Source organism: Arachis ipaensis, chromosome B1 (genome assembly GCF_059453495.1).
Source record: "Arachis ipaensis isolate K30076 ecotype BB chromosome B1, ASM5945349v1, whole genome shotgun sequence".
Lineage (NCBI taxonomy): Eukaryota > Viridiplantae > Streptophyta > Magnoliopsida > Fabales > Fabaceae > Arachis > Arachis ipaensis.
In genome coordinates this window covers 4,504,829-4,566,134 of record NC_142436.1, presented here as the reverse complement: position 1 = coordinate 4,566,134, position 61,306 = coordinate 4,504,829, and the positions used below count along the sequence as shown (strand labels likewise).

General features: G+C 33.3%; 2 protein-coding genes and 1 non-coding gene across 12 annotated transcripts; 1 reads left to right on the top strand and 2 right to left on the bottom strand.

Annotated features, from left to right (window-relative positions):
- Positions 1-16,956: 16,956 nt before the first annotated feature.
- LOC148575583 (uncharacterized) lies at positions 16,957-17,515 on the bottom strand. Its single transcript, XM_088502428.1, has 2 exons — positions 17,407-17,515; positions 16,957-17,330 (listed from the first exon to the last, which is right to left on the bottom strand). Exons 1-2 carry the CDS (start codon positions 17,513-17,515, stop codon positions 16,957-16,959), a joined length of 483 nt encoding a protein of 160 aa, XP_088358554.1.
- A 30,066-nt stretch (positions 17,516-47,581) lies between these two features.
- On the top strand, positions 47,582-47,654 carry TRNAE-CUC (transfer RNA glutamic acid (anticodon CUC)). Its single transcript has one exon. It is a non-coding gene; the product is annotated as a tRNA-Glu (tRNA).
- A 33-nt stretch (positions 47,655-47,687) lies between these two features.
- LOC107648707 (SAGA-associated factor-like protein) lies at positions 47,688-51,480 on the bottom strand. Of its 10 annotated transcripts, XM_088500899.1 has the most exons (7): positions 51,241-51,367; positions 51,006-51,030; positions 50,025-50,058; positions 49,850-49,907; positions 48,457-48,768; positions 48,146-48,207; positions 47,688-48,044 (listed from the first exon to the last, which is right to left on the bottom strand). In XM_088500899.1, exons 4-7 carry the CDS (start codon positions 49,889-49,891, stop codon positions 48,041-48,043), a joined length of 420 nt encoding a protein of 139 aa, XP_088357025.1. In that variant the 5' UTR covers positions 49,892-49,907; positions 50,025-50,058; positions 51,006-51,030; positions 51,241-51,367; the 3' UTR covers positions 47,688-48,040. The 10 variants fall into 10 exon arrangements, with proteins under 10 accessions (XP_088357025.1, XP_088357026.1, XP_016208096.1 ...); XM_088500900.1 differs by lacking the exon at positions 51,006-51,030 and having other exon boundaries at positions 51,241-51,370; XM_016352610.3 differs by having other exon boundaries at positions 47,688-48,207.
- Between the last annotated feature and the right edge of the window lie 9,826 nt (positions 51,481-61,306).

Below are 61,306 nucleotides of genomic sequence, written 5' to 3'. Positions count from 1 at the left end.
AATAGTGTTTAATTAATTACTGAGATAATTTAATGGGATATGATGTTGATTATCGGAAATGTTAAAAAAATAAAAATATCAGTCCAAACTTATTTTATTTAATTTGTATTAATTGTAATAATAATTAATAAAAATTAAATAAGATAATTTTATACTATTTTAATTAATTTTTTATTGTTTTCCAAATATTAATGATTTAATTAGGGTTTAGTTTATTAGTTAGTCTTTGGAGATTATAGCGACAATTTATAAAAATTAAATAAGATAATTATAAGTTGTTTTAGCTCATCTTTTATTATTTCTCAAATATTAATGATTTAATTAGGATTCAGTTTATTAGTTAGTCTTTGCGGATTAGAGAATGTCTTAATCTGATAAACAAAAAAGAGTTTTTTTTTTTTAAATTTATCTATCATGTATTTTAAAAGTACACGTTAAGATTACAAAATAAAAAAAATAATTTTTTAATGCATTTATTTTAATTATATTTATTAAATAAAAATATTTAAAATTTTTTATTAGTAATAAGTTTATCATGTATTTTAAGGACACATATTAACTAATAATTTTTTTTTATATAATTAAACTATGTTATCGATGCTAATCACTTATATTTTTAAATATTATATAGTGTAAATAATTATAGAACATGAAATTTATACCTCATCAATAATATATATATATATATATATATATATATATATATATATATATATATATATAACCCCACATTATAAAATGTGAGTTTAAGAATTATTTTGTAATATATTTTAATTAGAATTTATATGTTTGTGTGTAAGTTGTGTGCCCATGGGTGGCCCTTTGTGTTTAGACACATTAGTCAGATTCGAAAGTGAAAGTTAAACCCCACTAAACTCATTGTGCTTAGTTTGTTTCTATATGCTTATTAATTATTATATGTATTTTCAAATACATTTATATTGACAAGATTGCCCTAAAATCCAAATGAATTGAATGACTGCTACTACAAACTAACCAAGAGTCTAAAATCACTATGATGTATGTGCATAAAAGAGAGTTAAAAATGTCTCTAGAAAGTGAAAACTGAATGAAATGCTATAGTTGAAAAAGTTATTAACATAATTGATTTCTTATGAAATAACTTATTTAAAAAGTTTAATATATTAGATAAAGATATTTGAATGATTATATATTTTTAATATTATTTAATTGAATTTAATTTTAATGTATTGATCGTCTAAAATATTTTATGTAGTTATTTAATTACATTAATTCTTTTAGATAACTATAAAAAATAGTTATTTTTTATAATTTGATATTATGTAATTAGATGTAAATGTGAAGCTAACTTTTGGTGACTAATAGTACCAGACTAATAGTACCATGAAAATTGAAGTCTATTTAATTATTATCCTATCTAAAATAAAAAAAATTCTTTAGATGAGTACTATCTTAAAGAAAGCTCATAATTTTTATTTTATTTTACTTTTATTTATTTTTATTTTTTGATGTGCTTGTATTAAAAGGTGGATAAACATTGCTAACCAATATATTTAGAATTGGCCAAAATTGTACTATTTTTTTACGCTTTCTTTCAACAGATCCTATTCCTAGCATAGTTGATTGAACTAATTTTCTTGTATTTGTTTTAGAATTCATTTAAATCAATTTTAATTAATTTCTATAAAAATAAAAAATTGAAATATTAAAAAGAACAATTGAAGATTATGCATAAATTGAGACAAATAGTCTTAATGAAAAGTGTTTTTTATACCAAAAATAATATTAAGATATACACATATTAAATTTTGCAGTATTTGATACATTGTCTATCTAAGGTTTACTTACAATCATTCTTTTGTATATCGTTACAATTATAATTAAATATTTATTATGATAATTGCCCCAATAACCAACTGATCACGCACACTTGATATAATATTATGATTCTAAGAGCATCTCAATCACCTTTTTGCGTTTGGTTTGGTTTGAAGGTGAGGACAGTTATTGCTACCGAACCTATACCAACCACTCGGCGGACCACCAGCACAGGAGAGTACGTACATATCGGTAAAAAATAATAAAAAATTAATTTTGAGAATAAAAGATTAAAAGTTTTGAGTGTTTATAGTGGCGAAAGTTAGTGCATTTTAGGTAAAGTAAAGAGTGCAGTACTCTTTAAAAATTAATTTATTATAAAAAATTATCAGTAAATTAAATTTATTTATTATTATTATTATTTTTATCTATTTTTTTTATGGGCTGAATAAACAAATTAACACTGACAAAAAAAAAATAATTCCCTCTTTTAACACAGGACTACCTTTACACCACAAAAGTACTTAGGAAAACTTGATCGAATTCTTCTATTACTCTGTTATTCTGGATGCGATGTCTTCAAACATCTTCACTGTTTTGTTTTGTTTGTTGGCGGTGTTTCCACTATCGTTCTGGTTAGTCACAGATTTTGACGCTCTTGAACCCACTCCCTTCCATTTCTGCCATGAATAACCTTCAAAGCCCAAAAAACCGCTGCCATAGAAGAGGAAGAAGCCTGTGTGTCGCCGCTACTGGTTGGCTAACTCCAAACACAAAATCGATTCTGTAGAAGAACCCCGGTCTCCATGAAGGCGCCGTAATTCTCAGATGACGACGCAGTCAAAACACAAAATACATGGCAGTTACAACAAGTCCATTATCTTTTATTTCAAATTATTTTCAACGTGTAAATGAAAAATTAAAATACAATTATATGTAAACAATTATTTGTATTACTTTTTTATTAATTTATTCAAAAAATAATTAAACTTTAAACTAATTGGTATAAAATATTACAAATACAAAGCTAAGAGAAATTTTTATTTGTATAAGAATGAGCCTAATAAATAATTATTCTATTTAATATATAATTAAGAGTATTTCTTTTTTTGCCAACGAGCTATAATTTAAATGGCATACTCTTTTCATACTCACAAGATTGTGAATTTGAGTCTTCCGATTATTAGTAAAAAAAATGAATACTTCTTTCTTTTATTAACTTATATAATATTTATTGAATAGTCGTCTAAAATTTTTTGTCATAGTATTTGAACAAAAAAAAATATTATTTTAAGAAAAACTAATAATATATTTTTAATAATATTTTTAATACAAAATATTAAATTTTAAATATTCTTTTAAATAATATATATTAACTAAAATAATATAATTATTTCAAATAATATATTTTAAATATAGTAAAGTAACATATTTCAATAAAAAAATTGTTAATAAAAAAATTATATAAATATTTTTTATATGAATTTTTGTTTCGTACAAAATAAAATTATTATATGTTTGTTTGCTTCTTACGTTGTATATATATTTTTTAAATTAAATTTATATAATACAAATTTTTTATCATTTATTTCATATTTAATGTTATACTTTTGTTTCACATAAAATAAAATTATATATATATGTATTAATTAAATTTATATAACACAAAATTTTTTATTATTGTATTTATATTTAATATTATAATTTTATTTTACACAAAACAAAATTTATTTAAATTTAATATTATATACATAATATATATTTAATATTATTTTTTTTAAGATTCTAATATATCTTTTTTTTGAATTTAGTAGATAAATTTTCAACTTATTTTTCATGTATTATTTATTTTAATTTTAAAGTCTAGTAATTTTTTTTGTTGTACAGATATGTTATTTTTAAGATTTATAAATTATTTTTTTTGTTTTGGATTTTAGTCCAATATCTGAAATTTATAAAAAAAAAATCTAAAATTTATAAAAAAATGGTTAATCTGATTAACAAGTTACCTTTTTTAAATTCAGACCATTCAAATAAAATATAATAAATAAAGAGTTCAGATTTAACAAATTAATAAGATATGTAGCATTCCATACTTAGCAAGGAGCGTTTAAGGATGAGCCGTTAATATTATATAAATCTAATTATAAATAAATTAATTCGGTATATGCATCGAGTACTGCTGGATAGTTTACTCGATGTTTGTCAAACTAATAAAATCTTTGATAGTTATAGAATTAATATATATAATTATTTAAATCTTTTATAGTGAGAAATATGATTTATTTATTCGTCTAAAAAATATATCCAAATGTAAAAACTTAGTATTATAGAGTTATTAATTGTTATTTTTTTTTGTCCACGATATCTCCCAATTCAAGAAGCTAAAGATTATTTTATCGCAAATCTGAATTCTATTTAAGGGTCTTTATTAATCGTTAATTTGTTACAAGAATACATTATATACATTATATTAATAAGCCCGCTAGATAATCAATAGAGAGTCCAGCCAACTCCTGTCAACTCTCATTGGGCTAGACTCCTAAACCCATTTCATCAGAAAAGTCACATTTCTAATTACCCATAGTAGACTTAATTCACCTCAATTACCTATAGTAAACCTAACTAATCCTAATTTTAACCGTTCAACAACACCTCCCTCCAGAACCCGACAGCAGCCCATCCAACCTTCTTCTTCGTGCCTGTTTTCATTGCCAGCATCAACCTTAGTCAGCGCCGCCGGCACTATCATTGACGAGCAACTGCGGGTCTTCAGGAGATCAACGCAACGCCACCACTACTGTTGCATGTCACCATCGCAACTCCGCGTGCTCTACCTCCACGCACGTCGCGTAAGACTTCTCCATGTCCCGCGAAAGCACCACCATCCCACTTCATCTCGTATACCTGACCAACCCCAATCAACGCCACAACCAGCACCGGCTCCAAGATGCGTCGTGTAGACTCTTCCTCCTCCGTCGGCGTCACTGCTCTAAAAGGTTAGTAGTAATTCATGGTTTCAGTACTCAAAGGATGTGGCTGATCTGTTTAGGGTTCATATACTAGAATTAGGTATTCATATAAGATGCATTTTTGAATTTGTGGATGTTATTTTTATGTAATGTTAGAAGTTAAATTATATGAATTGAATTGAACTTTCTATGATTATCGATTCATTGTGCTTTGCTGGAGAGTTCTTATATGCGTTATTAATTGTTTTTGTTTAGAGAATTCACAACTGTGGGATAAAATCGGGATTATAAGTTCGTTTATTTTCTCCTTTCCGGATTAAAATTAGGTTTGAATGTGGTCAACTTAATGCTTAAGATAGTTTACGGAATAAATGTTGTGCCATTTTGGAAGAAAAATAGCTAGTTGTTATCCCCATAACTAAGAGTAATTTTTCAGAGTTCTGGATAAAAAGTAGTAGTTGTAGTCCAATAAACTGAATGATTTTTTTGATGTATCTATAATGGATGTGTCTTCTAATTAAAGTTGATTTTCCTGCAATGTTCCATGGTTCAGATTATTTGCATAGTTGAAACTAACTGAATTTATTTGGTTTTGTTAAGTGTTCATTGATTTTCATTTGATTAATAGAAGTTGATATTGAGTGATTTAATGTCTTGTTACCCTTGTACATTTGATTTGGTTGATGCTTTCTCAGTGTTTTGGAAGTTTTGGAAAAAACGAAAAGTTGAATCTTGGTTTATAATTTAATAATTTATAGGTTCAATGGTCTAAACTATCTAAAAATGTTTGATGTTGCTCTTGGTATTGATATATTGTTCCTTGTTGTTTTTTTTCTCTTTCCACTGTGCGTTTAGTTGAAATTTGATTAATGATTAAGGTGTTGTCTCCAAACTAGATGTGGAATATTGTTGTTTGAGCTGAAATGTGTGTTTAATTTAGTATTAATTGGATGCTTGCATTGGATTGCACTTTTCAGTTAATTTGTTTGCATTCCCAGGTAGTGTCGGAAGTCCCTAACTATTGATGTGTTGCTGAAAATCACCTTGCAAGATGGAAAAACCAGTACTCCATCGTTCACTGTTATGTGTTTGTCTTTTAATTTGTGGCTCTATTTCCTTCTTATGGTCGCTTCCTATGTTAACAGAAATTATTGGAGACAAGATGCTCACCCTATTACATCACTAATATGTTGAAAAATCTGTATAGAAACTAGGTCAAAGCAAAGCTAGCAGAGATAGAATCAATGGGATATGGGTTCCTGAAGCTAATCACAAAGTGGCCTATTAAACAAGCATCATGGTTTCATTCGCAAGGTCCTACAAACTTGAAACAAGCACGCTGGATGTAGATGCTGGACACATCCGCATTAACTTGAAACAAGCTTTTGATATTCAACAGCATTCCATCTACCAATACGTTCAGTTTCCATGTTTTTCCTCTTTTATCTGTATCGTACAACTGATTTTAAACTAATTAATAAACCTCCATATTGTAGTCGATGACTTCCCATCTTTCGACGGCAACAATATTGCTCATGTGACCCTTAACAAACAATTCCACAAGATGAAAACCATATAACTACGAGATTTCGTCAATAACTGTTCTATGGAGACTGTAGCCGACAAGGTGGAGTTCAGGTGGCATTTCATCCTACTCATCCTGAAGATGTTCTTGTGCTCGACAGTGTAACACGTCATCTCGCCGTGGCACATCCATGCAATTCTAGATGTTTCTGATCCAGGGAGATTTTGTTGGCCATTTCATATTTTCAAGTGGCTAGAACAGGCAATCGAGAAATATCAACATAAAAACAACAAATCCTGTGAGGGTTGCATGTTTGTTTTGCTGGTAATTTTCTTAATATAATATGCCACTTAATTGGTCTCAACATTTGTATCCCGACACATAACTTGTGTCTGTGTTCTTTCCAGAGACTAAAGCATGGTGAACTGGAGCAGTGTCAAAGACCAAAGCCATGGCTTTCTGCGTGGACTACCAAGGAACTCAATGATATGGCATCAAATTTTCAATCTGAGGTACTCACTAAAACGAGCCTAAACAGCACATGTCACTTTTTTCCATTATGTACATTGCTTGTTTTACTTGATGTGTCTATGAGATCTTTTTAATAAAACTATCTTTTTTTCTTAAAATTAATTGCATGTGCCTTTCACCTTGGATTTGTCTGTAATAGTAGTGTCTTCTATTTCAACAGTATATGGATGTGTTTGTCATGGATGTGTCATCGACTAACTGCTTTTTCTGAACAGAAATGCATCAACATCGGCAAGAACAATGGGAGGGTCATGAAAGGCCGCACAGGTAAGGTCACAACGAACCCAACTACCAAAAAAGAAGGCTCACATCGGATAGAAAGACCTTTACAGTCCACAAAAGTAAGTACAAGTGACCATTTGAACAAATCTTTAAGTTGCAAGTTTTTAATTTAAAATAGTGAGTATAGTACAATTTATCTTTAAATTAAGCTGGTGATGCCATGATTTTAAATTGCTTGATGACATGTTGTATTAATGTATCTTTCATTGGTTGTTTAATTTAAAAGCAATTTGAGGTGCATCTGTATGGTTAGTTGGGTGTTTCGTATTCAGGGATCTGATAACAGGGAGAGTTAGCAACGGCTTAGTCCACACAGATGCACGTTTAGTTGCATCTGACAAGGATGACGACGATGACGAGTCCATTGCCAAGAGATTGCGCAAAAAATTGATCGAACGGGAACACTTCAACATCACAGGACGGGGGAGACAAGGGCAAGATCACCCGGGAAAAAACTCCAGAGAAACCAACCGACCCAGAAGTTCCCGAACCCAAGACTCTGTCAATAGCATTGGTGCAATATTTAGGATTTGAAGACTATTCTCGTGAATTCAAAAGGAAAATGAATGTTAGAAACCTTTCTGTGGCTATTATGAATGTAATTTAGTCTCGGTTCTTTTAAATGCATAAAGACTGCCCCCTCTAACAATAGTTACTTTTGAAACAGTAATTCTGACATCTTGTCTCGGTGAGATCCAGAGTGCGAAAGGATATGGGCATATATTGAACAGCGTTATGGCTTAAAGCCCATTAGCATGGATCCGATCAAAACTATTATTCCAAAAATTTCTTCTTGCTACACACCGAGTCACAGCACCCCTCAGTCTCACTTGGAATGACCCAGCTGGCAGAAAAACCCACACCGTCCCTACCTCGCGCCGTTCATTCGTAATTTTGGGGGCAAAAACTCACTGAGCATGTTGAGAAATGGATCCGAAGATGGGTTGTAGACATGTCTCTCGATAACTAGCAGACATTGGCATTGTATGATGGTAGACCTCTTGGTAAGGAAGGACTTGTGCATGTTAAAAGCCTGTCGTTGGCTCAATAACAACGTATGTAGTCCAACATCACACTTCAGTTTGTTTTAATCACATATTTTGCCAAATTTATATTTGAAAACCTGGCAATGCAGGTCGTGCAATGGATGTGTTGCACGTTCAACGACTTAGTGTCAAAAAGATTCACGCGTCACTTTTACTGCATGTGTCCGGGGATACTGATATTAAAACTTTTATAGCAATCTTATATTTACATGTTACCAACACTCACATGTCTTGTTTGTACAGAAAATGGTCATGCTTCCAAAAAAATCTGAAGGGCTTTAAGGACAATCCAACTCCCGTGTATGTGGGTTTGGGAGAACACTTTGGTGCTGATACCAAGTATTTTGACAAGGTAGTAGCTGCAAAGAGACGCTAGGTAAGTCTATTTGCCGTTTAACATAATACTTACATCAATGCAACCGAACAAGTAAGATGTGTCTTTATTTATCCCTGTACGTAATTTGCCTAGTTACATCTGTATATTGTTGCAGTGGTTTTTTCCCATATGTATGTCTGATCACTGGTGGGTGTATGCATTTGATGCCTCAGGGAAAAGGCTTTTTGTACTGAATAGTGTACACTTTAAACCACCTGCTACATCACGGATGAGGATAGATGCATATGGGTACAAAAAGATATCATGTCTCCCTTAATATATTTAACCCGTATTATTATTGTATAACGTTCTAACTTTAACTGCTTTTCAGGGAGACACATCGAAAACATAGATAAAGGGCCCATCCCCACGTATGAGCCTACACAAAGCGGCCTGCTTCGCACATACGTCACTGTTCCAATATAACCAAATAGGTGAGTCCCCTTCAAAATCTATCAATATCTTAAATTGTAATTTTACTTACATCTATATCTATTCTCCTAATACAACCCATTATTTCCATTCAGCTAGTTTTGATTTTGGCATCTACGCCATAAAATTCATGGAGTACATGACTGAAGGTGGTAAACTGAATGAATGAGATTATTTGAGCTTCCGAATCCTATCGCTGAATAATTAATTCTATAAACGCACATGATTGTCTGTAAATAATGCCGTCGTGCAATATTGATTTTTACATGCAGAACACCATAAAGGAATACAGGAAGGAAATAATGCTTGATATCATTTTGGATCCTAATAATTCAGCCATTGACCAAGCATTGAATTTCTTCGACACTCGTTCTTAACCTGCTGTGTGCTGCAACCATCCAAGGAACAAACGTAAGGAGTTAGGACACCGTTTACAGCACTGAGCACAAAGAGCATACTTTGGTAGGCTGATGGTTTATCAAAGAAAAAGACCTAAAAAGGTGATGAACATGAGAAGAAGAAAGTTCTATAGAACATTCTTGGTTAACTAGTTTAATGATACCCTCCCATGCGTAGCTACATTTTGTTGAATCTTGATATTTTTCTTGTATTACACATGTTGCCTGTTTCTTTTGGATTCGTATATTCTTGTTAGTGAGTATTTCTATTGAGACCCTTGTTAAATTTTGTTGGTTAATACATGGACACTGCATTGTGGATATAAATCCTCTGTTAGGATATTGATGTGTCTTATTGCAAAAGACTAACACTTGGATTGTTTTAACAAGTCAATGTTTGGATGTGTCTTTTATCGATGTGTCTTCTGTTTACAACCTCCTTGGTTGTGTCTTATAAGGATGTGTCTTTCTATGGATGTGTCTTTCAATGTAGGTGTCTTTTGTTAATGTGTCCTCTGTTGCTGTGTCTTCTAACAACCGTGTCTTTTTAGAGGTGTCTTTCTTGGATGTGTCTTCTATTGGAGATGTCTTCTGAGGTCGTGTGTTTTGTAAATGTGTCTATCTATGGAGGTGTCTTTTCTAGTCGTGTCTTCTATGCATGTGTCTTTTTTGTCTTGGACATGTCTGCTAATGGAGCTGTCTCCCAATGGATGTGTCTTCCGTTTCCTAAAGTTGAAGTTCCTTATCGAGACTGTGGGAGTTTCTAACGAGACTCTTGTGGAATTTCTTTTGGTAAGTCTTAGTCAAAATAAATTGGAAACATAACCTTTCAAATTTGAAACACAACCTTAGTTAGAGAACCTCCTATGTTGTTTCCTCCACATTAGAAATCATATAACTCGTGCTGATTTAGTTTCAAGTTTGAAACCTAGAAAACTTATAATAGTATAATTATATCAGTGAATCACACTAAAAAATAACAGTATATCCCTCAATTAAAAATTATTTATTAAACCATATACCACAAGACTGTGTTAAAAATAAGGGGAAAACATCCAAAAACCAAAAAATGACTTTTTACAAATCTCTAATCAAAATTCTTCTAACTAATTCCAAACGAGTTTAACAAAGACATGAATATGCCATGTTCTTGCGATTCATTCGCTCTAATACCAGAACTGACCACTACATTTTTGAGTGACTGCTACATCATTTTCTTGGAAAAAATCACCACGCACAAAGTAAATAAGTCAACTATATCCATGAAGCCATCTCAATAAAGGGTTTAAAATTGCTAAAAGCATACCGGAGGTGTATTTTTCTTCCTTCTTCGTATAGATTTCTTGATCGAGTTGTCCAATTCAACATCAAGCCTCTTCGATCTCTGTCGACCCCTCGTTGCCACCAACCACGAACTCATACTATGTGGCCATGTTGTTCTGTGTACCAGCAACATTTTTGGACCCCAAGTTGGCATGATAATCAACTATCATGGCCCTCATATCGTCAAGAGCCGAATTCAACATGGCCTCTTCTTCGTCACAGGTCACGAAATCCTGGGCAACATTAAAGAAGTGTGAACATTCTTACTGTAAGTGTGCTTGCACTGTACATTCTTGCTCCAACGAGAGAGAACAGAGCAAGATAGTACTCTGTCTACTCTATAATATGAAAACACAGCAAGACAATAACAACACAGTATACCTCTTGATTCAAACAGGTTGCACTCGCATCGAACTTTGCTGTCAAAAGGTCAAAATCAACACTGTTAGTGCAGTACCTAGACTTCCCATAAAGTAGGAATTGCTTGTCCACGTTCACATGGGACGAATCACCCTCTTGTGTCATACCATGGATTAAACAATCACCTTTTTTTCTAAATTCCTGTTGGACTTCCCTAAACATAAAGCTTATGTATTCCTGTTGAAATTGTCTTTTAATTGTAGAGCTGGATGAATAGGAGATAACTCCTTTAGAGTTTGCAGCATCGTTCTCCAGTTCCTTTGTTCCTTGTTCCCAAGCACATTGTCATATCATGCACGAATAGAAACAATTCACTCTTGCAATGTAAAACCTCCTGTAAAAAGCGTGTATACTTTCACTCCTCTGAGTACTCCTCATATCAGCCCAAAATTCACATTGGAAAAATATTAGAACCCACATTTGTCGATCCTCATAAAGGTCTACAAAAACAAAAATGTAAAAAGCACAATCATGAACACTTAACTGCATCACCACAAACATCTATTGACTTAGGAAAAGAAACACCCATCGAACTTGAAAAAGAGAAATCCAATAAAACATCCAAATGAGTTATAATTCATTCGGTGAAACGGAACTAAAAATTCAGTATAATAAAAAAAATCTTTACAAAGAATCTACTCTCCAAAAAGAACATACAGGCACATGACAAAATGTAACCCAAAAACTAAAACTTGATATAGGTTATTGGTAATAACCTTGATAGCCATCTGTTGTGCTCTAGATTAAACTCTGTAATGAATCCAGCCTAATCCTTCTTAAAAGAGTCCACAGACTGAGCATTTATACAATGCCAGTCATTTTAGCATATATTTCTCTGTACCAAGCGTATCCTCCGAGCTTAGCCGGTATCTTCTTCAATATGTGTCATATGCACTATTGGTGGCAAGTATTTGGAAGAACATTCCTAATAGCACCAAACATGGCCTTGCACTAGTCGGTGATGACACCCTGTGGGGCAATTCCCATGCATTTAACTCATTGCTTGAAGACCCACTCAAAGCTACGGATTTTCTCATTCCCAAGAAAAACACAACCAAGCAGAGTGAATTTTCCGTGATGGTTGACACTAACAAAAGATGCAAACAGTAGTTCATGCCTGTAGAAAAAACAGCCACAAGTAAGAACTCACGATAATTTCAAAACAGAAAAGCTTTCACTAGAGACACAAATGCACACATACTTGTTTCTACTGTATGTTGTATCAAACAAAATCACGTCTCCATAATATTTGTACGATGCCCTGCAGCTTGCATCTACCCGAGCACACTCCTAAACTTGTTAGCTTTGTCGACATATACCGCATAAAAGAAATTCGAGTTGATCTCTTTTATTCGCAAGAAATAGATCAACATTTCTTTAACATCCGTGTTATCATCAACATAGCGGAGATTGCATGTAATGTAATTTCTCACGTTCTTTTCTGAGTGACTCAAGTTTGACGACCCACCAATCTCGTTTGCTAGTGCGAGGTAGGTCTTGTTGGGTTGTATGACAGGCTTATCGTTGATTCGTTGTCCTTAATCACACACTTGGTATGCATGGTCAGTTCTCTGTACTCGTGGCAATGAAACGATCTCTTAGCAGAACACGCGTGTGTATGCTTCAATTCTAATTTTAACACCATCTAATTATTCTTCTGCCTATTCAACATCACGTACATCCTTACTCTGCATCTCGTAGTTGTTATTTTCTTTACCCAAGATGCTGCCTTCACTCGAGGCTCCCAACTTTCTTTGCATAATTCGAATAGAATTCCTGTGCTTGCTGCAATGAATCAAATCGCAATCATACGTAAGGAATTTCCTCTAGGTGAATGCCAGTGTGATCCAGCAACTGTAAATCCATTAAAAAAAACATTCAATGCCGCACACACTTAAAAATTGGACTCCAATAACTCGTTAGTATTATGACAACAATAAAATACAATCCACACCTTATGAACCAACTTCGTATCATCATTTCCACTTTAATAATGTCTACAGCTTCTTCCACCTGCAATCAAAAACACTCTAATACACAGCAAATCAAACCAAAAGTGTATCACATAAAGATATAAGCATCCACTATTCAACAACCAAAAAATTTCTTCCAACATGCACTTATTCATTGAAAACACCAATGTATAAGCAAAGAAAAGTCCAATAATTTACATAAAAATAAAAAATAAGAAACATGCAAAAAGTTACTACGGGAGATCAAATAATATGCAAGAGTATTCCTATTAATACCTCTAAAAAATATTTTAACCGAATTACAAAAACATGCAACTTGCATAACAAAAATTCCAAGAAAAACACATCATATATCAAAGTTGTACCATTAGACTAGCATAAAAAATATCCACACCAATTATACTACTAAACCGCTACTTACTTTGTCTACACGTTGAGTATCATCATCACTCGAATACGGGACATTTACTTCGATGCAATTAGAGTAATCACTCACATCATAGAAAGTGTCATATAATCCTTCTTCACAAATTGATGGTTCCATTTACTCAACACTCTCAAACCACCAATAGCGGCAACAACTACACCTTACTCCTATGGAAGTGGAACGCTATGGTTCTATGAGAATTCCCTGATCACGTTGCTGTGCATTTGGGTGGGCTATTCGGGGGAACGACGACGATGCATGCACGACGAAGACAACAACTAGAGTGGGGTTGGGATGCGATCACAGTGTGTACGATGAGTTTCTCGTTGACAGAATGGGTTGGATTAGAAATGGAATTGGGGACTGGCGATGTGCGTATAATCGGCCTGTGCAATGGCACGGTGACGGCACAAATACGACAATGGCAACAACATATGAAAAAGGGTGGAGGTGCGATCACGGAACTAGGGTTGGGTACTCCTTGACGCCGAAGAAGTGACGTGAATGTATAGCTCTAATAGGCATTCCTTTTTTTTTCAAATTTGTTATTAATGTTGATTATTAACATATTAAACAAATTATTTTTAATAAAAAAATAAATATTAATTATAGTTGTTAAAATTTGACTGATTATAAATTGGGCTTTTTTACGTAAATGCGCATGCAAATAACTTTAATTCCCAAAATGCGCATGGCTGAAAATATTTCTGAAAATGCACACTGCCAACTCGCAAGGATCACAAACGAAATAGAAATATGATACATATCAAGGGGGTGCCACGAAATGAGTTCTGGCCACTGACACAAACCATTTCATTTGTTTCAGGAACGAAATGGAGCACCTCACACATGGCACACACGAAATGCACCATATCACCCATGGCACACACGAAATGGCCCAACTCACATATGACATCCACGAGTTGGGCACTTCATGGGTGGAACACACAAAATGGCCATCCTCACGTGTGGCAGGCACGAAATGGGGAGGGGGCCAGTCAAAGCAGCAAGTCTCAGTGTTGCAGTTCCCGTACGAGCATGCATTGGGTGATTGGGAGGTAATTTATTGTTGTCTTGTGAGTGTGAAGCATATAAAAGGAGGTGAAGGGAGGGGAGGGGACCAATTCGAAGGTAAAAAAGAGAAGAGAAGTAGTGGGTTGCATGAGAAAGTTTTACTTGTTGGTGGGGTGAAAAAAATTTTTTGTGTTGGAGGAATAATTTTTATTATTAAAAAAATGAGTGGAAGTGGAATTAATGTGGAAGAAAACCTTAATAGGTTGGATGAATTTCACATTTCTACTCATTTACATGTTAAGGTGAGGTTTTTTTAATAAATAAATAAAAATTTGTTAATGATTAAAAAATTGTTGTAAACTAAATAATTGTGTTTTGATCTATTTCAATTTCAGCCGGCACGTGTGTTGACTCTGAATGGCACGCTAATCGATATTTTCTCTGTAGACGAAGCAGATCCGAGTATGGAGATTAGGAGGCAGATGCTTGAGCCGTATCTAAGAAGAGCCGGCTTCTATTATGCGTCTTTGATAAAGCGTTTTGAGTACGACAACCCAATGATTAGCGCTCTTGTGGAGAGATAGCGTCCTGAGACCCATACATTCCACCTCCCATGGGGTGAGTGTACTATCACTTTGGAGGATGTTGCGATGCAGGTGGGGTTACCAATTGACGGTGAGCCGGTGAGCGGAACTCTAAGGTCATGGAGTAAGTTCCACCAGAGAGATATTTGGCAATGGTGTGAGGAACTCCTTGGAGAAGTTCCTGACAGACATGTTGGGACCACAAAGTATAACATAAAACTGAAGTGGCTCAAGAGTAGACTACAACAGATGCCTCTGGACTCTCCCGAGGAGGCCCTCGTACGGTATGCACGTTGTTACATTATGTATTTATTGGGTGGCGTTTTACTTCCTGACAAAGCGAACAACACGATTCACGTACGTTATCTTCCTCTCCTGGCAAACTATGATGCCATTAGTACATATAGTTGGGACAGTGCCGTGCTCTGTTGGTTGTATAGAGGCATGTGCCTAGCGACTGATTATAACGTCGAGGCATGTTGTTATTTTGTTTGCCTTTTTATTTAAATGTGGTTATGATTATGGTGTTCTTTCGTAGGTGGGCGGGCAAGAGAGGAAAGAATGACTACGCCGAGCAACGCTTACAAAGGCACCGTCTGAGGATGGACAATTTGAAGGTGGACGAGGTAACTATTCCTGTTGTATGTTCTAGCATGAATTTGTTTTGTCCCTGAAAGTTCGTTTACATGTGTAAATGACACTCGGCTTTGATTGTTTCTGTGGATGCCGTACAGGGATGCACGTATTCTGTCGAGGGTGCCTGCAGAATTTCTTGGAGCTCCACATGGGGATTTCTATACGGCGGTCGTGCCACTTATTCTGTTCCACTGGATCGAGATTGTTAACATCGATAGAGTCATGCGGCAATTCGGCGGCAAACAAGGTCCACCGAACCCTCCATTAAACATAGACACCTTCCATCGCCAGTCATCTCGCAACGAAGATGGATGGTGGCCCATCCGTCTGCAGACATGGTTTGAAGTGTGGGCAAATCAACGGACTGTATCATATCGGCTAGAGATTGATAGGGCAGATACCTTGCAACCCAGTCGTGATTATTACAGGTGGTATTGCTCGAGAACAAAGAGGTTTCTGTCACCCCCGGAGGCCTTCCATGATCCCTGAGGAGATGACATTCCACGAGGGGCTCCGGCAGAGTACGGTAGAGGCCTAGTTCTTCAGCTACCAGCAGTTCCACAGGATAGGAGACGCCATCGTGCCCGCCGTGGAAGACATTAGGCTGTCGAAGTTGAGGAGATGCAGGTCCCAAACTCTCCAGTTCAGGATCCAGCTCAGGTTAATGCTTGGAATCAGCCGGAACATCCACCGGTGGAGATGAATTTCTTTGGAGATGTCTACTGTCCGCAGCCGTTCGTCGCAGACGACCCCTTTCAGTCATCCACGGTCCATCAGTATATGCTTTATAATAGTACCTACGAGGAGGGTGGTTCATCGCAGGGGGCGGTACACAGGACCTGATTGACTCTATGGATCGAGTTGGTTGGACAAACTTTTCATCTTTATTTGATGGCCTAGATCAATTCATTCCTTCTCAAGCATCACCACACACACCCACCGACTTAGGACTTGCACTTCGACCCTCTGATTCAGGTAGTCACCCCCCTGTCGGAAGGAGGAGATCTGTTTCTGTAGGTGACATGGCCGGATCCCAGATGCGCCCATTTGAGCCATCGTTGTTAGACGGCCGTCGCTTATCGTATGCGGGGGCTGATGATGTAGGGGAGGAGACACAGGCATGACGTCCCCGCTGCGACACTCGAGCACCTTCTTGTGGTACAGGTGGGAGGTTGGGACATGGTGGACACCATCACTAGTTCACGTTATGGCTTTGACTATGTTGTATTATCGTCCAGTGAGTAGCCACATGTCTCCTCATGTATTATCATCAGTAGAACTTCCGGTTGAGTAGCCACATGTTTCCTTAAGTTGGTCAGAAAGAAGTACCACACATCTGTGTTCTCCCGTTCCACTAGCGCGAAAGCTATGGGAAGAATGTTGTTGTTTCTGTCCTGTGCTATTCCCATCAACAAGGTACCCGTGTACTTACCATACAGGTGTGTTCCATCAACCGAAACTAGGGGCTTGCAGTGCTTGAATGCCTCGACACACGATGGGAATGACCAGAATACTTGATGAAACATGACACTTTCGCGGTCGAGCGTGTTGTCGACATAGTATGGTCGGGTTTGTAGGTCGACAATTGTACCTATGACGAAATTGCAAATTCATAAGAACATGATAACTATTACAAAACAAGTATGCAATCCGATAGAAAGGCTTACCTAGAACAAAAGTTTGCAACGCGTTGAAGTATCTCTGTAGCTGGTTATAAGAATCATCCCAGTCTCCATAGATTCTCGCTATTGCCTTTTGCTTCGCTAGCCAAACCATTTTGTAAGACACCTTGTATCAGTATGCCGACTCCACGGATCCCTGCAACACCTTTATGCAAATGGTTGCGTCTGCTTGAACCATGGGGAATATGTGCTGGCATATGACATTTGAATCGAGTTGAGCATGATCTTGCGACATCGCAGACGCCAAACAACTGTGAGGCCCTTAGTATTTTCGAACTTTCTAAAATCTGGACGCCCTCGTCTTCGCAACCCTCACCATCCAGCAACATTGGTCACCAAAAAGTTTGCATCGACAAACATACCTAGTATGATCTGACTCCACTACTTTGAATTCTGCACTTCGACGGATGTTGTAGTTCTTAATAGCAAGCATTGCTGCATCCTTACTCAGGAATTTCAAGCCAACCTCTAGCTCCATTTCACCGGTCAAACCATAGTTACTGGGTATGTCCTCTGCATTTGTCGAGTTCATTGGACCAAGACTGAGGTGCAGGTAATGGTCGGGGGTGCCACTGGAAAGACCTCCAACCCTTGCAACATTTATCGGTTCAACACCAGTTGGGATGACCCTTTTGCCCTGAACCGGTTGGGTTTTCGGAACAACTTATGTTTCCTCTCCACTATCATTCTCAATCTCGTCTTCCTCAAAGGAGTCAGCCAACCCGTCGGCCATTCCTTCCGGATATGCGACATGGACAGTGGGGAAGGGACGTCGGTCAGGAATTTCTGCATTCTGGGCGGGGGCCACGAAGGCGTTAAAGGATGGACTGCGAGCCCTACCTATCTCCAAAAATGGAATGCCTTCACCAGCACCGGAATTTTGCATTTCCTCCACGTTATTCGAACTAGATGAGCTGCCCCCCACATCTTGGAGCTTCACACAGAGTTCCATCGAATAGATGCTTCCGATGCTACGATGATACGAAAACATCATCGACACGTGCTGGTCAGATTTAATATGTATTTTCTGATATGTTAACGAACTTGCTACAGCAACCGGCATCCTGTAAATAAGCGTACTGATCTCCTTTTTTCCAATCAGCCCAGTGTTCATCAGAATCATATTTTTTAGTTGTTGCAGACACGATTGTGGGGAAATCATTATCCAAAGTGGGTCGTCACACATAAAGGTCACTTCCTCAGCTGTATACGAAATTTCTTCGTTGAAATATATGACCACATAAATATGTTCAAATGCCATTATGACACCCAAAAATTAGTAAAAGCAGCTTCTATAAGAGTGAAATTTTCGGAGAAAAAGGAAGGGTAGAAGAAGTGAGAATTAGAAATGTGGCTTTAGTTCTGCTGGAGAAAGGTTTTTATAGCCTAGCCGTTGTTCCAATTCGTGTGCAGTACACACAAATTTGTCACATTTTGTGTGCGGTACAAGAGACATGGAGTCTCAACTCGGCAGTACACCTATTTCGCGCCTGTTTGCCCAGAGTTCTTTCCTTTTTTTTTCTTTTGTAAATAATTGAAAACTTCTCTAAAAATGAAAAAAAAAAGTCTAAAAATTGATTTTTCTTTGATTTTTTTATATGTATCTTTTAAATAGTTATTCAAATATTTTCACAAAATTTAGATCAAATACACAAATAATTTACTAAATATAAAAATTATTTTCACTTATATTTTCTATTCACAAAAGAAATACCTAAGATATAGCTTACTTTCTAATATTTAATGAAAAATTTTAAAATACTATAAATAAAAATTATATGCTTTCAAGTTCTTTTAGAAATTGAGTAAAGTATTTTCTAAACAATATTTAATTTTTTAATTAACAACTAATAACTTGGGACATTATTATTATTATTATTATTATTATTATTATTATTATTATTATTATTATTATTATTATTATTATTATTATTATGTTTGATATTACTATAATATTATTATTGGAAGAAGGTGGTTTGCTCCTGTAATCAGCTGGACCCAAATGCAATGCTGTCAACCCAACTGTTGCCTTTAGGAAGGGGCCCGTGGAAAGATATCTGTCAGCTCAATATCAAAGAGCAGTATATCAGAAATATGATGATCAGTGGCTTGTCCATGGAGGTGGGAAACGGCCGAAGCACCCGTTTTTGGGAGGATACTTGGTTACAAGGTGGATCTTTGAAAGATTGTTTTCCGAGGCTCTTCTCTGTTTCAAATCAACAAGGATCTGTAATAGGGGACTGTGGGTTTTGGGATGGGCTAGAGTGGGTGTGGAACTTCCAGTGGAGGAGAGAACTCTTTCAATGAGAGCTAGAGTTGCTCAATCAACTCCACGACCGGTTACGGGTTGTAAGTTTATCGATTGATAGAGAGGATTCAGTGGTCTGGAAATTTGACAAAAAATGTGTCTTTTCTACTAAATTGTTTGTGCAGGTGTTGCAGAAGGAGACCATCTCAGAGGACATCACAAGTTACAGCTTCACTAGTTCCATCTGGAGAGGTTTGGTTCCTCCAAGGGTTGAACTGTTTGCATGGTTTGTTTTAGTAGGCAGGGTCAACACGAAGGAGCGACTGACTAGACTCGGCATCATTAATCATAATGACAATATGTGTGTTTTGTGCAAAAAGGACATAGAATCAGCACATCATTTATTTTTTGCTTGCGAGTTAACATGGCAGGTATGGTGTGCTTGGTTGACGGGTGCTAATAGAGCTTGGGCCATTCCGGGAACAGGAAAAGAGTTCTTTGAAAGTTGGACTGGAGTACCAGGGGGCAAGTCTGAGCAAAGGAAATGGCTGACAGAATTCTGTGCGGTTGTCTGGAACATTTGGTTGGAGCGCAACAGTAGAGTGTTCCAGAGCTTACAGACAAGTGTCGAAGGAGTAAAGCATAGATCATTCTTGAGCTACAGGGAATGGTGTGGGGTCGATCCGTTTGGTTGTTGATGGCAATGCCGGAGATGACAACGAGTGCGACTAATTTATTATTTTTGTTTATGTATTGTGCTTTGTTCTTCTGGTTCTCTGTTTGTTCCATTTTATTATGTTGAGCTTCTTTGTTCAAAAAAAAGTATATACCATAGTAGATCATTATGTCTAACTTAATGTGTATGTCTGTGTATATATATATATATTATTCATCGATCTTAGATTATTTTCTCCATTCGTATCCTTGTGATAAACACATCCTTATTTAACTTAAAGGCATGATGGTACTCTGTCAAAATTACTGATTGTTAATTAAGAAAAATTAACATTTTTTGACTAAAAATTTGTTGGAGACCAATTAGAATCGTTGACTGCCATTATTAATGTAGAAAAAGTTATCAATTCGAATATTATTTTCAACAATAAATAATTATGTCAAAAAAATTTTACGATATATGTTTTATGATCGTCACTAATTGTCAAAACGGTATTCAGTGTTTAAAACTTTAAACTAAGAGAAATCCTTATCTCAATTCAAAGTCAATGTTTCTTATATTTTTCATAAATTTCAAGATATATTTCTAAGCTTATCATTAATCATTAAATACTAGATGCTAAGACTTAAAAGTTGTTATATACGATTATATAGCTCAAAATCCATTACATTATATATGGACAAGAATATTAGTACAATACTATATAAAAGTTTGTGGGAAACAAGAATTTTATTACTCAAAGCAAGTAGTGTAGATTAAGAAAATCTTGTTGCAAGTAATCTATTTTTGAATGTTGGTTTTTCTCACCTTTTTTTCTCTCTCTCACACAAAATTGTAGGAATAATTTTAACATGTATAGTTCTTATATTCTTTATGGATTGTTTTAAACCGTTAATATACAACTTTTTCATTTTTTTTTATATTTATTGTGTAAGACCTCCTACGCATACAAGTTTTTTTGGCATATAAATTTATATAAGTTAACACTAACTCAACAAAATTCACTTTTATAACGCGTGTGTGAAATCACGATGTTTCTCCTTTAACGTTTGTATCTCGTGTTCCTCCTCTTCTTCCTCCTCTTTCTTCTCTTTTTTTTTTTTTTGCGTTCTTTCTCCTTTTTCTTTGCGTTCCTTCTTCTTCGCGTGTTTTATCCTCTTCGTCGTTTTTTTTATTGTTGATGTTGTTGCTACACTTTTTTTCTCCTCTTCTTTCTATTGATTTTGCAATACTACGTATTTTTTTAGAAGGTAAAACAAGAAAGAAAAAATGAATAAGAAGCAGCAGAAGAAGATGAGGAGGAGAAAGAGGAAGAGTTTTGAATTATGCAGAATTTATCAGTACAAATTTACCGAAAATTCTTAAACAATATACCTAAATGTCTTAGTTTTACCTCTAATGCTGCATTCTTTTTTTCTTTTTTTTTTTCTTATTTCTTTCTTTGTTTTAGTTGAATGAATGTAGGTTCATCATCTTCCAAGTAATTTTAAAGCATTATGTGTTTCTTCTTCTTTTTTATTTATTTTGTTGTTTTAATTCTTATTAAGAAAGAGTAAAATAAGAAGAAACTTGAGAAGGTAAAACAATAAATGAAAGATAAATAAGAAAAAAGAAGAAGAAGATAGTGATGATGATAAAAAAAGAAAAGAAAAGAAGAAGCAGCAGAAGATGAGGATGAAGAAGAGGAAGAGCTTTGAATCATACAGAATTTATTAGTACAAATCCACCAAAAATTCTTAAATAATACACCTAAATGTCTTAATTGTACCCCGAAATTTTGCTGCAACTACACAAAAATATTTTCTCTAATGTTGCATTTTTTTTTCTTTTTTTTCTTATTTCTTTCTTTTTTTTAGTTGAATGAATGTAGGTTCATCCTCTTTTAAGTAATTTTGTAGCATTATGTGTTTCTTCTTCTTCTTTGTTTGATTTTTTATTTTTATTCTTGTTAAGAAAGAGTAAAACAAGAAGAAACTTGAGAAGGTAAAACAAGAAAGAAAAGATGAATAAGAAAAAAAAGTTGGTGATGATAATAAAAAAATGAAGCAGCGGTAGAAGATGAAGAGGAGGAAGAGGAAGTAAGATATTGACTACAATAGAAAATATTTTGTCAATAAAATTTTCATTTATCTGAGATCTAGGCATAGGTAGGAATCCATTCGAAAATTGAATTCTTTATCGCAGGAGAAAAAAGAATCCCACAAACAAAGGAATTGTACAATACAAATAGTACGAAATAATGTAAAAAAGGACTCATTAATGAATTTTTTTAGCCTATGGCCTAGAAGAGTTTTGAATTATGCAGAATTTATCAGTATAAATTTACAGAAAATTCTTAAATAATACACTTAAATGTCTTAGTTTTATCCTGAAATTTGCTGTAACTACACAAATTGAGAAAATTCTATAGCAAAAATTCTATGACAAAATTTGTTTGATCGGTCAATGTCATCAATATGGCAAAATTTTTACAATAACGATAATAACGATAACGACGATACATATAAGAAGAAGACGACGATGTTATAACAATGATGCTCATGATGATGAAGATGATGGAGGAGAAGGAGGAAAAGGAAGAAGGAAAAAAAGGAAGAAGGAAAAAAAAGTTCAACGAGAAAATGAGGAGGAGGAAGAGGATCGGAGGTGATGTTGGTGACAACGATAATAAAAGAGAAAAATAACGAAAAAGAAGGAGAAGAAGACAAAGACGAAGTATCAAAAAAAAAAAAGAAGAAAAAAAAGAAAAAGAAGAACATATAGAACGCATGAATATAAATCATTTGTATGGACATACGTATAAACGATTTATACATGGAAAATAATTGTTATTGTGTTACATGGAAAAAAAAAAGGAACCAATAAGCAGGGCAAAGCTACACATATGGAAAGGGGGCAATGGCCCCAAATTTTTAATTTTTGTTAAAAAAAAAAATAGACATAATCCCTCTTTTTTTATTTTTCAGCCCCTCCTCTTTTTTTTTGTACACTTTTTCGGCCCTCTTTTCGTTCATAAAAAAAAATCAGTCCATTTTTATATAACATTAATAAAGTATAATAGTTTTAGGTTTAGTCTAATAATTTATTTTATTTAAAAAATAAAATATAATTTTTTTCCTCTCAATATCTTCATTCACTCAAATTTTTCACTTTTAGTCTAGTTCCGCCCCTACCAATAAGCACTAAAAATGATTGCTTGGACATCACTTAAATTTATGTGTAATTTTTATATATTTAATCTATATATAATTATTAATTAAATTATGGTTTCAATTTTATTTTTATTTCTCGAGCTCCCATATCTTTATTTTTAAATTCTTGAAATAAACACCGGTTATAAATATTCAAATAATAGTGCTATTCTATTCAAAAATCTATCTACCAACAAATTCCATCCACAAAAATTAAAGCTTCAGTAATAACCATGTAGATTGACTTTTGAGGAGTTGAAAACTTCTAAACAGTCGCAATATATTAGTCGGATGGAGTGATACGTGTAAGGAACTTTAATTATTAAGTCCGTAGTTATTTAAAAGATATTAAAATCGATTTGAAAAAATAACATACATCAGAATAGATATTCTATTTCTACCTAATATTTGCAGTGTGCTCCCTATTAATTTGGAAAGAATTCGTACTAGATTTCTACTGAATTTTGCGATATATAATTTTATTTGAATCATTGAATAATTTCGGTAAGAGAGAAAGTGAGAGAGAGGGAGGGAGAGTGTGGGTGGGAAACACGGGGAGGGGTAGAACGTTAGGTCAGGTAAAGGATTCTAGAGTTTGGAATCGAGATGAGTATCGACGCTTGGAGAGCGAGTCTTTTTCAATTTTTGTAGATAATCTCCCATTAGACATCTCGAGAAGAGAGCTGTTTCAACTGTTTAACTGGACCGGGCGCATAAACGACATATACCTATCTAGGAAATACAAGAATGGAGCTCCATATCTTTGCGTTCATCTGATACACCACGAAAGGAGGAGCATCAAAGGCTATAGCGGAGATGAATCATATTAGGTTGAGAGGAAAGGTTGTTTTTGTGGGGGAAGCCAAGTACAGAAGAATATCCGAGGTGAAAGACACAAACAGGATTCCTCCACAAGGGGATGTTCGAAATGCTATGGATCGACAAGTACTAGAAGAAGGAGGAGAGGCCAAGAAGATTACAGAACCTCCCAACAAGGCCTTGATGAATGATAAGACAGATCAGATTCCACATGGCAATGGATGGACGAAGAGAGTTGAAGTAATGGCAGTGAAAGAAAACCTGGACTGGTTGCAGAAAAGCTTGGTTGGGGGATCGACGAAGGCTATTGACTTCAGAGCGCTGAGGGAATCGATTGCGAGAATTTTTCCCCATATCATCCAGGTACGAGAAATGGGTGCTTATAAAGCACTGTTGACCTTTGACAGCCTCTTGAATGCGGAAGAGGCTTACACTTTCAATATGAATGGCCTACTACAGTTTTTCCACAGCGTATGGAGGTGGGACGAATCGGAGAAAAGTGAAACTCGAAGGGTGTGGCTAGAATGTTTTGGGGTACCTTTACATGCTTGGTCTGGGGATACTTTCAGGCTAATAGGCAGTCAATGGGGTGAGGTGGTTGGCTGTGATAACGCGACAGAATCGTGTTCTTCGTTTAGTGCTGGCCGGGTAGAAATCGATACATGTGTAATGGACGTAATTAAAGAATGGATCCATATCACAATAGGCACTAGTGGTTTTGACATACTGGTTAAAGAGGTTGGTTGTGAAACATATGGGATGGATGTTAAGATGGGAATGATGAGGGATGGTGAAGATAGCGGTGAGCAGCAGAGAAATTTAACCAATGAGTTTAATGATGGTGTAGCTATAACGGCGCCAAGACCGGATCTTTCGACAGGCAGTGCGGATCAGGCAGCGGAAGTCATTGTCGAAGTGAGGCGAGAAAAGGTTGAAGATGAGGATAGATTGGTAATTTCAGAAACAATTTTGAATGAATGGAGTTATGATAATTTAAGACACAATCAATTGAAGTTGGTAACTTATCAATCAAATAAAAGTGGTAATGAAGGTATGGCGGATTTGGTGGGATATGATGAAGTGGATTCTGAAATGACGATTCCATGGGATTACGGTTGTCAACATTATGGACCAGGCAGAGGGGAGAAATTGTGTAACGTATATGTATGCACAAGGAAGGCCCGCTATAGTAATACATGCTGCAATGCAGGTTTGGGCCTTGAAGGGATAGGGCCCAAAGGAATCCAACAGAGTAGTGGAACGGATGCCCATCTTGGGCTCAACTTGGAGCGCACGGACCGGGTCAGTACCGAAGCGGGTTTGCCTTCAGCGGGTCAGGGATCTGAAGGGAAGAACCGGCGCAATGTACCAGGAAAGGCTTCGCTTGCATCTGCGGCTGGGGTTGTTCGATCGCTGAAGGCTGGGACTCCCAGGATTGGCGCAGCACACTCCTGCCCCAGTCAAGAACGCCTTCCGACCCTGATTCCTGAAGCACTTACTTAGCCGGTTCACGCAGTCGGGGATGCATGTTGGGCGAAAGAGATTGGAGGTAAACAGGGAGAAGGAGGCCGAGAAGAGCAGGGCAGCGTCGGGGAGTCGACGGCGGTGGCTCTCCGGTCAGAAGACAACCAGAATTCCCCTTGGGAAGTGACGAGTTTGGCAGGGACTGGTAGGCATAAGGAGATGCGACTGAAAAAACGAATGGTGGAGGCGGAAAGTGGCAGAGGAGCAGTCCATGAAAGAGGGCCTGAGGGCGCGGAAAACAAGGCTGAACTAGGTGATGCTGATGAACGAATTGGTGAAGATGAGGAAGAGCTTGGAGAGATCGGGCCTGGTGTAAAAGCTACTGCCGACAGAAACTTACTGGAGCCTAATGACGAGAATGGCTATGATGTGGACGATGGTGGCGTGGAGGACGAAGCTCAGGACAAGGACGATGAAGCCAGTGACAATGAGGGTTTAACATTGGAGGAGCAGCTCTTAGAGAACAAAAGGACTTGGGACTTAGCAAGGGAATCAGGAGCAATGCTGTATAATGAAGAAAATGACATTATGGCGATCCTTCAGCAGCAGAACGAAGAAATAGCACGGAAGAAAAAGTTGGCGAAACAAAGGGCAAAAGCGAGGAGGAGCAGACCAAAGACTCATAAAAAGGTGTGTAATAAATTTTTGAAATGAATTTTAGCTCGTGGAATATCAGGGGGTTGAGGGGGGATGGGAAGCTTAGGATGATTAAGAACTTGAGGAGTGCATTCAGATTAAATATGTTAGGCCTGGTAGAGACCAAAAGACAGTTAGTGACTAATTTTGATATAAGAAATATTTGGGGAAATAGTGGCGCGGATTGGAATTTTGTTGAATCTAATGGTGCATCTGGTGGGCTGTTATTAATATGAGATGATGGGTTTTTCAAAATAAGAAATAGCCACAAAGGAGAAAGATGGTTGTGTGTTGAAGGGGAGATATTGAAGTATAATTTTATTTGTGCTTTTATCCTGGTGTATGGTGCGCATACTAGAGATGAGAAGCTTGTTGTCTGGGAAGAATTGAGCTATATAGCTGGTTTATGTCAGGTTCCCTGTTGCTTCATGGGGGACTTCAATGAGATTGTACAGGTGGAAGAAAGACGGGGTGCAGATACATTATCCTTGTCAGCTGAAGACTTCAAGAATTGGATACATGACATGGGTGTGGTGGACTTGCCGATTACTGACCGCAAGTTTACATGGTTCAGAGGTCGGTCATGCAGTCGTATTGATAGGGTTCTGGTTAGTCTGGAATGGCTTGAAAAGTTTCCAGAGACTCGGATGCGTGGTGGTCCAAGGGGTTTGTCTGACCACTGCCCTGTTATAGTGGAAGAAAGAAGGCGCAGCGATGGTCCGAGGCCTTTCAGAAGTCTTGATTCGTGGTTTACCCATGAAGGTTTCCTGAGAATGGTAAAGGAGGAATGGAGAGGGCTTGGTGTGACACAATTTACAGATAAATTAAAGGCTATGACAGTTCCTCTAGGAAGATGGCATAAAGATAACTTTGGGGATATGGATAACAAAATCAAGAAGTTTGAGGAAGAGATCAGGAAGATTGATGACATGGTGAGTGATGGTGTGTATGATGGAACAATGGAGGCAAGAAGGAGGGCACTTGTGACTTGCTGTGAGAAATGGTATGTACGGAAGGAGTTACATTGGAAGCAGATGTCGCGATCCAGACATGCGAAGGACATTGACAAGAATATGAGGTACTTCCACAATTTAGCTTCTGCGAGAAGAAGGAACAACAGGATTGATGAGTTGCTCATTAATGGAAGATTGGTAAGGAATCAAGCTCGGATTAAGATTGCGATTAGAGACTTCTACAAGAATTTGTATCACCAGGAAGAGGCTCCTTTGGTGGGGTTCAGGGATGGATTAGTAGAAATGATTGGTGAAGATGATGCTCTAGCTTTGGAGATACAGCCGAACCCTGAAGAGATTAAAGAAGCAGTTTGGGACTGTGAATCTTGCAAGGCGCCAGGTAGTGATGGGTACAACATGAATTTTATCAAGAGGTGTTGGGCTGAAATTGGATCTGATTTTACAGCAGCGGTGATGGATTTTTTCCTTACATCCAAGCTACCAGCGGATGCAAATCTCACTTGGGTGGCACTGGCCCCTAAATTCTCTGGTGCAAAGGAGATCAAAGACCTGAGACCAATCAGTATGGTAGGTTGTGTGTATAAAGTCATTTCAAAAATACTGGTTAGGAGGATGCGAGCAATTATGCCACGACTGGTAGGTGAGACTCAGAGCGCTTTTGTCAAGGGACGTAAGATTCACGATGGGGCTCTTATAGCTTGTGAAACTATTCAATGGATAAGAGCGAGGAAGAAGGAAGCGGTAATAATAAAGTTAGACTTCCACAAAGCATATGATAGAGTCAAGTGGAGTTTCGTTGACCTGGTGTTGCAGAAGATGGGCTTTGGACATAGATGGAGGAGTTGGGTTATGGAGTGTGTAGGTACGAGCTCTATGTCAGTGCTGATAAACGGTTCGCCATCTAAGCCTTTTAAGATGGAAAGAGGTCTGAGACAGGGGGACCCGCTGTCTCCGTTTCTGTTTGTACTTGTGGTAGATGTTCTACATAGGATGCTTGGAGAGGCGGTGAGAAATGGCAGAATCTCGCCGCTGCTAGTGGGTCGAGATCATATCGAGTTGTCACATCTGCAGTTTGCGGATGATACCATCCTGTTCTGTCCCCCGGAGGGAGAGACCATAAAGAATTACAGAAGGATACTTCGCTGCTTTGAGATTATGTCGGGGCTGAGTATTAACTTTGATAAGTCTAGCCTGGTTCCTATTAATTGTGAGACTCAGTGGGTACAGCGTATGTGTGGTGTATTGGGCTGTAAGGCAGCATCTCTTCCGATAAAATACCTGGGAATCCAACTAGGAGCGAACCCGAGGTTGGTGAAGACTTGGAAGCCTATTATAGAAAAGGTGGAGGAGAAGCTGAGTGTCTGGAAAGCTAAGGCGCTTAACAAAGCTGGTAAGCTGGTACTTATTAAATCTGTTTTGAACAGTCTGCCTGTATATTATTTGAGTTTGTATAAAATGCCAAAGGCTGTTGCAGAGAAACTGATTGCCCTTCAGAGAAGGTTTCTATGGAGTAAGGAGGATGGTAGGATTGGTATGGCCATGGTCAGGTGGGAGGTGGTGCAGGCTCCCAAAAAGTTAGGTGGCTTAGGTGTTGGAGATGCAATGGTGCGCAACACAGCCCTTCTTTTTAAGTGGTGGTGGCGATTTTCGAAGGAGGATTGTCCCTTATGGAAAAAGGTGGTGTGCTCTTGTAACAATCTGAATCCCAGTGTGATGCTGTCATCCCAAGTCTTACCCACTCGGGGGGGACCGTGGAAGGATATCTGCCATATACAGTTTATGAATGAACAAGTAAGACAGAAGATGATTAATGGATTGTCTATGGAGATTGGTGATGGGAGACGAACTCGTTTTTGGGAGGATGTCTGGTTGCGTGGTGGGCCCCTGAAAGAGGTGTTTCCGAGACTCTTCTCAATTTCCAAAGAGGATCCGTCATAGGGAATTGTGGGTTCTGGGACGGGTTAGAGTGGAGGTGGAATTTCCAATGGAGGCGAGAGCTATTCCAATGGGAGTTGGACCTACTGAATCAGTTGCATGAAACATTAAGACTGGTTAATCTCGTGTATGATAGAGAGGATAGAGTGGTATGGAAGCTTGATAAACAAGGTGTATTTTCTACTAACTCCTTTGTGCAGGAATTGCAGGTGGAATTGCTTCCGGAGGTTATAGCGAGTTTCAGCTTTACTAGGACAGTTTGGAAGGGTCTAGTTCCACCAAGAGTTGAATTGTTTATCTGATTTGCCTTGACTGGAAGGGTCAATACAAAGGAAAGGCTGAGTCGGTTGGGAGTGATTAACCAAGAAGAGGTGGTCTGTGTATTGTGCAATAAAAGTGTAGAATCTTGTCACCACTTGTTTCTTGCTTGTAAATTTTCTTGGCAGGTTTGGTGTGCATGGCTATCTTTTGTTGGAAGGCAATGGTCATGCCCAGGGACACTAAAGGAACATTTTCAGAGTTGGACTGAGTTATCAACAAGCAAGCAGGAGCGCAAAAGGTGGATGGTATCCTTCTGTGCTATTATCTGGAATATCTGGCTTGAAAGGAATTTGAGGATCTTTCAGAATAAAGGAAAAGGGGTTGACGATATTATTCACCAGTCTTTCACGAAGTTCAAGGAATGGTTAGGTGTAGATCCCTTTTGTTGTTGATGGCAGTGCCGAAGATGACAAGGGGTATCATGTAACTTGTAATTTTGCTTTTATATTATGCCGTTGCTCCACTTGTTGTGTTGAGCTTTTCATTCAAAAAAAAAATAATTTTATTTGAATACCATGACCTAATTATATCCCAAAAACATGCATTCGAATTGATAGGATACTTTAGACGACGGTGTCGAGTTGGGTATATTATATTAAACTGTATCTATTGGTGAATTTCACTGATTTAGTTTTTAATTTTTTAATTGTTATAATTTATTCTTTTAAATTTAAAAAATGCATTAATATAATCTTTTGTATATTTTTTATTACCGAAATTCAACGTTGTTAACGACGTAACTCAAGTCTTACTACGTTGTCACGCTGGATATATTAAAACGACGTCGTACATGTTTTGACGTTAAAGAAGGCATTAAACAACGTCTTTTGAGGGTTGTGACAAGGAATTTGGTTATGAAAAGATTGTTCAAACCCTCAAACGACATAGTTTAATGTCTTTTTTAGCGTCAAAACACGTACAACGCGGTTTTAATATGTTCAGCGTGGTAAGGTTTGAGTCACGTCACTAACGGCGTTGAGTTCCTATGACGGAAAATACACGAGGGACTACATTAATGCACTTTTTTAATCTCAGGGATTAAATTGTAGCAATTAAAAAATCAAAAACTAAATCAGTGCAACTCGCCAATCTTAAAGACTAAAGTGGGACTTAACTCCTTTACAAGCACGTATATCAAACCCCAGGGACGGATCCAGGAATTTGGTAGAGGAGGGGTATAAACCCCGTTAAATTAGTAAATAATTAGTCAATAAATTAGCTTTTAATAAAGAAAATTAGAAATGTGAATATTATATTAAATTAGGATAAAGCTCATCAAAACGAGAATTTTGACACTAATTTTAAAGAATTCGGCCCAAGATTGAACCGAACGGACCGAACCAGTTGAATTGAGCCTAAATCGGACCCGTGAGCCCAACCGGCCCAGCACACTTAAATGAGCCACAACTTCTTCCTCCCCATTTCAACAAGAACACGTTGAAAGCAATAAACAAGGGAGAAGAAGAAAAGAATCCCTAACCCTTACGGTAAATTCAAATCACCGTATCTCCTCCGTCCAAACTCCGATCGCCGCACCGTTTGTGGCCACGCGACCACCGCATTGACCTCCACGTTTCTATCAGAACAATTTCATAGGTAATCCATTTAATTACTCTCAGCCACTCCTTCCCCCAATTTTCAAAAAAATTATGTAGGGGTATTGAATTTCTTTGCTTCTTGATGTATTAGGATCCAATTAGCTTGAGGAAAACGTTCATTCTTACTAATACGAAACTTGGGTAAGGTGAGGATACCATAATTCTATTCAATTTTTCTAAATTTGTGCTTTGAGTATTAAATTTAGGTGTATATGTGTTATGAATGTATATTAGGTTGTGAATAAATAATTAAAGCCTGAAATTGTGGATATTAGAACTTGGAGGAAGCTGAACACTAGTGTTTATTGAAGTTTTGGGGCTGTGTTTATTTTAGTGAGTTGCCTTGATCACTACGAGGAAATCGGCCAAGGTATGATTTAGGTTTCTTGCATTTAATATATAATGTTCTGTGAAAACTTAGGCTAGTTGACCATAGGATAGGTTGGAATGTATGCGTATATATATTTTGTTTAGTATCTTGTTAATAAATATGTTTGGTTTGGTGCTTGTTGATTCGTTGGTGATTTGGAGGATTGTTGATTTGAGGTATGATTATTGTGGTAGTTGTTGTGATGATGAGGAAGGGCATGTTGTGTTATAAGCCTAGAATTTTGTAAGTTATGGTTTTGGTTGATGGATTTGAGTAGTGTATGTGTATTATTGTTGATTTGAGGTATGTTTATTGTGGTGTTTGTTGTGATGATGAGGAAGGGCATATAGTGTTGATAATTGTAGATTGGTAATGAATGGAATGGGATTTTGAATGAAAATGAGGTTTGGGAAGTTTTGTGAAATTTTTGTTTTGGTCGAACTTCGGCAAGCTATAACTTGACTTTCGAACCCTCAATTTATTTCTAACTTGTTTTAAATGAAAATTGGGTTCGTGAAGTTTATGCCGTTCGAAGAACGGATGAAAAACGATTTAAAATGATTAAGTTATGTACGTCGGAAGTTTGCTTTGGAATTATATAAATTTTGCAGCTTTCTGCTTAATCAGGTTTTTGGAAAAACGCACGTCCACGCGTACGCATGGCATAGAATTTTGGCTGATCTCCTTATATGCGTAGGCGTAATGAGCCAGCATGCATACCCACGCATACGCGTGACATGAGATACTCAACTACGCGTACACGTGAGCCACGCATACACGTGAGCCACGCGTACGCGTGGCCCTATTCCAGCAAACATGGTTTTCTGAGTTCTAAACCTTATTTCAAACTTTTAAATCTCTATTTTCATTCTTCTAATCATAAATAATAGTATTAAATTTGATAATCAAGTGAAGTTAGGAAATGGGGATAACTTGGAGGTGAAGTAAAGCTGAAAAAAGTGATGAATTGATTATGAAATGTTATGAATGATTATGTATGATACTTGGCGTGAATAATCAAATGATTTGGGATACAAGATTCCCTGGGTAAAAATACCGTGGCTTGCCACCACGTGTACCAGGTCGAAACTCAATACTCTGTTGACCCTACGTCATAAGGGTGACCGGGCACGTATAAATTTTCGGGAATGGTATCCCCATTGAGCAATTGATATTTATAAAAGAGAATAAACTATGCATAGACTCTTGGGGATGCACGATGAGGGACAGTCCAAGGGTTTAGCAAACCAGACTTGTTGGGTTGGCTTGATAACCGACAGATGAGACTCATCAGCCATAGGACAGGCATGCATCATGTGCATATTACTTGAATTACTTGTTTATGCATTAACTGAGTGTGCCTAAGTGTACTTGTGATGTTAACTGTATATTTGTTACCTGCAGTACTTGTAATCTTCTTGTACTTACCTTTATCTGCTTGTTTGTTTGTGATATGTTGTCGGAGATGGAGGTATGAAGGAAAGACGGTAAGACTTAGATTCAAGGTTAAGTTAAGTTAGGCTTAGATACTCTTAGAAAACCACCTTTTATAGTTTCTGTTTAATACTTTAAGCTTTATAATCCGAGTGTCGGCGTTCTAGGATTGCCTATGGCATTCCCAGGACCTTATATCTTATATGTGTGGCACCTTTACCATGTTGAGAACCTCTGGTTCTCACCCCATACTGTGTTGTTGTTGTTGTTTTTTTTCAGATGCAGGTCGAGAGACACCTCATTAGGCGTCTGGACTTCTGAAGCGAAGTGGTTGTCGGGTTACTTTTGTTGTATATTTATGTATATATATATACCTAGTTTCCTCTCCACACGACTTATTCCTTTTGACCCTCCTAGAGGCTTATAGAGAGACAGAATTTTGTCTATGTAATTTTGGGTTTTGAATATGTATATGTATGTGTAAATATTCTCCGGCCAGCCTTGATTTCGCGGGCTGAGTTAGGAGCTTGTTATTTTGTATTTTTGCCCCTCTATTCTTACTTTTGTTATTTTATACTTGATAGCTATAGTTTTTCTTAGTACGCAAGTTAACTCGTTTTCTGAGCATTGCGTTTTTATTTCGCAATTTTTATTTCACCTGTTCTTCAAGGCTCCTAGTTTATTATATTCTTTCTGCTATTATATGTACACATTTTAATTTAGAGGTCGTAATACCACATCACCTCTGTTTTACGACTTAAGCGTAAAGCTCCGTGTGATAGAGTGTTACAAGGAGTCGAAAATTAAAATATTATATATTCATTAATATATATAATCATAATTAATATTTTTTAATTAAAAAAATACTAATAAGTGCTTGTTATATAAAAAATTTATCTTAGTTCTTATAAATTTTTTTTTATTTTAGATTCGATAAAATATAAAAATTATCTACTTTTTATTAGTATACTTTATTGAGTATTATTGTGACAGTAAATTATATTTTTATGTTTCATATTATAAAAAGATATACTATAAAATAATATAAATAAGTTGCTCTTATAACTTTGTTATATGCATTTAAAATATATTCATAAATAAAATATATAAAATATAATTGTTTTAATAAATTTATTTAATATATATGTTATTAATATAATATCATGAGATAAATAAATAAATTTTAAAATAATTTATTTTTATTATGTACTATAATATATAAAAAATTTTTTAATTATTATAAATATTAAAGTATTTTTATATGATAATAGGTGGAAAATTAAAAAAAAAGTATATTTAAAAAGAGAAAAAAATTTAAATATTTAAAGATTTAAAAATTTATTTAATTGAAAAGTGATTGATAATAATATTTTTTTTCAATTTAAAAATTATTACTTGTTTTTTAGTTTAATAATTTAATTATTTATTTAAGATAATTATTTACCCTATTTTTTAAATAAAATTATATAATATATAATAAAATTTCGTTAGGGAGCCAATGAAATATCTGTACAATGTGTATAATGGACTGTTTATTTGGTTCAATATAATTTAAAAAAATGAACATTCAAGTAAAATATTACTAATTTCTCAAACACAATACGCCCATACTATCCAGAATAACCATCCAGATACCAAAGATAATAAACATATAATATTCTACTGAATCGAACATCCTTAACCCCCATTATACACATTATATATATACTTCATTTGACTCTCTATACTTTCTCTATATAATAATTTTATATTCTTATCATGGTTAACTTTGTTCAAAAAAGTTGGAGGGTCAAAGCCTATACTTATCCTCCTTAAATCTGTTCCTATCTAACCCTGACCCGATTATACTGTTTAGTTCTTATATAACTCTGGGTTTGGTGATTTTCAAAAGAACGGTGAAATATCTCTATTTATTGAGATATGATGTTAATTTGTTTTTGGCGTATTGTATTCTTAAAAATAATTAAAAATAATAAAAAAGACAATTTACTGGAAGCCAATTATATTTAAAAATAAAAATAAAAAGACAGTTTGTTGTCAACAAATTTACTTTTTGAAAATAAAAAAATATTGTTAGGTTGGCGAATTTATTTTTTTAGAATAAAAAAAATCTAACATTTTACAATTTGATCTTGAGAGTAATTTAAATTAATTGGACACTAATACTACTTTGATTGTCTTAAAATCGAATCCAATACAAATTTATTCTCCCACTTTTTATGTAAATCATGAGAATGGTAGGTGTTTTGTATTTGTTAATAAAACATACCAAAAGCCAACGATTTGCTAAAAATTAAAACATTAATAAATCGTTGGCTTCCTCCAAAATTTACGTAACTTCATGGTTTAGTTAACACACACTGCTATTTTGCTTGGCCTAATCATAATAGGTTAGGGACTCTTAAAAAGTATATCTAATCATTTTTCTAATTTTTTTTAAAGGTAAAATTTTAATACGCGCGCGATTCACATTCAGATTGGTTCAAGTGCTATATGTTTAATGTTTTTTGAATAGTGTTTCTGAGTTTAAGTGATATGAATGTAAAATATATATCTACCGAGAAAATAAGTCTAATTAGGTTTCGTTTAAAAACAATTATACAAAAAATATTTTATATTCGTTTTGATTTAAAAAGAAAAAAGTTCATGCAAAAAAAATTAAAATATTAATTGTGAACATAATAATAAAGCCTAAGATGGAGGTTGAATAAGATTAAAGTAAAATGCTAATAATCTCAATTAAAAAATTTTAGTCATTCAATTTATTATATTTTTTTCCCCTCTCTTTGTCTTTGATTCGATTATTTTCTCTAAGATCTATATATGTGGTTATGTTGTCCATTACTATGCGATTTTTATTTAGTTTTTGCTTGTACATGCTTCTTATAGTTTCATATTAAATGGTGTTGAGTTGTCATGATTTATTCTATGTTGTTAGCATCACTAAATTGAGACTTTTTTTTAGGTATAATAGACCGCATAATTCATACTAAATCATAGTGAGATCCTCAGTATTAGTTTATTTTAAATTTTGTGAAATTCTCACGAATTATTAAGACTTTCTATGTGATTTAAGTTACATAAATTTTGAAGGAAGTCAATAATTTATTAATAGCTCAATTTTTAGTAAATCGTTAACTTTTAATATGTTTTATTAACAAATAAAACAAATTTATATTGAATTTAATTTTAAGACAATTAGATAATATTGATCTCTAGTCAATTTAAATGAGTCTTAACAAATTCTACTTGTCTTCAATTTTTTTTAAATCACTAAAAATATCCATTTATTGAGATTTTCATCTTCCATCCAATCATATAATTTTTTTTGCCTACTCATTGTTTTATACAGGAATGGATTATTTTCTTAATTTTAAAAAAAAAAAATTTTGTAAAGTGTAGTCTCTTATTATACACTTTTTAAGTGAGACTAAAAAATATATATATAAAAAATTATTGAACAATAAAAAATCACATTTTTTAAAAAGATGAAAAAAAAATTAAGAGAATCTATTTTCGGAATAATTCTAATAATAAGAAAACCCATTAATTACCAATTGAAAAATGACACGTTGCACCAATATATGTTCTTCACTCCACCAATGGGAAGTAAATAAACATGGGGCTCGGGATCCACCGCTAAGCATTGGATGACCTTTTTTTTTTCTATTCTTTTTCATTTCTTTTTTGTAGTGGGAGATTCTCATTCTTTTATCTTTGCTTGGGTTAATGATTGTATCCTCCACAACAAGTGTACCATGTCATATGTATCTTTCTTTGCATGAATTATGTTGTCTTCCTCTATAAACCCTTTTGGATGGATACTCTTGGAGTTTGCACTTATAATTTGCTCATAGATACTTAGTTGGGGACCAATTTCCTCCCCCTTTCACTTAGGTGGTAAGTAGGTCCCATCCATTCCAAGAGATTATGTTCGTTCTTATATTAATTTTTTAATTTAGATTTAAAAAAAAAGGAACCACAATTATTTTTTTTTAGACAATTTGATTTAGAAAAATACTAAATAAATAAATTATTTTATAAATCAAATTTAATAAAAAAAAATTTAAATAAATTTTTTTATTATTGATTTTTAAGTTATTAAATTAATTTAATTAAATTTAATTACCAAAAAAATAATTTGATCAATATAGCATCATCGATTTGCTTAAATATTGAAGATTATGTAGGAGGAATGAGTAGCAATTATTATTTCGTATAAAAAAATTTGAATTCGAGACTATTAATTAAGGAGAAAGAGTATTTAATACTCTAATTAATCATATATTTATATTTATTTAGAAATTAGTGTTAAGATATTATATTGTTATATATTATAGAAGATTTTATTATTATAATTTATGTTATTAAGTTGTTGAGTTGAATATTTTTACTAATATAAAATTATGTAATTGAATAATAATTATCTATAAAGTATATATACTTTTTTGAATTGTTGTATCGATGTGTCGAACACATTTTGAATCCGACGTATAGAGACACTTATCAGACACGCGTGTCTTCCGTGTCTACAAGTATCTTATCCAAAAAAAACAAAAAAAGCACGAGACACGACCTAGACACGACAAACACGGCCCATTTAGTAAAGCGCTCTAATTTTACAATAATGATACATAATAAAAACTAAAAGTAAAAACCTTAACTTTTTCGTTTTTCCCTGTCATCGCCTCCCATTCCTCTGGCTCCAAACCCACTCACCCTCTCATTGTCACTGATGCCACCTCCGGTCGTCGCTGCCGCCATACGGGTGTTCGTCGTCAATCACCACACCTCCGGCCGTTGTCGCTGTACGGGTGTTCGTGGTCAGTATCCACACTCACTCACTCTCAATTATAGCAACCTCTCATCACTGCCACCATTTCCGTTGTACTCGTCGTCGCTGCTCTTGTACTCACCCGTGCACGTTGTGGTGTTCATCACCTCTCCTGGCGTCGTCTGCCTCCGCCGTGCTCGTCGTCACTGCTCCCACGGTCACCCTTGCGCGCTACCATGTTCATCGCCTCTCCGATCGCTGTCTGTCTCAGCCGTGCTCGTTGTTGTTGCTGCTCCCGTGCTCAATCGTGTGCGGTGCCGTGTTTATGGTCTCTCTGGTCATCGTCTGCCTCCTCCGTTTCAAGTAAGAAAGAATGCTTCTTTTACCATCATTCAATTTTTGGTTCTGCACTATTTTGCTCTACGTTTCTCTTTGGTTCTGTTTTGCTTTGTGCTTCTTTTTTGTATAAAAGGAATTAGATTAATTCTGTTTTGGATAAAAGGAATATACAAGGAATTAGATTCGTTCTATTTTGTATAAAAGGAATGACATTGGTTCTGTTTTGAATAAAAAGTGTTAGAAACAAGAGACAGAAACAAGAGACTTAAACTGGAGAAAGGATTTGTGTATTATTGAGTGTAATCAAGTTGTGTGGAATGATACAATATAGAAGGGTATTTATAAGGGCTAAGAGAATCGTAATAATAAAGACGTAATATTCTATAATAAATATTCAGATATACTAAATAATTCTAATTGATCCTAATTGATCCTAATTATATTCTAACATCCCCCCTCAAACTCAAGTAACAACTTGAGTTTGAAACATATTTAAAACAACTAAATAAATAGAAAAAAACTGCATAAATTGATAAAACGGGTGCAGACGGAACTGCCGGAAGGAAGCGCAGATGAAACTGCCGCTAGTCTGAAGGAAGTGCAGACGGAAACCGCCGCTTGTCTGAAGGAAGCGCAGACGGAACTGCTGCTTGTCTGAAGGAAGCGCAGATGGAACTGTCGCTAGTCTAAAGGAAGCGCAGACAGAACTGCCGCTTGTCTGAAGGAAGCGTAGACGAAACTGCCGCTATCTGAAGGAAGTGCAGACGAAACTGCCGGAAAAAAATGCAGACAGAACTGCCACAAGGAAACACAGACGAAACACAGACGGAAATGCTACGAGAAAACACAAACGGAACTGCCACGAGAGAACACAAACGAAACTGCCATGAGAGAATGCAGATGGAACTGCCACGATAGAACGCAGACGGAATTGCCAGGAGAGACGCAGACCGAACTGTCAAAAGAGAGCGAAAACTATATTATTTCTTCATGAGAATAGGTAAGCAGCGGATGACAATGGTGTTTGATCATTCAACTCAAAATAGGCTAGTCGGTGATGTGAAAAAGCATCGAAGGAGTGACAAAAGAGAAAGAAGAATGGCATAGAAAAAAAATACAAAAACTATGGTGATTTTACCGCAAGAAAAACAACATATCCTCTTCAAGGGGGATACCATGGCTCTGATATCATTTTAGAAACAAGAGACTTAAACTGGAGAAAGGATTTGTGTATTATTGAGTGTAATCAAGTTGTGTGGAATGATACAATATAGAAGGGTATTTATAAGGGTTAAGAGAATCGTAATAATAAAGACGTAATATCCTATAATAAATATTCAGATATATTAAATAATTCTAATTGATCCTAATTGATCCTAATTATATTCTAACAAAAAGAATTATACAAGGAGTTAGATTGGTTCTGTTTTTCTAATGACGGAGATATCAACCATATATGATGGAGAAATAATATGATTTTAGATCAATTTTTTGTGTACATGTGATGTACAAAATTCTTACTAACTCTATTAAGACATAAGAGTTTAGAATTTTATCTTTTGAATATCTATATACTTTAGGAACAAATGTATATCATATGATTGTTTTTAAAAATACTTAATAGTTTAATATTAATGAATATATTATATTATGGAAAATTTTATAAATAAATAAAAATTTAAAAATCAAAATTCAAACTTTAAAAAAGATTCTTTTTACATTTATCCTAATCACATTTATAATACACAACAAAAACACTCCATAAAAAACCTAATTCATTTTCATTCATTTGAAAACAGTAAAATCTCTCCCTCCACAACCCCGCCGTTTCCACGCATTTTCGACTCCGCCGCCCACCGACCACATCGCGTCTTTCGTCGCGCTGCGCGGCCTCTTCCGCACGTCCTATCGCCGTCCTTCTTTCGTCGACGTTGTCGCCCACTGTCCGATGCATCTGCACTGCTGCGGCTCCCATTCGTTGCGACGCAGCCACCGCCGGTCCCTCATTCGCGACGCGTGATCAACTACTCCGATCCATGGCGACTCCTCCACTCGCGATGCGCGGCCTCTGTGGCTTCTTCCTCGCAACGCGTCACCACGAGTCTCCCACCATACACGTAACATCGTCCAAGATGTCGTCGCCGGTCACCCTACGGCACTTCTTCTTTTCCTCTCCTATTTGGTTTTGAATGATTCTTTTAACTAGTTTTTTATGTTTCTTTTTCCTAAATTTCGGATGATTCTTTTTATTAGTTTTGGATTATTCTTTTTCCTATGTTTTGTATGTTTTTTTTCTTAGGATTTAGATGATTCTTTTTCCTATGTTTTGTATAATTTTTTTCTTAGAAATTGGATGATTCTTTATCTTATGTTTTGGTGTTTTTTTTTTTTTGAATTCGGACTTTTTTTTCAAAAAAAGAAATTAGGGTTTGCGTAAAAAATGATAAAAGATAAATTAGAGTAAAAAAAAATAATTAATAAGTATAGAGTATAATTTAAACATGTTTGTTAGCTTGTTGTTGGTTATATCCCTCTTGATTCCTAACAGAATTGTTATATTATTAATATATATGTGTCCTCATGTCCGACAACTTTTTAAAATTTGTGTGTCGTCGTATCGTATTTCGTATTCGTATTCGTGTCTATTTTTGGTACATAATTATATATAATTATGAGAAGACTCTGGCGTTTATCTCCAAATTGTGGTTCATATGCATGCAATTTATGTTCTAAACCGAATATGCTATTTAATTTCTTGAAGCCATCAATCACTAAATTCTCTTCTTTAATTATCTCTCTACTAAAACATAATTGTGTCAATAAAATACATCTTCCAAAAATAATTTTAACATAAATTCTTTTTCTTTTGGTGGCAATGGATGAAAATAAAATTCATTATTTTATTTATTTGGGAGTCTTTTCATCTTATCTTCATATAGTTAACTCGAACATTCTGCTTCTGATCCAAACTCCACTTTTAACTCTGATGTAATCTCCACTTCTTCTTGTCCTCCTTTAATTTCCCCTAATGCTTCATTAATCTACCTACAAATACTTCCTACATCAATGTTTCTGAAGACTGTTTAGATAATAATCTCCATGGATAGTGTTTTTGCACTTATTTAATATAATATAAGGTAAAATATATTTTTCATTTTTAAAATTTATTAAAACTTTTAAAAATATTTTTAAATTTTGTTTTATTTTAATTTTATCCAAAAAAAAAAAAATTTATCTACACTCAAATATGTCCCAAGTTAATAGCTAATAACTTTTTAAAAAATATAAGATTTAGCAACAACTTCATTGATGCTTATTCAAAATTTATCTAATTGTATTTGATTAAAGCAAGTATTATTGAGATAATAGTATGGTCAAGATCTAATTTATCATGATTAGTTTTCGTACAAATGGAAGATTGTTGACAAAGAATTCGATGGTCCCAGAACGTTTGGACTATTTAATGATCCCATAACAAAATATATATTTTTTAATTTTTTAATAATTGTTAAATAGTTTTTATTTAAGTTTAATTATAAATTATTATTTTATCATTCATCTATCATGTTTATTAATAATTAAAAAAATAATAACAAATTAGATCTTCCATTAATCGTAATAAATATTTTGACAATCCTAATCAATTATAATTTTATCCTTGATCCGTTACAAACGTAAAGGTTTGTGAAATCGTATTTGTTGGCAATTCAATCGATTGGGCGTACACTACAATCCACTGAATGTCACAAGACATTATGGTTTTTTATTTTTCAGAATTTAATTGATTGAAAGTGTAACACAATCGATTGATTTTTACACGGCAATATGGGTTCTCAAAATTCAATTGATTAGAACTGTTACACAATCGATTGAACTGCGCTTAGAATGTGAGTTTTTTCTTGTTCAATCGATTATTCGTGTTACCAATCGATTGTAGTATTCAAAGCAACATGGATTTTCACAATTCGATCGATTGGTTGTGTTACCCAATCGATTAAATTGTGCACTACATTATATGTTACGCCATTCTAAATTTTTCTCATCGTATTTATAAATTATTTTATTATTCATCTATCTTATCTTTAAAATTCTATCTTCAATTTTTAGGTTTTTATTTTTATTTAGATACTCTAATCTTATCTTTTTCAATATTAAGATTATAAATTGGTGAATAATCTATCATCAATTTATTTTTCAATTACTCAATCCTACAACTGGAATCGTCTATCAATCTCTTTGATTATTATTTTTTTATTATTTTTGTTCATCGTTTATCCATCTACTTAATATCCAATTTTTCTTCATCGTGTATCCATCTTTTTAATATTCAATATTTGTTCATCATCATGCGATAATCACAGTTGCTGAAGTCACAATCGACAGAGATTCAATCAATTTTTTTATTGTAGTAATCGATTAATTTGTGAAAGAGTCTTTTTTTATTATAGTAATCAATTTCTTCATTATAGTAATCGATTATATACTTTTGCATTTCAGTTATCCTCAAATGAAAATTAATTAAGTATTGTTAGATATATATAAAATTTAGTGTGAATGATGAGAAGAAAGAAAAAAAGAACACTTAGTCTACAAAGTTCTATTTAATATTTGGTAATAGTTTTGCGAATTCATTAAGAACAATAATTTTATATGTCTAATATTTATTTAATTTTTTTTATTATTTATTGGTAAAGAAGACTACTAAATTTAAAGAAATTGAGGATGAAGCTGCAAAAATACAGAAGAGGAGATCGGCAAAATTTTTAGAGGGATTCTCTCGATTAAAAAACAAATACAATGTCATTTGCGTGGGATTCTCTCGATTAAAAGAGCAAAATGATATCATTTTGTTTTATTTAGATGTCATTTTGATACTTAATAGTAATTTAGATGTTATTGATATTACGCAATCTGTTAATTGAAAAATTCGCAAAGACTAATTTAACTAAAATATATATATCGAAGTTTAATTAATCTGTTGGTTCCTATAATTTTACGAAATTTTTAATTAGGTTCCTATATTTTTTTTTTAATTGGGTCCTTGCACCAAAATTTTTTTTCAACTTAGTCTTTATACTTTTTTTTCTTTTATTTGAGTCCCTGCACCCATTTTTTTTTAGTTGGGTCCCTATACAATTAAGCCAATTACTATCAAAAGAGACCTAATTAAAAAAAAAATTTGGTGTAGGGACCCAATTAAAAGAAAAAAAAGTATAGGAACCTAATTGAAAGTTTTATGAAACTTTAGAGACCAACAGAGTAATTAAACCTATATCGAATAACAAAATTGTTTAAAACAACATTTAGAGACAAACTTAGGAAAAACTACCATTTGTACCCATCAATTTTGCGAATGCTGACAAAAGTACCCATCAAACAAGAAAACTAACGTTGTACCCATGAAAGATGGGTTCCGTGTGACAATAGTACCCAAACCGTGATTTTTCGTTGACTTTTAATAAAATTCCCAAATTACCCCTTTTATCTTCTTCCCCAAATTCTAAATTTCACAACCCTCATCCTTCGTGGATTATTAATTATCAGAGGTTATTGTTCAAATATTATGGATTTGTAGATCTGGTGTAGAAAAAGAAAAAGAAGTTTGAAATTAACAAAAAAAAATATACATTTTGGTTTCTTGGTGTCACTGTGGGAACAAGAGGCGCAGAACCAAGAGCCTTTGGGAACGGAAGGAAGGATATATCGGAGATAGAAGATGTTATAGCCTCGGTCGTATTTGTTGCAGAGGAGAAGCTTCACTGGAACTCACTCGAGGAGCAGCACTTGCTGATGATGTCGTCGTCGAAGGTGGGCTTGGGAGTGTGGGTTTTTCTTCACCCTACATTCCCCTGGCTATGTCTTCGATCATACTCGGCATGTTCAGAAGCTCATCCTCATCAATGTACCCCGCCACCATCATCCCTCTTCGTTCTCCAGTACTCAAAGTGAAACAAGATCCTTCAACAATAACGTTACTACCACCACAACCTTCTAGAGGGTTCTGCGGTGGCCTCGGAAGCCTAGCATGAGCAGCGGCGGTGGCTGCGATGTGAATATCAGTCCACCAAATGGCATGAAGATACTCTAATAGCAGCCCATTTTTCTACAGATCGACGGCGCTGAGCAGTGTTTGGAGTCACCGTTGAAAAGAGAACGTGGTCACCGGCCTCTTGTTGGCTCTGGTTGTTGAATTCTACTACTTATTGCTTTGGAATAAGAAGAACAACAATATTTAGATTGAAGAGGTTGAAGAGTTTGACAAGGGTGTGCTTTCTTAGTGTTGTTGTTACATCCGAAGAAGAAAGAAACAACAAGGGTAATGATGTTAAAGTTGATTTGGATTTAGATTTGGAGAACAAATTAGGATTGGAATAAAGAGAGATAGAGGTTGAGGATAAAGGTTGGAGGAAGACATCAGGTGCTTGGGTCTTGAGGGAATGGTGACTGGCGGTGGCAGAGGAAGACGAAGGATGAGGGTTGTGTGAAATTTGGAATTTGGGGAAGAAGATAAAAGGAGGAATTTGGGAATTTTATTAAAAAGTCAACGAAAATCACGGTTTGAGTACTATTGTCACACGGAACCCATCTTTCATAGGTACAACATTAGTTTTCTTGTTTGATGGGTATTTTTGTCAGCGTTCACAAAATTTATGGGTACAAATGGTAGTTTTTCCGACAAACTTAATTTAAATATGAAATTTCAAAAAATAATTTCAACATTTACTCTAAGATGATTGGTGAGCTAAACTTTAAATAAAAAGCGAAGAGAGGAGAAGAGAAAGCTGAACATGATTTTCAGATTGTTTCCTTCTCAAGAAATGGGCCTTTTATTACTGGAAAAGGACCATTTGCTTTTCTCTATCATCACACGTTGTCATAGACATTAGAGACATGAGAATGGAAATTAAAGTTCTTTCATAAGAGAAGTAGAAATCACCAGAATTTAAATTTGTTGAATGTTCCATCACTGTGCATGTCAAACCACGCGTGTATGTGATTTCAATAATTCTATTTGAACTTCGCCACCTCCTTTTCTAAATCCAAATTTCAGAAACAAATACGGATATATAGATGCAACTCATAATGATTAGTGTAAGTACTAAGTTAGGAAACCCCCCCCCCCCTTCTCTTTCTTTCTCCCATCTTTTTTAAATGATTTAATAATGCTTTAAATGCAAAATGAATAAATAATTATTTAATAAATAAAAAATTAAATTAAATCTCAATTATTAAATAAAAATAATCAAATTAATTAAATAATTATAAATAAATTAATAAATAAATTCTAAGTAGCTAAATAAATAATAGGTGAATTAGATAAATAACTATAAATAAAATAAAATGTATTTCAATAAAAATATTTGAATCAAATATAAATAATAAATGTATAACAAAAAATCAAGTATTTTTAATAACCTATACTATATATAATACTAAATAATGTATAAATAACAAATAATATGGAATGTGCAAAAATATAGACTAGCAGTTAATATATATTAATTTAAAAATAATTTATAAATATAAAACATTTATTATAATTTTTATTATTTTATTATCATTTTGTCTTAAATAACTTATTTATAAATATAACATAATTAAGTTCTTTTTTTATTATTATTATTTTTACAAAACGTGCAGGTTCGAAATGTGTATGTGTACACTTTATTATTCTTTTTTTTTTGCTTGTCAAAGATATAATTCTTTCGTAGAAAAAAGGAATTGCAGGAGTAAATCACTAAAAGGATCATGAAAAATACAAGAGAATGTGATCCTTCAACAAAACATTAAAAATTTCAATGAGATAATAATCTTAAATATGGGAGAAGAGAAAATACTAAGAAGAAAATAAAAACTAAAATACACTCAAAATACATAAATCAAGAAAACTAAAAAGAAACAACTATATATTGCACCCAATTCCAAATGCATAGAGATGGTATAAATTTATTCTAGAAGACCCAAATTACACCAAATTAAAACCGGCACATAAACAAGGCATATATTATAATGCAATACGTTTCAATTGATTAATCAAAAACGATTATCAAATTTGAAATCATATTGAAGAAATTTGTGAAGAAGAAAAGGATAAAATTGGTATTTTGGTTTTACTTCAATTTGGTATATATTTTAGTATTAAATAAACTATATACAACACTTGATTTATTTCTATTTTCATTCTTTACCCTAAGGAAAAGTTATCTCACATATATGGAAGGTGTGAGAGGCAGGGATAAGTGGGAGTCGTGAGCTACTTATTAGTTCTATCATTCTATGTCTCAATCAATTACATTTTTAATTTCTAATCATAATCAACCTTTAATCTAGCCCCACTTGACTGTAGTATATACATATTTCCATCGTTTAATTATTAATATAGAACTTTATAGTATCGTAGTGGTGATCATTTGTGGTATAAAATACCCTTAATAATAATAACCACCAACAACGTAACCAATATGGATTCTCACAAAGGAAAACAGTCTCCCATAGGCCATAGCACATATGAAATTCTTAAATATTATTCTTATTACGTGATAAGAAAAATTATCTAACCTTTTTCACTTAATAAATATAGAAACATATTAGGAGACCAAAACTTTTTTTTATCAATATTAGTTAATACTTTAGCTAATACCTTAGTTAAATATCTTATTTTTATACTACTAAGATTTAGGATTTATGGTTTAATGTGTCGAATTTAGTATTTAGAATATAAAGTGTTGGCTAGCTAAGTGTTAACCAAAAATTAATGAATTTTATTAGTTATATAGTATTGCTCCTAAATATATTAAAAGTGTATATTATGCCTACAAAGTTCGTCTGTTAATGAAAATGGTTCAATTAGGAGAATAATCAAAATTAACAATAAACCGCCAACAAAAAATTGTATATTTAAAAAGTATAAATCTAAAACTATGTTTGGGAATATTTATCTAATAAATGGCTCAAAGTAAAATTTATTATATTTTATTAAAAAAATATTATATATATACTAAAAATTAATTATTGAATATTTATTTATATATACATATGTTATTTTACACATTTTTAATGTATATTTTATATTTTAATATATAATTTATGTGAGTTATTTATTTGGTCGTTATTATTTTTTTTTTTTACGTATACGTAAAATAGTTTATTAGAAAAATATTTAATTGATATGATGATATATATCGGAGTTATCTTTTACTTAGGAAACATTAAGTTAAGAGAAATGTTAGGATCTACCACTTTTATCCAAATTTAATCTATTGAGTATTGAACGAAATGAAGTAGCGCATATATAGCACCTATGTTGCAATAAAGCATCAATCCGTTGTAGTCTAGTTGGTCAGGATATTCGGCTCTCACCCGAAAGACCCGGGTTCAAGTCCCGGCAACGGAAATTTTTATTTTTAAAAAATAATTGTACACATCGAGGGCTACGGGCTATTATTGATCAATTGCTTTACCAGACACCAGTAATCCAGAATCATCACAATCTATTAATTTCTCCATACATTAACTAAACTACGAGCCATGTTTTATTACCATAAAATTGTCATTGCTTAGTTCCAATATAAATTACAAGTACCATTTTCTTTTTCCTTTTCTCCGTATACATCATCATGATGCTGTGTTCCAGCAAAGCCAAGTTGATGATGATGATGATGATACTGCTGATATGGAAGCCTGAATCCATGCATGCATGCATGCCTGCCAGCCATTGCCACATCACTGCTCCATGCTCACTCACTTCGTCACGGCTCGAATGTCCCATTTGAGTGCTCCTCACCTGCAAAATTGGAGGTTCCATTTGGCAACCGGTTCATGCTGTTATTGCTAGAGTGATTTGAATATGGTGAGTATGTAGAAACAGGACTGCCTCGGGAGTACCGGTTGTTCTGCGCGGCAGCGGCCGTGCTGCTTCTTGTTACTTTGAGACGAGCCTTCCTACCCTGAGGTGGAGCAGAGAAGAAGCATTTTTCATGATACGAAATAGAGACAAACAAAAAAAAACCAATGTACTTCTCACTAACAACTAATTGTATATTATCTTTCATCTCATTTTGAAGAAGATATAACAAGTGTTGAACAGTCTTGATAATAGAGGACTATACATAATTAGTGTTCAACTATGTAATCATCATGTTTTAAATTCACCTTTTTTCAAAACCAAAAAAAGTTCTAAGAGATAAAATAATCACCTTCCCCATGCACTTCTCCAAATGAGGGGCGAACCTTCCGGCCATGATGGATCGGCCGCAATTCATGCATTCGAATATTTCACTTGCCACGGAAGGATGACTTTGTCCGAATATGTCAACCACATACTTGCCATTTGCTTCATTACTATTGCTAGGATCGGCAACCTTTACCCTAGCTTGTGCAGACAACTTCAATTCTTCATCTTCTTCTTCCAAATTAGAATCAAGGCCCAACCTTGCTACTCTGTGACACTCTGATGCTACATCGACTATAATGGAATCAAGGAGATCCGCGAAGAAATGAGATGAGAGCTGCAAAATGAAAGAAGCATGAAAAAGTATAAGTGGAGAAAAATGTATTATTTGATAAATCTTAATGTTTCAATTCCCTGACACAACTAAATTACTTTAGAACATGCATATGGGAGACAACCCACAACAAGAAGAAATGATACTATCATGGAAATTCATGGCCTGACTGGTTTCTGTTTTCAGGATTTTGTGAAGGAAGAAAAAAATGAAAACAGGAGTTATTGCTTGATGCTTATCATCTAACGTCAGTGTTTATGTCATGTTGCTCAACTAAGATAACAAAAAATGGAATGAAAAGTGGCATTCACGATTTTCTCCATCTTTATTCTAAAAGAAAAATATGTAACATATTCAAAGGTTTGCTGTTCAAGATTATTAGCTTTTACACTAGAAGCATCACTGAATCTTTCACCAAAAATAATAACAAAATAATGCTACCATTAGATATAAAATGTTTAAAATCACATTAACACCGGCAAGATTTAGATTTCAATCTTTGGAGTCTAGATAAACAGTCAAGGTAGATAATCCATCTAATTGAAGTTCAAAGTCTTGAATTGCATATAAAATACATAGATGTAAAATGTCACAACAGTATGCAAAATTGATTCTGCAGATGATGCAAGGATAAGCAATTCAATACATTAGGAAAATATTAAAACATCTTCAGCATTGTAAACAGAAGATTAAACACACTGGATCAAGAACAATAATAACCCACAACTCGATCAATTCCCAGTTTTTCTTGATTTATTAGGTTACCATGCTCATAGCAAGACAAATACCCTGTGAATTCTGGACAGACAATATTTCTCTTCACTATGGATCCTAAAAATCTTTACAGCGGTTAATGTGAAGAGGAAAGAAATACAAATCATCCATATATTATCGATTTAACATACAATGAAAAACAAAATGACAGCAGTCCCAGAACTTAGCTCAAAGTTGCTTCCTAAATCTAAAGTGAGCACATAAACGTGCACAAGCATGATTTCAAATAAGAGTTTATTGGAGTGTGAAATGTGATAGGAGAATTAATTGCAAACATAAGAAATGCTTGCTCATAACTGAAAAAACTCACCTGGGAATGTGACGACAAGTTTTCCTCATTAGGAGCTGACATGAGTCTTCACCAAGTCCTAATAAATACCAATACGAATGAAAGCCGGTAAAAAAACCCGGAATTTATAAACAAGACAACTGCGAAGCAAACAAAAAGAAATGCCAAGCAGGGTCAGTAATTATATTTTTATCACCTGCATCTACAGTAAAGTTCAAAATTGGTTTTACCTGTCAAAATATACTAAAAGTTAAAGAATCTCAATATATGCCAAGATTGTATATGCTTAAGATGCTATGATACAGCCACAAACAACACATAGATATAAATTTTATCATGTGAAGAGGACAGGATTGTTTAAGTTTAAACAAGGAGTCACACTAAGTTTAAACTGATCAAATTGTATTGATCTAATCATCAAAGCGTAATCAATTGCAAAAACAGAAAATATAGCTTCACCATTTGTCTCAATTTTCAGCTGTGTTCTCTACACGCTATCTTTTCCCCCTTTTTACTGTTAAGTTGTGATCACAATCTATCAATTTCAAGTTCCATAAGAAAAATCAATGAGGAGTCTAACCCTACCTAAAGCCAGTTCATGGTCCCTATTGCTTGCCGATTTAACCAAGCGAACAAAGCTACCAAAGGGGACTATTCTCATTATGCCAAAGGTTAAGATTGTTATTTGTGATCTTCACTTCAACATATTTTACAGCTATGAAAAGAATGAACAACTTAATCATTCAGAACCTATACATAAATTATCACAAAGAAGCCATATGCTAAAATATTTTTTCATATACATAGTTTCAGTACACTTGCAAAGGAGACATAAATATCGAATCCCTCAATTTTTCATTTTGAGTTTCAGATTAGCAAGTTACTTACTCCACAATAGTAATTATCAATATCAAACTATTATTCTATGAATCTATTATCAAGACAAATTTCTCTTCCAATGGCAAAAGAATAAACCACATATTCTCACATATATTGCAGTCTCTCTGATCCACCAGTTCAACATTACATATGCAAAAACCACAAAAACAAAGCAATGAAAAGTATGAACCGATTCCAATTACCACAAAATCACCACTTGAGCCAAAATTACATCAGTAAATAACCAAATTGAAGCAAAACTGATCATTAAACATTAACAATAACAAAAGAAAATTACCCGGAACCAAAGGACAAACAGGCACCTGGCAATGACCAAAAAGGTAACCAAATTTCAAGAATAATCAACTATCCAATGAACTATCAAGAATTCCAATATAATTAAATGAAATGCTTAAGAAAACTGAAAATAGTGTAGAAACCAGAAAGCATAAAAAACAATTGAAGGAAAGAAAACATGAACATTAGAGATGAAAAAAATGGTGTAAGTGTCTAAGATAGAGTAAAGTTTGAACCTTTTATGACACAGTGTGCGTGAGAGAGAGATCAGAGGGAGATCGTCAAAAGGAGAAGAGGGTGTAGCTCCGATTCGTGGATTGGTGCTGTGGTGTGCGAATCCCCTGAATCCCCGTTAGAGGGTAGAATTTGCAAAATGGGGGAATTCTGGGGTTAAAATACAATTTACGGCTTCAATTTTCTTTTTTGAAAGAATTTAGGTACCATTTGAAACAGAAATTGAGATGGAGAAACAAATACTATGTTTGGTGTAAAGTGTATAATAATAAGAATAGATTATCATTTGTATTCAGGAAAGATATAGATGCCCACAAATGTATTTATATAAGAATAAAATCATAGTTGTAACTACGGAAGATAGCCTCGTGCCAAGAATATTTGGTTACGCAATTGGTCTGTTAGGGTGCTTTTGACACACGAAAACTATTTTTCGTGGTTACAATTGTCGTTTTATTCTTATATGGATACATTTATCAGCGTCTACATCTTTCATGGGTACAAATGATAATTTATTCTTACTAAATTATGTTTTAGTATCTTATTTGGTAGGAGTAGTGAGGTGAGGGATTAAGAAAAAAATAGAGGTAAAGTTAGAAGGGGGATGCTTCCATAAAGACGCAGAAAACGTCTTTTTTTTTTAAATATTTTTTAATAATTAAAATTTAACACATATAATCACTTAAATTATGTTATTTTTGTCAAAATTAGGTCAGACAAATTAATTTGACTGAAAAATAGTGAATTAAATTTTAAATCCGTCTAAATTAATATTATTTTTTATAAAAAATTACTACAATATTCCTATTATATAAAATGATTAAAATACTCTTATTATATATATTAATTTTGAGAATTCTAAATTCTAGCCCTTTTTTTCTCTATCGTTATAGGGTTAGATTTTAAAGTTTTTAAAAAACAAATATATATATATATATATATGATAGAGATATTTTAGTTGTGTTTTATAAATATTTTAGTTGTGTTTTATAATAGGGATATTGTAGTAATTTTTTATAAAAAATATTAATTTATACCGGTTTAAAAATTTAATTTATTAATTTTTTTGCTAATTAGTCTAATTTTAATAAAAATAATATAATTTAATTGATTATATATGTTAAATTTTAATTTTTAAAAAATATCTTTAAAAAAAGATGTTTTTGACATCTTTATCTAAGTGGCTCCCAAGTTAGAAAGGTAAAAATAGTGAAAATGATAGAATGAAAATTTAAAAAAGATAAATATATTTTTAAAAATAAATATTAAAATTTTAGCTTTCATCTCTAATAATTTTAGTTTTTTTTTAATATTGAAAAGATTGAAATTATATCTTAAAATTAAAATTTTAGTTATATTATCTGGTTATCAAATATAATACTAAATTCTTGTCTCTTAGTCTCAACTCTCAAATTCAATTTCTAAAAACAAACACTACTTTAGACTTGAATTTCAACAACGGTAACAAACTCATTTTCATTTTCACATATAAAGCATATTTATACATGTATTCGATCACATAATGTTATATTAGCAAAAATAATTATGTTATTACGTGAATAATTATTTAAAAGAATAAATATAATTATATCATTATATAAATTATTTTACACTACAGTGTATTAAATTAAACTATTTATTTAATTGAATTTTGTTAATCAAAGACATACATGTATCAGTACAACTAACTATTCTAAGTATACATACAAGTTAGCTACTAAATTAACTGTATATGTAAAAATATAAAATATATATTAAAAATAAGTTAACAATACATGTATTTATACATGTTCTTATACGGTAATAACTTTAAAGTATATCTCGTCTTAGAGGGATCGAGCATGTCTCTTCATCTCCGAAATATGTATATTTTGACAAAGATAAAGAATACGAAAAGTAAATACTTGTAAAAGACACAATATAATGTTCAAGTAAGCATGAAAAATATACTAGAATAGTAAAATAATTTAGAACTTAAAACTTATTTCTATTTAGAGATAAGGTATATTATATAAAAATTAAATTATAAATAATATTAATATTACGACTTATGAGCATTTAATAATTATGTGAATTATGATGGTCATTAAATTTATTAATTATAGAATTAAAGCAAATAAAATTAAATTATTATTCATTATGTATAATAAAAATTAAATTATTCTCATCATCCATAACGGATGAAATTAAATTATAGCTCATCTTGAGTAAAAGACCAATACACAATTAGATGATGACAGATTTGGTTACTGTTTTGTAGTGTTTATGTAACATTTTTTTCGCTTCAACATCATATCATGTTTGTAGATATTAAAGAGTATTGTGTCATTCTTGTTATCTTGTATCACAATTCACAACCTTTGCAAATTCAACTCTACTCTACTGCCAGATCAGCACTGACCCTGAAATTTCAAAATTAGCCCTGAAAATTTTATTTTTGTACATTAATCCCTAAACATCACACATGTTACAAATTCGGGAATAACTCTTGTCAAAGATCAACCCAAAATTACAAAACAGCTCCAAAATCACTAAAATCCTTTTATACTCTCCATTTACCTCCAAATCCAAGCCTCCAATTGCTTAATTTTAGATAAAAATTCTAAACACCATCCTCAAAAAAGCCCTGCAGAAAGTAAAAAACAGAAAACTATTTCTAATAATCCATTGAAGTTAATGCATAATGTTTAATTATACATCAAACAGAGGATCATGGTCTCATATTGCAAGTGCAACATTGTTGAAGTAGTAGTTGAGTCAAGTTGTAACGGAGTTAGTTGTATGTTTACTAAAATATAGGTAACTAATAAACTGTAATTTAGGTGTAGTTGAGTCAGCAAATTAGTTAGTTAGTTAGTTTTGCTTAGGGTCCGTTTAAAAAACTCCAAAAGTTACTTTTTTTACTTTTGACTTATAAAAAGTTACATTAATAGTGTTTGGTATAATTTTTTAGATAAATTTTTAACTTTTCAAAAAGTTATTTAAGAGTTTTTAAAGAAGTTGAAAAATGTGTCTTCTCCTATTTTTAAAAGCTATTTTATCACTCTTATTTAATGCACAACTTTAAAACAAGGACTTCTATAATAACTTTCTAAATACAAAATAACTTATTTAAAAGTTGTTATTAATAAAAGTCTTTATATTTTAAGCTCATTTTTCAAAAGAACTTATTTTAGAAGTTTAGCCAAACTGGTCCTTAGTCAGCAAGTTTGTTTAGTTTGTTAGGTTGGTTACAAGGTGCGAAGATATTTATTTGATAGTTAGAACAATGATAGTATAAATAATTAGCTTAGTAATTAAATCATTTTTATAATTCATCATTTTTTAATTTCTCACGGTATTTTCCAATTCGACAAGTAAAAGATTAATCCGTCGCAGTACTGAGTTCCACTCAAGAGTTTATTGCTGGCCAATGGATTGCTGCATGCAAAAGGTGGAATTTCAACCCAATACTTACTTAAACGGACTAGTAAACTAACCACTAGACCAACCCAATTTGGTTTTATAATTCATCATTCTATGAATCATACTGAAATTCTCTCCCAAACACATCATCATTTTCTCTGCACTCTCTACCACGAATCACCACATTTCTGGATTTAATAATACTTTGTTTTCATTTTTTTTCCCCTTTCCTCTCCTCTGTTTCAAATAAGGTGTCGGTGACTACTGAGTACAGAAATGCTGCGTTTTTTTGGGTTCTCGTATATATTGAAAAAGACAGGTGAAACAAGAGTATTGTTTTCATTTTCTCTGTTTCTTCTCTACAAAATTTTATGGAAAATAAGAGCTCCAATAAAATAAAGATTTATCCTAAAAAATTAATATAATAAAAGAAAATTCGAACATGTGATTGATTGTAAGTATCTTTAGTGGTCCTTACTTATCTCAGTTGTTTGGCAGTTTTGGTAAAACTATAGATCTCGTTTATGTTTGTTTTGTTTTGTTTTGTTTTCTCTTTTCTTTTTTCTTTTTTTTTTCCTTGCTATGGTATTGCAACGCTTTCCGTAATTTGAAATCAAAATAAGAGTTTAATTTTCATGAATTGATTAAACAAAACATTTTAAGTGATCTAATTATGTTCTTTTTTAATGTGATAATACCCAGTTGAATATATGTGTGTAAAATAATCAAGACCAATTCATGAGCAACAGAGCAAATGATATTTGATATACTTCACTAATTTTTATACTGAGAATTGCGTTTTAATTCTCATTATGTGACTTTTTAAACTATAGAAATTTGGTGAAACTGTTAGTTTTGAAAAGGACCCTTCTAAGCATTCACTCACCAATATTAACCAAAAACCTTCTGCTTATGAGATATATGAACGCACCCTAGTTATTTTAAGTATTTTCATATTTCATTTGCAACGTTTGTATTTAAACTACGGGGTAAACTAATAAATTGGTCCCTAGGTTTGAGCGTAATTCTGTTTTGGTCTTTAAGGTTTAAAGTGTTTTATTTGAATCCAAAAAAGTTTCATTTAGTATCAATTTAGTCCCACAGTGAGGTCAAAATTAAATAATTAACAAAATGTCCTACATAACAACAGTACAAGAACAAAATCAATAATCTGGAGAACAAGTACAAGCTCCAGAGGCATAAAATCAACCATTGATACATCAATACATTTATTTATTATTTTTTTATAATATAAATAAAATATTTTCTATAAAACTAAAGAAAATAATAAATAAATGTATTGATGCATCAATGGTTGATTTTGTGCCTCTGGAGCTTGTACTTGTTCTCCATATTATCGATTTTGTTCTTGAATTGTTGTTATGTAGGACATTTTGTTAATTATTTAATTTTGACCTCACTATGGACTAAATTGATGCTAAATAAAACTTTTTTGGATTCAAATAGAACACTTTAAACCTTAAGGACCAAAACAGAATTACGCCCAAACCTAGGGGACCAATTTAGTACTTTACCCTAAACTATGAGACTGTTATGGTATTATGTACGTGTGTTATGTGCTTAATGAATTATGAAAAAGTCTAGCACCAGAAACTTTTTAAAAAGTTAGCTAGCATTTAACCATCAAAAGAAAATTGAATGATTCCACACCATTAAAAATATTATTGATGGTCAATTGATGGTTACAAAATACAAAAGTTGCTGCCCCCTAGCACTCCTCATGAATTATTACATGAGGAGTGCTAGGTAAACAATGACTATCTTGAACAACATGAACAACTACCAATCAAATAAAAACATACTACACCTCCAAATTACTCACCTAAATCTTAATATTAAAATAATCATCCGTACACCTAGTGAAATGAACATCTGAATAGATATCTATTGTTCATATTATTTAATATTTTCATTATTTACCTATACTTTTTCTAATTACATTTACCTCTTTTTTATTTGTGTGTGTGTGTGTGTTTTTTTTTTTTATCGCGTGTTTAATTTGAGAGGTCATTAGGACTAGTACACTTCTAACTAAACAGTAATATCCTACTTAGCTTAGCATTTTAAGTGCTTTGCTAGCAAGGATGTTATATTTTAATATTCAATTTTGATATAATTAATAGGTTTACTAAAAAAACATAATAATAGGATACTAATTAATTTATTAGTAAATTAAGCATTTGGGAATTAAATTATCAAAACATTATTATTAAAACACTATATGTCTTTTTATATTAAAAAGACCCTTGTTATTTAGTAAGAAAACTATTTTATTTGTTTTTAGTATCTCTCTTTAAGCGTACAATTACAAATCTTTTGTTGACAAAGAAAATGGATAAATGTAATCTAATCTCCACATAAAATACCTAGTATATGATAGATGAATTATATTGCATGGTAACTGTAATTACAGTAATTACGACGGTTATAAAACTTTAGTAATAATTAAAAAATATAGTCAAAATTTTAAGGTTGTATTTTTTATTGTTTGATAATTTTTTTTTATTAAGTCATACATTTTATTTTTTATTTTCAAATTAAAAATATTTTTGAATAATAAAAGATATGATTTTAATTTTAGCTATATTTTTAAATATTATCAAAATTTCATATTTACCAATACTATTAATCATAACTACCATAAAATACAACTCAAGATAAATTGTTCACATGTTAGAATGAAAACAAAGAACCAACAGAATAGTGTTTAATACTTTAATGCTAATGTCTCTACATAAATAGAATTATTTCATAATGGATGAAGCAACAAAAGAACCATGGGCCACTTGGTCCACCCCAGCCTCTACGCTCTAATTTCGGTGGGCCTCAAATAGAAGAACTGAAGAAGAAACATACAGTTAAATAAACGAGTAGTAACTTACCAAAAAAAAAAAAAAAAACGAGTAGTAAACTATTAAAGAAGTGTTTGAATAATTAAATTATTTACAAAAACACATTTTTAATTTACTAATGATAAAAATACTCTTAAAACATTTTAAAATATGATAAAAATAACAAAAAATATATATATTTTTTTATAATAAACAACTTTTGTATTTGACATGTTACTCGTGTATTTAATCCGAAATTTTGTAAGAATATTAATATAACTATTTAAAAAGTATATGTGAAAAAGACCAAAATTTAGCTATTATATTTTTTTCAATTATTAAAAAATTTTTTTGTTGTTGACAGAAAAAGTAAAAAAAAAATGTATTTAATGTAAAATCACAAAATTTAGAGGATTAAATATTTTTATAAAAAAATATCAAAATTCGATTTCTAAATTTTTTTTAAGAATATATGTTTTACGGTTGAATATTTTTCTCGTATTTTAAAATATAATTATTTTAATCGTAAACAAATTAAAATACTTTTGTCCGCTATATGATAATTCGAAAGCATGTTTAGTAATTTACACACTAATAAATAGAAAGAAAAGAAAAAGGTTAGTATAACATCCGAATATTAAAACAGAAAAAGCAACAGCTGTAAGGTGAAAATGTAAATGTTGATTATTCTTGCTTTCTATTTTTAGTACACTTTTTAATTTCATAACTGAGATGCTGAATTAATAATAATAATAATAATAATAATAATAATAATAATAAAGTCTAATCTCATTAGTTCATTTAAGTAAATTTTCGAAATGAAAGGATCTCGTGAGAAAAAAATTTAAAATATAAAGTAATTTCTATTACGGTTTTTTGTGTATTTAGTAATTTTTTATTCTTTGAGAAAGTAAAAAGTGTAAAATATTATTACTTTTATTAAATTCCTGTTAAATTCCTGTTAAAAATTATATATTTAATTTGTATAATTGTGTTCCACAAGAACACAAGTTTATTTTCCAACATTAACATAAAACAAAATAAAAAACTGGGATTTTTTTTCCCTATCTTAAAAACAAAGCTTAGTTTTAATTTTCTCTTAATCAATAAGAATGTGTGTGGAAAATTGGCAATATCATTGGAAAAACCGAAAACAAAAAACGAATGCGACCCGTTAAGTTGTCCCATTTGAGAAAAAAGGTCAAGGTTTTCCCACGATGAATTATTGAAAACTAACAATACAAATTATATAAACCATATATATTTTTGCCACTTCTAACCCTTCTAGAGCCATAGACTTTTCTAATAACTAAATAACCATGACTACTACTCCTTACAACAATAATAACAACACTAATTATTATTATTATGGCCCAAAACAACAAGAACAAGTAGATGAGGTTCCAATTTCTCAAGACAAGAACTTTGCTCTACATGGTAAGATAGTGTTTCTTGTTCTTACCACTGCCTTCTTCCTCCTTATTATCTTCATCATCGTGATTCCTCGCCTCCGGAACCGGCGAGGTTCGAGCTCTCGACACGAATCGGAAACCGAAGGAGACTCCACCGTAGCAGCCCCTCACAACAGTAAGACTACTCCTCCTTGGAGTTAGAAGAAAATAAATAAAATAAATAATTTTTCTTTTGTAACTATAGAAATTTTTTTCTTTTATGAATGTTGTTATTTAGAGATACTATATGTATAGTGTTAGTTAGATATTTTTATAATTAGTTACCCTCATATGTAACCATTTATGTAACTTTTATTTCCCCATTGTAGTAGTAGGTTTTCATTAGAGTTTTTTTTTTCTTTTTTTTTAAATAAAAATCTCCTTGTTATTTTCTTGTATTTCTCGATCTTTATTACCATAAATTTCTAAATTTTGGTGGATTAAGAAGTGGTTTTAATTCATTTATGCTCATGATATATAATGTAGTTTGAAGAAGATGATGAGTTTATGGATATGGATATGGAGAAGTTCAATTCCTCTTGGTTTCTATGTTTGTTGGTGGTGGTGACTAATGACTATCATGTCCTTTTTTTCTTTTTCCATGTCAACGTCATAAACCTTCTAAGGAACACATGCAGCTTATTGAATAGTCATTTTATCATGATATCATGATCAAGTATCAAAATTTCTTATGGTATCTTTACTTTAATGTCCTTGATGGTGTAATGTAGAAGAAACATAAGTTTAGCTAGATAAGATGCTAATTATATTCAGTTAATTACTTGATGTTCTTTAACTTATGTTTTAAAATAATTCCGCTAAATAAACAATAGAGTGCAAATAACATAAATAATGAGCGAAATTTCAGGTCCATTAAATATTAAAAAAAATTCAGTCTCAATTATCTACTACAATCTTATTTTCATCTTTTATATTTACAATTTTACCTTCTACCTTCCAAAAGTTTTACCACAAAAAAATCCATTTAATAAAAAGAAACATCCGAAAAAGTGAAGGAGGAAGAGACAGCAGCAGCACCGCTTGTGAAACACAAGACAACAACAGCACTGTCTGTGAAACACGAAATGGCAGTAGTGGCGCATGGAGAACATACGATGACATCATGTGCAACTGCGACAATGGTGACCTAGACGACGGGATAAACAGACACACAATGCAAAGGCGGGCTATTGCAATGCGGCAGAGGGAGGACAACGACGACACAGCAGCAGTGCCGCCAGGGATCGCGAGGCAGTAGCGGCTGCACCCGGCCCCGGGAATGCGAGACAGCAGCAGTGGCGCATGAGGAACGCATGCGTGTTGGAAAATAAAAGGACAAAGCACACACTCACTAAGAATATAAAATGAAGAGGAATGTATTGAATGTATTTGTGTGTTGTTAATTATGAAATAATTACATATGTATTTATACTTTTCTTTGATGTCTAAACTTAATGCATCCTAATAAACAAATGGTTTAAATTAAAACTAAATATAGACAACTTATTCAAATTGTGGTTTTTATTCATTCTTAAATTCTAACCATCAAGTTTATTTTTAACATTCTCCCTTAAACTTGATAATTTTTTGACTCCAATCATAATCCTTAACTTTTGAAAAGCATCATATTTCAGAGATTTTGTGAAAATGTCAGCAACTTGATCAAGTGATTTCACATACTCAACCTCCACATGCATATTCTCAATACATTGTCGAATGAAATGATACTTTATTTCTATGTGCTTGCTTCTGTCATGAAACACTGGATTCTTTGCTAGGGCAATCGCTGACTTATTGTCCATCATGATCTTGGTGGATTCAACTTGCTCAAAATGAAGTTCCTTCAGTAGTATGTTTAGCCAAATTGCATGACATGCACAGGCAGTGGCAGCAACATATTCAGCTTCACAAGTTGAAAGAGTGACTATAGGTTGTTTCTTTGAACACCAAGAAATTACATTATTTCCTAAAGAGAAAAACAAAGCCAATAGTACTCTTCCTGTCGTCAATATCCCTAGCATAATCACTATCACAATAGTCCATTAATTTGAATTCATCTGAAACTGAATAAAACATGCCATACTCAAGAGTGCCTCTAAGATAGCGAAGAATTCTCTTGACTGCCTTCATATGGATTTCTGTTGGATTCTCCATGTAACGACTAACTAACCCAACTGAAAATAAAATGTCAGGTCTGGTACAGGTCAAATACCTTAAACTCCCCACGAGATTCTGAATAATGTTTGATCAACTTTTCTTACACCTTCTTCCTCTTTGGAAAGTTTGACTCCATACTCCATAGGTGTATTGGTAGGATTACAATCTAGCATATTGAGTTTCTTCAATAGCTCTCTTGTATA

What these genes read in the sequence shown, in the direction of transcription:
- LOC148575583 (XM_088502428.1), bottom strand. Translation starts at nt 17,515, where the DNA reads ATGGTTTGGCTAGCGAAGCAAAAGGCAATAGCGAGAATCTATGGAGAC. An exon ending in GTTGCAAACTTTTGTTCTAG is followed by an intron (nt 17,331 to 17,406) that starts GTAAGCCTTTCT and finishes ATTTCGTCATAG; the next exon opens with GTACAATTGTCGACCTACAA.
- LOC107648707 (XM_016306257.3), bottom strand. Translation starts at nt 49,891, where the DNA reads ATGTCAGCTCCTAATGAGGAAAACTTGTCGTCACATTCCCAG. An exon ending in ACTTGTCGTCACATTCCCAG is followed by an intron (nt 48,769 to 49,849) that starts GTGAGTTTTTTC and finishes TTCATTTTGCAG; the next exon opens with CTCTCATCTCATTTCTTCGC. An exon ending in TGGAGAAGTGCATGGGGAAG is followed by an intron (nt 48,208 to 48,456) that starts GTGATTATTTTA and finishes GCTCCACCTCAG; the next exon opens with GGTAGGAAGGCTCGTCTCAA.